General features: G+C 48.5%; 1 protein-coding gene across 3 annotated transcripts; it reads left to right on the plus strand.

Annotated features, from left to right (window-relative positions):
- The first annotated feature begins 1,413 nt into the window (after positions 1–1,413).
- On the plus strand, positions 1,414–34,303 carry LOC119955850 (zinc finger protein Gfi-1b-like). Of its 3 annotated transcripts, XM_038782487.1 has the most exons (7): positions 1,414–1,799; positions 8,194–8,317; positions 16,887–17,051; positions 20,301–20,536; positions 21,720–21,857; positions 23,683–23,848; positions 33,176–34,303. In XM_038782487.1, the coding sequence occupies exons 2-7, from the start codon at positions 8,206–8,208 to the stop codon at positions 33,355–33,357; spliced, it is 999 nt and encodes a 332-aa protein (XP_038638415.1). In that variant the 5' UTR covers positions 1,414–1,799; positions 8,194–8,205; the 3' UTR covers positions 33,358–34,303. The 3 variants fall into 3 exon arrangements, with proteins under 3 accessions (XP_038638415.1, XP_038638416.1, XP_038638417.1); XM_038782488.1 differs by lacking the exon at positions 8,194–8,317; XM_038782489.1 differs by lacking the exons at positions 1,414–1,799; positions 8,194–8,317 and adding an exon at positions 15,651–15,722.
- The last annotated feature ends 18,045 nt before the right edge of the window (positions 34,304–52,348 follow it).

Raw genomic sequence — 52,348 nt, forward strand, 5'->3', positions numbered from 1 at the left:
CTGTGTCTCTCTCTGTAACTCTGTGTCTCTAACTCTCTCGCTGTAACTCTGTGTAACTCTCTCTGTAACTCTGTGTCTCTAACTCTATGTAACTCTGTGCCTCTAACTCTCTCTGTAACTTTGTGTCTCTAACTCTCTCTCTGTAACTCTGTGTAACTCTCTCTGTAACTCTGTGCCTCTAACTCTCTCTGTAACTTTGTGTCTCTAACTCTCTCTGTAACTTTGTGTCTCTAACTCTCTCTGTAACTCTGTGCCTCTAACTCTCTCTGTAACTTTGTGTCTCTAACTCTCTCTCTCTCTGTAACTCTGTGTAACTCTCTCTGTAACTGTGTGTCTCTCTCTGTAACTCTGTGTCTCTAACTCTCTGTAACTCTGTGTCTCTAACTCTCTCTGTAACTCTGTGTAACTCTCTCTGTAACTCTGTGCCTCTAACTCTCTCTGTAACTTTGTGTCTCTAACGCTCTCTCTGTAACTCTGTCTTTAGCTCTCTGTCTGTAACTGTGTCTCTAACTCTCTGTAACTCTGTGTCTCCAACTCTCTCTCTGTAACTCTGTGTCTCTAACTCTCTCTCTGTAACTCTGTGTAACTCTCTCTGTAACTTTGTGTAACTCTCTCTGTAACTCTGTGTCTCTAACTCTCTCTCTGTAACTCTGTGTAACTCTCTCTGTAACTCTGTGTCTCTAACTCTCTCTCTGTAACTCTGTCTCTAACTCTCTCTCTGTAACTCTGTGTCTCCTACTCTCTCTCTGTAACTCTGTGTAACTCTCTCTGTAACTCTGTGTCTCTCTCTGTAACTCTGTGTCTCTAACTCTCTCGCTGTAACTCTGTGTAACTCTCTCTGTAACTCTGTGTCTCTAACTCTATGTAACTCTGTGCCTCTAACTCTCTCTGTAACTTTGTGTCTCTAACTCTCTCTCTGTAACTCTGTGTAACTCTCTCTGTAACTCTGTGCCTCTAACTCTCTCTGTAACTTTGTGTCTCTAACTCTCTCTGTAACTCTGTGCCTCTAACTCTCTCTGTAACTTTGTGTCTCTAACTCTCTCTGTAACTCTGTGCCTCTAACTCTCTCTGTAACTTTGTGTCTCTAACTCTCTCTCTCTCTGTAACTCTGTGTAACTCTCTCTGTAACTGTGTGTCTCTAACTCTCTGTAACTCTGTGTCTCTAACTCTCTCTCTGTAACTCTGTGTCTCTCTGTAACTCTGTGTCTCTCTCTGTAACTCTGTATCTCTAACTCTCTCTGTAACTGTGTGTGTCTCTCTGTAACTCTGTGTCTCTAACTCTCTCTGTAACTCTGTGCCTCTAACTCTCTCTGTAACTTTGTGTCTCTAACTCTCTCTCTCTCTGTAACTCTTTGTAACTCTCTCTGTAACTGTGTGTCTCTCTCTGTAACTCTGTATCTCTAACTCTCTCTGTAACTGTGTGTGTCTCTCTGTAACTCTGTGTCTCTAACTCTCTCTGTAACTCTCTCTGTAACTAGCTTTCCACTTCTCTCTTTTCCTATTGGCCAACGCCTGACTCCCAGAAAACAGATTTGCGGGGAAAATAATTATCAGATTGAAAAATCAGGGCGGGTTAGAAAGAGAAAAGGCGACAGAGTGAAGCACGGGGGACAAAGTGCCGGGAAGACACAGAGAGTGCGGCACAGAGGCAGCAGCAGCAGCTGTGGAAGAGAGAGTTCAGCGCAGCAGCTCCGGGAGTTGGCAGTCCGGCTTCAGATTGAGCAGGAGGTTCCCGGAGTAGGACATTCCCGGAGCAGGAGAATCCCAGAGCAGGAGCAGCTCCCGGTCCAGCCCACCAGGTGAGTATTCCAGGGATTACAGGCGGGACAGGGATTAGGAAAGAGAGATTTCAAAACAGCTTTCAAGGAAACACCCTGACTCTCAGCAGATGTCTTTCAATATCATTGATAAATATTTACTATTTGCTATTAAATGTATCCAGTGTGTGTTCAGCTGCATCGAAACACAGGAGACTTGTAAACTTGTTCTGTGTCTATTAGACTTCATCCTGTTCCCAGGATAGCTGGACAGCTAGCGATCCGATTGGAGCGAATCCGAATCCGATTCTCTATTCCCGAGGCACTGCTCAGATCCCAGAGCCAGAGTTTAGTCCAAGTGATAAACCAATTCTAGCCTTCCCAAATCCCAGTCTCTCTCTCCCAATCCCAGTCATCCTAACTCCCAGTCTCTCTCTCCCAATTCCAGCCTTCCCAAATCCCAGTCTCTCTCTCCCAATCCCAGTCATCCCAACTCCCAGTCTCTCTCTCCCAATCCCAGTCTTCCCAAATCCCAGTCTCTCTCTCCCAATCCCAGCCTTCCCAAATCCCAGTCTCTCTCTCCCAATACCAGCCTTCCCAAATCCCAGTCTTGCTCTCCCAATCCCAGCCTTCCCAAATCCCAGTCTCTCTCCTAATCCCAGTCTTTCACTAATCCCAGTCTCTCTCTCCCAATTCCAGCCTTCCCAAATCCCAGTCTCTCTCTCCCAATCCCAGTCTTCCCAAATCCTAGTCTCTCTCTCCCAATCCCAGTCTTTCACTAATCCCAGTCTCTCTCCCAATCCCAGTCTTCTCAAATCCCAGCCTCTCTCTCCCAATCCCAGTCTTTCACTAATCCCAGTATCTCTCCCAATTCCAGCCTTCCCAAATCCCAGTCTCTCTCTCTCAATCCCAGTCTTTCACTAATCCCAGTATCTCTCCCAGTTCCAGCCTTCCCAAATCCTAGTCTCTCTCCCAATTCTAGCCTTCCCAAATCCCAGTCGCTCTCTCCCAATCCCAGTCTTTCACTAATCCCAGCCTCTCTCACAATCCCAGTCTTTCACTAATCACAGTCTCTCTCCCAATTCCAGCCTTCCCAAATCCAAGTCTCTCTCTCCCAATCCCAGTCTTTCACTAATCCCAGTCTCTCTCCCAATTTCAGCCTTCCCAAATTCCAGTCTCTCTCTCCCAATCCCAGTCTTTCACTAATCCCAGTCTCTTTCCCAATTCCAGCCTTCCCAAATCCCAATCTCTCTCTCCCAATCCCAGTCTTTCACTAATCCCAGTCTCTCTCCCAATTCCAGCCTTCCCAAATCCCAGTTTCTCTCTCCCAATCCCAGTCTTTCACTAATCCCAGTCTCTCTCCCAATTCCAGCCTTCTCAAATCCCAGTCTCTCTCTCCCAATCCCAGTTTCTCTCCCAATCCCAGCTTCTCTCCCAATCCTAGTCTTTCACTAATCCCAGTTTCTCTCCCAAATCCCAATCTTTCCCCAATCCCAGTATCACTCCTAGTCCCTCCAATACCAGCCTCTCTTCCCAATCCCAGTCTCTCTCATCCCAGTCTCTCCACCAATCCCAGACTCTCTCTAATCCCAGTCTATCCAATACAAGCCTCCCCAAATCATCTCTCCAATCCCAATCCCAGTCTCTCCACCAGTCCCAGACTCTCTAATCCCAGTCTTTCCGATACCAGCCTCTCTTCCCAAATCCACTCTACCCATCCCAGTCTCTTAAATCCCAGTCTCTCCCAATGACAATCTCTCCACCAATCACAGACACTCTCTAATCCCATTTTCTCCAATCCCACTCTCTCTCTCTAATCCCAGTCCCCCTCAATACCAATCTCCCCACAAATAGAATCATAGAATTTACAGTGCAGAAGGAGGCCATTCGGCCCTCCGAGTCTGCACCGGCCCTTACAAAGCGCCCCCTATTGAAGCCCACGTATCTATCCTATCCCCGTAACCAGTAACCCCCATTTAACATTTTGTGGTCACTAAGGGCAATTTAGCATGGCCAATCCACCTAACCCGCACATCTTTGGACTGTGAGAGGAAACTGGAGCACCCGGAGGAAACCCACGCACACACGGGGAGGACATGCAGACTCCGCACAGACAGTGACCCCAAGCCGGGAATCGAACCTGGGACCCTGGAGCTGCGAAGCAACTATGCTAACCACTGTGCTGCCCGAATCCCAATCCCAGTCTCTCACCAATCCCAGCCCCCATCCCAATCTCTCTTTAATCCCAGTCTCTCCAATCCCAGTCGCTTTCTAATCCCACTCCCTCCCAATACCAATCTCCCCTCCAATCCCAGTCCCCTCAATCCCAATCTCGCTCTAATCCCAGTCTCTCCAATCCCAGTGTTTTTCCCAATGAAATCCTCTCCCAATCCCACTCTCTCTCTCTCACCTGTTCCCAGTTTATGAGTTAAAAGAAGCAAATGCGATAATGGATTAATGTTGACAATTTTACTTTGAGGCTGAATATTGTTTTTTGAGGATGTGGGGATTGTTTATCAGGCACTCCCTTGTTTAAATGACACAATTTTTCTTTTTTTAACAATTCATTGGATGTGAGCATTGTTGGCTCAGCCAGCATGTGTTGCCCATTCCTAATTGCCCGTGGGTGGCTTGCTAGGCTATTTCAGAGGGCATTTAGGAGTCAACCACATTGCTGCGGGTCTGGAGTCACGTGTGGGCCAGACCGGGTAAAGATGGCAGATTTCCTTCATTCGGGAGCCAGATGAGTTTTTATAACAATCGGCACTGGTTCCATGGTCATCGCTGAACTTTTCTTTAATTTCAGATTTTTAAAAAAAATTAACTTCAAATTTCATAATTTCCCAGAGTGGGATTTGAACACATGTCCCCAGAGCATTATCCTGGGTCTCCGGATTACTACTCCAGTGTAATACTGTGCTCTGTGCAAACCTCCCCCGTGTGAACATTTGAATTAAGAGCAGGAGGAGGCCACTCGGCCCCTCGAGCCTGCTCCCCCATTGGATAAGATGGTGGCTGATCTGATTGTCACCTCCGACCCACAGTCCCGCCGACCCTCAATAGCCTTTCAGCCCCTCGCTAATCAAGAATCTCTCCAGCTCTGCTTTACAAATATTCAAAGATTCTGCTTCCAGTGCCAGTGGAGGAAGAAAGTTTCAGAGACTTACAACTCTCTCAGAGAAAAATATTTCTCCTCATCTTTAATGGGTAATTCCTTATTTTTAAACAGTGGCCCCAATTCTTGATTCTCCGACAAGAGGAAACATCTATCTACCCTGTCAATACCCCTCAGGATCTTAAAAGTTTCGATCAAGTCGCCTGTTACTCTTCTATACTCTAATGGATACAAGCCTAATCTCTCCGACCTTCCCTCATAAACAACCCGCCCATTCCTGGTATCAGTTTAGTAAAGTTTCTCTGAACTGTTTCGAACGCATTTTCCGATTCACACACTATCCACCCAGATCACTCTGGAGCTCCGAGCTTTGCAAGCTCTCACCATTTAGATAATAAGATTTTTTAATTTTCCTGCCAGAATTAAAATTTCACATTTGCTCACACGAGACTCCAGTTGGCATTTTTTACTCACTTAACCTATCAATTTGCCTTTGTAGTCGCCTTACGTCCTCTTCACAATTTACTTTCCCGCCTATCTTTATGCGGTCAATAAATTGAGCGAACATACCTTCCGTTCCTTCACCTGAATCTCATTTCTATAAATTGTAAAAAAGTTTTTTTTTACAAATTTAGAGTACCCAATTATTTTTTCCAATTAAGGGGCAATTTAGCGTGGCCAATCCACCTAGCCTGCACATCTTTGGGTTGTGGGGGGTGAAACCCACGCAGACACAGGGAGAATGTGCAAACTCCACACGGACAGTGACCCAGGGCCGGGATTCGAAGCCAGGTCCTCAGCGCCGTAGGCAGCAGTGCTAACCACTGCGCCACCGTGCTGCCCTAGATTGTAAAAAAAGTTGAGGCCCCAGCACTGATCCCCGTGGCACACCGCTCGTCACATCCTGCCCATTAATGCCACCTCTCTTTCCTGTTAGCTAGCCAATCTTCAATCCAGGCCAATATGTTACCCCCCCCCCACCATGAGCTTTGGGAGTCCGGATTAATACCCGCAGAGAAAAGCCATCAAATGCCCTGAGCTCAGGAAGATCCAATAATATGGTGGGGCTCCTAACCCAATTATTGACTCTACCTCGTGACTATCTGCGCAGATAAAGTCTCCGACCAAATTATGGACTCCAGTCCACCCATGGAGGGCTCAACTTTCGGTCCCGCCTGCGGGAATTGTCACAAGTGGGATGGGAAATCTGACGGGCCATTGAAAGTTCCATTGACCTTGGGCAGGAGTTTGTGGTCTCTGGGCCGATGGGACCCCATCCATTATGGGATACATACTCAGTTAGGGACTCTGCCCCAATCAATAATGCATCGCTAATCAGGGGCACCATATTCCCCACTCAAATCTCCTCAATTGCCTGGGGAATATTGCAGGGTATCAATGGAATTTCAATGGAGGGTTCAATGACTGTTTGTGAAACTGTCAATGCTCCCAGCCGCCCGGCCACGTGTTAAGGACAAATTCCCTTGTCGCAGTAGCTTTCCTGTTTTATTTTTTTATGGAGCTCCAGCCTTTGACAGACGTGTGAACGGGGAAAAACCACAAATTGTCCTGAAATACATTGGGACGCGAGCGTGACAGAAATTCCCAGAAAAATCTTAGCCATTCCTTGAATTTTCCATTCTGTCAATTCACTTCCGCTGGGATTGGGGGGGGGGGGGGGGGGGGTGAATGGAAATAAACAGGAAGTTAAAAAGGAAAGCAGGCACCAAGTAGGAATTTTATTTGAACATGATATAGTTTTGCCAATATTCTCCACCATAATGTTTCCCCTTCTCCCCCCTCCTGGCAGTGGTGGGGGTGGTGGAATGGGATGCAGTCAAGGGCTGACAAGCAGAATCAGAAAACACAGTAAGAGGCCATTCGGCCCATTGTATCAGTGCTGGCCCTTTGAAAGAGCTCTGCAATAATTCCACTCCTCTTACTCTTTCCCCCGTACCACTGCATTTGCTTTCCTTTTCAAGTATTTATCTAACTTCCTTTTGTATTTCCTCTTGAATTTGCTTCCACCGCCCTTTCAGGCAGCACCTTCCAGCTGACAGCTCGCTGCGTTTGAAAAAGAAATCATCTCCCCTGGTCCTTTGACAAATATTTTAAATCACTCTCCCCCGGTCGCCATTGCCCATATCACCAGAAACAGTTTCTCCTTTTTACAAAATATTTTTTTTCCAATTAAGGGGCAATTTATCACGGCCAATCCACCTAACCTGCACATCTTTGGGTTGTGGGGGTGTGACCCATGCAGACACGGGGAGAATGTGCAAACTCCACACGGACAGTGACCCGGGGCCAGGATTCGAACCCGGGTCCTCGGTGCCGTGAGGCAGCAGTGCTAACCACTGCACTATCGTGCCGCCCAGAAAGATTCTCCTTACTTAATCTCCCAGAGTAATCTGCTCTTTACCTCCTCAGGTCTAAGAATAACAATCCCAGTCTCTCCATGTAACTGACACCCATCTCCCTGCTTCCATTCTAGTGCGGATGGAGGTGGTGGTGCAGTGGGTAATGTTGCTATTCCAGAGACCTAGAGCAATGCTTTGTAGATCTTCCCCACCACGGCAGATGGTGAAATCGAATTCAATAAAAAAAATCTGAAATCTAATAACGAAACCATTATTGACTGTTGTAAAGACCTATCTGGTTCGCTAATGCCCTTCACGGAAAGAAATCTGCCGTCCTTACCCGGTCTGACCTACATGTGACTCCAGATCCACAGCAATGCGGTTGACCCCACATTGCCCTCTGAAATGGTTGAGCAAACCGCTCAGTTCAAGGGCAATTAGGGATGGACGACAAATGTTGGAGCAACCAGTGATGCCCACAACCCATGAATGAATGTAAAGGGGTGGCGCAGTGGTTAGCACTGCTGCCTCACGGCGCCGAGGTCCCAGGTTCGATCCCAGCCCCCGGTCACTGTCCGTGTGGAGTTTGCACATTCTCCCCGTGTCTGCGTGGGTTTCAACCCCACAACCCAAAGATGTGCAGGGTAGGTGGATCGGTCACGCTAAATTACCTCTTAATTGGGAAAAGGAAATAATTGGGTACTCTAAATATGAAAAAAAAATGTATTTAAAGAAAAAGAATGAATTGAAAATCTCTTCACCCTCTCCAACCAACACGTGGAATTAATTCCCCGCTAGAGTTAAAGGCGGGTGTGGGGGGGGTGTGCGTTGAAGCGGATCATTGGGCGCCTCGATGTGTTCGGTTAGGACGGCCAAATGCTTCATCGCATCTTGTTTTTGGCCGTTTCAACTCATGGTTCTTTCTTTGCTCCATTCTCTCTCCCCCTCCCTAATTTTGCAGCGATCTGAAACAATGCCACGATCGTTCTTGGTGAAAATAAAGAAAGCAAACACCTATCACCAGCCCCGGTACACTGAGAATGAAGTTTGCCCCAAACTGGAGCCGGTACCATCACCTCCGATCAGTGAGTTCCTGCCCGGGGATGTGGACAATGTGAGATGTATTATCCTGTGTAACTGTGGACATGTGGGTCATAATGTTACAGTGGGGCAAGGGGCGGAGGGGGGGGAATTCATTAGCTAGTTAGAACCCCTCTGAGGCTCCATCTCCCTCTGTCACACTATTCCTCCCTATCTTTTATCTACATTTGGATCTTTTATCATTTCTTCCTCTTATTCTTCCGCTTTTTGTTCCTCTTTGACTTTCCAACATTGTCTTTTTTGTGTCTCTCTCTGCGCCCTTTGCTTTTCATCCGGCTGCATTATTGATCTAAAGGGCGGCACCGTGGCACAGTGGTTAGCACTGCTGCCTCACAGCTCCAGGGTCCCGGGTCCAATTTCAATTCCAGCCTCGGGTCACTGTCTGTGCGGAGGCTGCACGTTCTCCCCGTGTCTGCGTGGGATTCCTCCGGTTTCCTCCCACAGTCCAAAGATATGCAGGTTAGGTGGATTGGCCATGTTAAATTGCCCCTTAGTGTCCAAAGATGTGCAGGTCAGGTGGGGTTGTGGGGATAGGACGGCCGGGGGGTGGGGGGGGGGGGGGGAACCTAGGTAGGTTGCTCTTTCATAGGGTCGATGCAAAACCGATGGGCCGAATGGCCTCCTTCTGCAGAGTAGGGCTTCTATGGAATGTTAGCCTTTATAACTAGGGTCTAGAACATAAAGCGGACAAAGTTTTGCTACAGCTGTAGAAAACCCTGGTTGGAATACATCTGGAGAAAGTGTGTGTCGTGCTGGGCAATGCACCACAGGTAGGAGATAATAGCCTCAGAAGGATTGTTAAGGCCGGTAGAGAGAATCCTTTTCCACTCATTCTGCAGGGGAGGGGGGAGATAGGGTTGGGGGGGTGGGGTTTGGGGAGTGTGGGGTGTGGGGAGAGAAATTCTAGGACAAGGCAACATAACCATAACTTAAATCCAGGCCATTCAGGAAAGCACATCTTCCTGTAAATGGCGATGGGCATGTGGAATGCTCTCCGACAAGAAGCAGCAGATGCTAGCTAACCTCATAATTGTAAATCTGAGATGGACAGATTATCACTCACAAAGAGTCTTAAAGACCGTGGGGCCAGGGAAGTTAGGGTACAGATTAACCGTGATCTCATTGAAATCTGGAACAGGCTCAAGGGGCTGAATGGCCTCCTCCTGTTCCAATATTCCTATGTTCCCTCTTCCTTGTCATCTCTCCACCTCTTGTCCTCTCTTCATTTCTCTGCTGGTGGACGTAGGAAGTAGGACAATCTCTTCCTGGAATTCTCAGAATTACTTTCCTTAGTCATAGGCTTCAAGGTTTAATATGCAACCTTGGCTCCAGTGGGTGTTCTGGGTGGGCACAGGGAAGCTCCAAGTCTGAGAGTAGGCAGTGAGTTCAAATCCCACCGCAGTAAGTTATAAAAATGATTTGGATGAATCTTTTTTAAAAATAAATTTAGAGTACCCAATTTTTTGTTTTCCAATTGAGGGGCAATTTAGCGTGGCCAAACCACCAAGCCTGCACACCTTTGGGTTGTGGGGGTGAATCCCACGCAAACATGGGGAGAATGCACAAACTCCACACGGACAGTGACCCAGGATTCGAACCCGGGTCCTCGGCACCGCAGTCCCAGTGCTAACCACTGGGCCACATGCCACCCTGATTTGGAGGAATCTGGTAATGTAGAGTGGACACCGGGAAAATGGTGCACGAGAAGCTGCCTTAAGGTCATTAAAAATTCTTTCATATTCTGTGAATACTTTGGATTATTAATGATAACGGAAATTGGTGGGGGCGGGGGGGTGGGGGGGGGGGGGGGGGCGTGGTTTGACTGTTAAAAAAATTTTTTTTTTAGAGTACCCAATTATTTTTTTTCCAATTAAGGGGCAATTTAGCGTGGCCAATCCACCTAACCTACACATCTTTTGGGTTGTGGGGGTGAAACCCATGCAGACATTTAGATTACCCAATTATTTTTTCCAATTAAGGGGCAATTTAGCGTGGCCAATCCACCTACTCTGCACATCTTTGGGTTGTGGGGGTGAAACCCACGCAGACACGGGGAGAATGTGCAAACTCCACGGCGGGGGGGGGGGGGGGGGGGGGGGGGGGGGGGATCATGTGATTAAAACCTACAAGAATATATCCAATCAGAGTTGGAAACCCTACTGGCGGGGAGGGTGCAAGAGGATCGGCTGCCGAGTGATTGTGGAGTTTGCACCTCGGCAGAAAGGTAATGCCATTGGGCGAGGGGGCGAACCAAGACAAGAAAAACAATCTCGGCCAAGTCCTGTTGATATATAAACTCTGTCCTGATTATTATTAATCTTTTTTAATGGTGTGGGGGGATGGTTTAAGGAACAGAAGATGTGTTTGGGTTGCTAACAGTAAACACAGAGACTATTATCTTCCTGTGATCAGCACCTATACCATGGCGGAGAGATTGGAAACCCTAACTCCCAACTGCAGCCACTGCTAATGGGCTGGAACCTGATTTGCATAAACCTGGTATGTCAGCGAGCTCCAATCTATAACATAAACAGGGCAACCAATCAGATCTCCAGAGGCAACCGGTTCACCCAGGACAGGGTCGGGTGGTGGGGGAGAGGGGGTGGGGGGAGAGGAGGTGGGGTTGGGGGGGGGGGGTGGAATGGGGCATGTATGTAGATAGATCGATGGAGAGATTTTGGCTAAGAGCAAGAGTGTGGTCATCTGTGCGATCAGGTGTAATACCCGTTCTTTTCAGCTTGGAACTCGTACGTCTCTTGTGGATTCAATTTGAATTGTTTTTTGGAGAAAGGAAGGAGATGGATTAAGGGCTTCCCCTGTCCACTCTGAGCATTGATTTTGTAACTCGCATAGCAATGATATTTTAAAAAAATCTTTATTATTGTCACAAGTAGGCTGACATTAACACTGCAATGAAGTTACTGTCAAAATCCCCTAGTCGCCACATTCCGGCACCTGTTCGGGTTCACAGAGGGAGAATTCAGAATTTCCAATTCATCTAACAAACACATCTTTCGGGACTTGTGGGAGGAAACCGGAGCATCCGGAAGAAACCCACGTAGACACGGGGAGAATGCGCAGACTTCCCACAGGCTGTGACCCAAGTCGGGAATGAAACCTGGGCCCCGGCACTGTGAAGCAGCAGTGCTAATTAATCACTGTGCCACTGTGCCGAGATAGACAGTAAGGGCAGCACGGTGGCGCAGTGGTTAGCACTGCTGCCTACGGCGCCGAGGACCCGGGTTCGATCCCGGCCCTGGGTCGCTGTCCATGTGGAGTTTGTATATTCTCCCCGTGTCTGCATGGGTCTCACCCTCATAACCCAAAGATGTGCAGTGTAGGCGGATTGGCCACGCTAAAATTGGCCCTTAATTGAAAAAATAATTGGGTACTCTAAATTTAAAAAAATAGATAGACCGATAATTGCTTTATCATAACAACACCTTGCCAAAATGTGATTTTACAGCACAGAAAGTGGCCCTTCAGCCCATCGTGTCTGTGCTAGCCACCAAGCACTTACCTACTCCAATCCCATTTCCAGCACTTGGCCCGTCGCTTTGGCATTTCAAGTGCTTATCTAAATGCTTCTTAAATGTTGTGAGGGTTTCCGCCTCTACCACCCTTTCAGGCAGCGAGTTCCAGATTCCCAGCAGGCTCTGGGTGAAGACGTCTTTGCTCAGATACCTTCTACACCTCCTGTCCTGACCTTAAACCCAAGCCCCCTGGTTATTGACTCTTCTACTAAAGGGGAAAGCTTCTTCCTATCAATCCTGCCTATGGCCCTCATCATTTTGTACACCTTGATCAGGTCCCCCCTCATCCTCATCTGCTCCAAGGCAATCAACCTCAGCCTAACCTCTCTTCATAGCTGAAACGCTCCAGCCCAGGTGAATCTCCTCTGCACCCTCTCTAATGCAAGCACTTCCTTCCCATAGTGTGGCGACCAGAGCTGCACACAATACTCTAGCTGTGGCCTAACCAGCGATTTACACGGCTCCATCATAACCTCCCTGCTCTTATATTCTATGCCTCAGCTAATAAAGGCAAGTATCCCATATGCCTTCTTTTTTTTTATAAATTTAGATTACCCAATTCATTTTTTCCAATTAAGGGGCAATTTAGCGTGGCCAATCCACGTACCCTGCACATCTTTTGGGTTGTGGGGGCGAAACCCACACAGATACGGGGAGAATGTGCAAACTCCACACGGACAGTGACCCAGAGCCGGGATCGAACCTGGGACCTCGGTGCCGTGAGGCAGTAGAGCTAACCCAGTGCGCCACCGTGCTGCCCTCCCATATGCCTTCTTAATCACCTGACCTTCAGGAATCTATGGACATGTACACCAAGGTCCCTCTGATCCACTGTACCTCTTTTTAAAAAAAATTTAGATTACCCAATTATTTTTTCCAGTTAAGGGGCAATTTAGCCAATCAACCTACTCTGCACATTTTTTTGGGTTGTGGGGGCAAAACCCACACAGACACGGGGAGAATGTGCAAACTCCAGACGGACAGTGACCCAGAGCCGGGATTCAAACCTGGGACCTCAGCGCCGTGAGGCAGCAGTGCTAACCACTAGGCCACCGTGCTGCCCTCACTGTACCTCTTAGGGTCCTACCATTTATTGTGTATTTCCTGCCTTCTTAGTCCATTCAAAATTCCAACAAAATCCAGAGATTTTCCCCTCTAACACCACGGGAACAGATTGGATTTGTTTATTGTCACGTGTACCGAGGTACAGCGAAAAGTATTTTTCTGCGAGCAGCTCATTTAGTGCATGAAAAGAAAAGAAAATACATAATAGGGCAACACAAGATACACAATGTGAAGACGTGGACACCGGCATCGGGTGAAGCATACAGGGGTGTAGTGTTAATCAGATCAGTCCATAAGAGGGTCATTTAGGAGTCTGGTAACAGCGGGGAAGAAGCTGTTTTTCAATCTGTTAGTGCGTGATCTCAGACTTCTGTATCTCCTGCCCGATGGAAGAAGTTGGAAGAGTGAGTAAGCTGGGTGGGAGGGGTCTTTGATTATGCTGCCCACTTTCCCCAGGCAGCGGGAGGTGTGGATAGGGTCATTGGATGGGAGGCAGGTTCGTGTGATGGGACTGGACGGTGTTCACGACTCTCTGAAGTTGTTAAAAATCTGTTGGAGTAATTCTGGTACTCGCTACTTTCGATCAGTTTCAGTGCGTGCTTCGAAACGCTTTGGAACTTGTTCACACACTATAAGGACAAGCCATAATTCTATCGATTCCATTTTCCAGTTCCATATCACTGTTACCTCCAGGATTGCCATGCAGTTTCCAGGAATTAAAAGCTTAATCTCCATGACATCGCTGGGAGCAACACCGGAGACAGTATATACAATTTCCTTTGAGCTCTTTTTATTAAACAAAATAATATCGGGTATTGGAGAGAAAAGGATGCTTGATTGACAGTCACGAACAGTCCATTCAAGGGCAGCACAATGGCACAGTGGTTAGCATTGCTGCCTACGGCACTGAGGACCTGGGTACGAATCCCGGCTCTGGGTCAATGTCCGTGTGGAGTTTGCACATTCTCCCCGTGTCTGTGTGGGTTTCATCCCCACAACCCAAAGATGTACAGGCTAGGTGGATTGGCCATGCTAAATTGGCCCTTAATTGGAAAAAATAATTGGGTACTCTAAATTTTTAAAAAAAGAACGGTCCATTTGGGTAATGAAGGGTCTATTTTCTTGAAAAATGAAAATCGCTTATTGTCACGAGTAGGCTTCAATGAAGTTACTGTGAAAAGCCCCTAGTCGCCACATTCCGGGGCCTGTCCGGGGAGGCTGGTACGGGAATCGAACCGTGCTGCTGGCCTGCTTGGTCTGCTTTAAAAGCCAGCGATTTAGCCGAGTGAGCTAAACCAGCCCCTTTTCTTTTTGACTGGCCTGGAAGGTGGGGCTTTCTGAGGATGGACATGTCCAGTGTCCAATGACAGGCGTGCAGAGCTGGGTTGTTGGGGGTCGGAGGTCATGTGACGAAACCTCCAGGAGTCTGTCCGATTCGAGTTGGCAACCTCTACTCTGGGCATTGGAGGCTACCTATCGGTACTGCGGACAGTGGGGGGGGGGGTCAACCGAGAGCTCCACCTGTCTGTGTTCATCGACAAGACAACTCTTACATCGACGGAGTGGGCAACTGGGGCCCCAGCACAGGGGGAGAGTCTGTAATAACACAACACTGTTATATAGGGTCTCTGACATAATGCAGGAGCATTATCAAACTAAAACTAAGGCCGGATTTTAAATCACAAGAGGTTAGAGCCCAGACAGACTAAATGCTGAGTAAAGGGAGCAGGCGACAGACGAGCAGCCAGCATTGGAAGCGGGCAAAGATTTTTGGAGGGGGTGGCAGAGCCGGTGGAGGTGACATCACCCGGACCAGAAGCAAACCACTTCCCCGGAGGGTTACCTGCCCATAGCACAACACTGTTCACCCGTGGACACAAATCCCGTAACAGCCTCCCCGAACAGGCGCCGGCTTGTGGTGACTAGGGGCTTTTCACAGTAACTTCATTTGAAGCCAACTCGTGACAATAAGCGATTTTCATTTTCGTTTCATTTGTCAAATCGAGAGGTAGAATTCAGAGTTTTCCAGCACGAAAGGAGGCTATTTGGCCCATCATTCCTGTACTAGCTCGTTAGTGGGACAGGAAACGCCCTCCCAAAGTCCTTTTTAAAATATAAATTTACAGGACCCAATTCTTTTTTTTCCCCAATTAAGGGACACTTTCCCCAATTAAGGGACAATTTAGAGTGGCCAATCCACCTACCCCGCACATCTTTTTGTGGGAGAATGTGCAAACTCCATACAGACAGTGACCCGAGGGCGGGATCAAACCCGGGTCCTCGGCTCCACGAGGCAGCAGTGCTAACCACTGCGCCACCCTGCCGCCCCCTACGCCCTCCTAAAGTCAATGAACCTTTGGCTACTCCCAAGTTTCCCAGTCCTACCAGTGGAGCACATTGTTGAGCGACGGACAGGGGTTCCACAGCCTCTGTTGGAGCCGCACATTTATATCCTGAGGTAGTGAAAGAGTCTGTAGAAAGACTAGTTATTTTTCTTAATTTGCCCCCCCCACCCCGAGGTCCCCCAGGCCCTGCCACAGCACCACTGTTGTTGTGAAACACGGAAGGTTCCCTGCCGTTTGCTGCAGGGATTAAAGTGGTGTTGATTTTTTCACACTATGTTGAAGGCTGGAATGTGCAGCAGTTAAACCAAAGGCACTGTATTCAAATCAGCCTCATTCAAATCACAGCGGCCCTGCAGCTGTGGGAGGTGGATGCAGCAGGTAATTCCAGCAGTACTGGCATGTTGTGACACTGCTCCGGAACAAGGGGAGGCTGCACACACACAGAGGTGAATAAAACAAAGGCCTGGAGACATCACGGCCATCGATCGATCTCACCCCCTTAACACAACCTTACATCCCCCTTCTCCCTTACCTGTTTATCAAGCTTCCCCTTTAATGCATCAGTGCTATTTCTGCCTCAGTCACTCCGCCTGGGAGCCGCTTCAACATTCTTTATTGTATTTTTTAGTGACTATTTTATTTTGAAACATTTATGTACAGCCGCCTACGTACAGCTCTAAGCTCCCCCCCCCCCACTCACTATTCTGGGGTATTAATTACATCTTGGTAGGTTTGATGAAGCCTTTGTAGTCTTTAGCAGTTTTACTGACCGTCTTTATTGCGTGGCACGGTGGCACAGTGGTTAGCACTGCTGCGTCACGGCGGCAGACACCCGGATTCAATTCCGGCCTCGGGTGACTGTCCGTTTACACTTTCTCCCCGTGTCTGCGTGGGTTTCCTCCGGGTGCTCTAGTTTCCTCCCACCAGTCCAAAGATGTGCAGGTTAGATGGATAGGCCATGCTAAATTGCCCCTGTGGGGCGGGGGGTTACAGGGCAAGGACTTGGGCCTAGGCAGGGTGGTCTTTCGAAGTGTCGGTGCAGACTTAAAAAATTTTTTTTTAGAGTACCCAATTCATTTTTTCCAATTAAGGGGCAATTTAGCGTGGCCAATCCACCTACCCTGCACATCTTTGGGTTGTGGGGGCGAAACCCACGCAAACACGGGGAGAATGTGCAAACTCCACACAGACAGTGACCCAGAGCCGGGATCGAACCTGGGTCCTCAGCGCCGTGAGGCAGCAGTGCTAACCACTACGCCACCATTTTTAGATATTGAACCACACAAGGAGATATTCGGTCAGGTGACCAGAGCAGCGCGGCCCTAGGGTTGCTGGCGCTCATTCTCTATTGTCCTGTAAACTTTCCCCTCAAATGCATTTATCCAATTTCCTTTGGATTAACCCAACAGAGCGATGCGATTACATTTCAAGTTTAGTTCATTGGCTACAAACAGGGAGAGGGGTGAGGGGGAAATTCTGGGTGGGAGAGGGACAGCTGAATGAATAAACCTCTTGGACGAGCAAACGCAGAAACTCAAATAAATTGTGAGAAAATATTTCTTCCTCGAAAGATTGTAAAAGATAGGAATAATATTTATTGCTTTCCCCAGGTTTGCCCATTTGGTCTCCAGCGCAATGTATGGACCCCGGCGCTGGGGTGAAAGGTCATGACACCGGGTCTGAGCACGAGGAGTCTCCATGGGAGAACAGTACAGCCTATGAGAGGGTGTCTCCATGTCACATGATGAAGGACACCGGCCACACCTTCGCTTCAGGTACCAAGATCTCGCTTACTGTTTGTGAGCAGCAACGTCCCCTCATTTGAAAGGTTGGGAGGGGGTGCAGGCAATGAGAACACTTCCACTTGAAAGCCTTACATCCCAATTTACAACTAGATTCGTTAGTGTACGACGAGCAAGAGTTGCCTTTGAAACATAGAACATACAGTGCCCATTCGGCCCATCGAGTCTGCACCGACCCACTTAAGCCCTCACTTCCACCCTATCCCCGTAACCCAATAACCCCTCCTAACCTTTTTGGTCACTAAGGGCAATTTATCATGGCCAATCCACCTAACCTGCAAGTCTTTGGACTGTGGGAGGAAACCGGAGGAAACCCACGTAGACACGGGGGGAGAACGTGCAGACTCTGCACAGACAGTGACCCAGCGGGGAATCGAACCTGGGATCCTGGAGCTGTGAAGCCACAGTGCTATCCACTTGTGCTACCGTGCTACCTTGCTTTAGCAACTTTCATGACAGGATGTCCCAAACTGCTTTGGAGCCATTTGAAGTGTCCCGACTTATGTAACAATGTGGGGAACAGGGCAGCCAATTTACAGACAAGAAACTCCCACAAAGCAGCAATGTGAGAACCACCAGATCATCTGTTTTGTTGATGTTGGTGAAGTGATAATTACCAGCCGGGCTGGCCTTGGTCGCCTCGCCTGCTCGTCTTTGAAATACCGACCACGGAATCCTTTATGTCTTCCGGAGAGGTCAAACTCCGCCTCGGTTTTGTGTCTCACCTGAACATTGGCACCTCTGACAGGGCAGCACTCCCACTGGCGCCAACTCCTGATCATGTCACCATTGGCCACACGGCAATTGTTGGTATGATGAATCACGTGACAGTGGTGGCTGGCGATGGGTCAGTATGGGTCCTCCAATGCACCCTCACAGACAGGCCCAGCAAGTGTCCGTGGCCTCAAAAGGATGGGGGGGGGGGGGGGGGGGGGGGGGCGCGGTGACAGGAGAAAATAAGGGGGCAAATTAGACCAGCTTATCAACAATGAAAGAATATGCCTCTCGTTTCAAACTGTAAATCTGTGACAATTTCAGACAGGATTCTTGAACTACAGATTTAAAAAATATTTACATATATATTTTACCTTTGTATATTTAGCATTGACTTTTCGCACTGAGAGTCAACAATTGTATCAAAAGAAAATTAGGACTGGATTGTACAGGTTGTCAGTTGTCAAAATGAATTACTTCCGCAATATAATTTTCGAAATGAATCTGGCTGTGATCGACGTAACGTTGCAGACGGATAATCCTCCAGCTGTGTCCCTAACCCTGCTGTGTTATCTATGGCAGTCGGAATGGGAGTTATGTGATGCACTGATTTACTCTGATTATTTCTGAAGTTGATTATCTCCGCTACTTGGATTTGGCTGTGAAACGTTCTCTGACTCGTCGCGAGCAAGCAAATGTAATTTATTTCCCTCATCTGTTTTTCTGCTAGACATCCCTGGAGTACAAGGTACCGCACAAAGCCTGCGTGTCCACCCAATTTCAGAGTCTGAGTTCTCTTTAAGTGGGAAGCTCCCAAGACTCCCAAGTCTGTAACCTCCTCCCAATCCCACAGCCCCTCCGAGATCTCTGCGTACCTCCAGCTCTGGCCTCTTGAGGATCCCCGAATCCCATCGTTCCATCAAAGCTGCCTGGGGCCCCAAACTCTGGAATTCCCTTTCATCATCTCTGTGGGCGGCATTCCCATCCTTGATTCAGCATTCTCCGGGATCACATCCCACTCCAGGGCTTGAGCACAAAAATCAACACTGCTGCTCCAGAGGGCAGCACGGCGACGCAGTGATTAGCACTGCTGCCTACAGCGCTGAGGATCCGGGTTCGATCCCGGCTCTGGGTCACTGTCCGTGTGGAGTTTGCACATTCTCCCCGTGTCTGCATGGGTTTCGCCCCCACAACCCAAAGATGTGCAGAGTAGGCGGATTGGCCACGCTAAATTGCCCCTTAATTGGACAAAATGTATTTTAAAAATAAATTTAGAGTACCCAATTCATTTTTTTCCAATTAGTGGGCAATTTTGTGTGTTCAATCCACCTAGCCTGCACATCTTTGGGTTGTGGGGGCGAAACCCACGCAGACACGGGGAGAATGTGCAAACACCACAGTAACCCGGGGCCGGGATCGAACCTGGGACCTCGACGTCATGAGGCAGCAGGGCTAACCCACTACGCCACCATGCTGCCATTTAATTGAACAAAAATAAGGGCAGCACGGTGGCCTAGTGGTTAGCACAACCGCCTCACGGCGCTGAGGTCCCAGGTTCGATCCCGGCTGTGGGTCACTGTCCGTGTGGAGTTTGCACATTCTTCCCGTGTCTGCGTGGGTTTCGCCCCCACAACCCAAAGATGTGCGGAGTAGGTGGATTGGCCATGCTAAATTGCCCCTTAATTGGAAAAAATAATTGGGTAATCTAAATTTATTTTAAAAAATTGAACAAAAATAATTGGGTACTCTAAATATGAAAAAAAAACACTGGTGCTCCACTGCAGGAGCAAGGGGCTGGTTTAGCACAGTGGGCTAAACCGTTGGCTTGTAATGCAGAACAAGGCAGTAGCGCGGGTTCATATTCCGTAACGGCCTCCCCGAACAGGCGCTGGAATGTGGAAAATGAAATGAAAATCATTTATTGTCACAAGTAGGCATTTTTGGGTGAGGTGTTAATCTGAGTCCCTCGCTGCTCCATCGGGTGGTGGGGTGAGCTGGGCAGTTCTCCCCAAGTGTCCGGGTCAATATTTGTTGCTCAATCAACATCACAAAAAACCGATTGATTATGTTGCGGGGGGAGATTGCTGTGCAGGCATTGGCCGCCGTGTTTCCTACATCACAACAGTGACTACACTTCAAAAGTACCTCATTGGCTGACGGGCACTTTGGGACAACCTGAGCACTTGGAAGGTGCCTCAGAAACCCAAGTATTTTTTCATCAAGTCAGGTAACAAACACTTGGTTTGCATTCCAATTGGCTGTGGGTAGGTGGGGCCTCTTGGGAAGATGGGCATCTAATTCAACCAATGGTGGCAAAGTGTGTGTGTGTGGGGGGGGGGGGGGGGGGGCAATTGGAGCAAGTGGGGGGGGGTAGAGTCGAGTGACGAAATATCTAAGAATTCGTCCAATCAAGATTGGCGGCCCGAGGATGTGTCAGGTTTTGGAATGTCAATGGGCCAATAGGATTGACTGCATGTCAGCATTTACTTTCGCTTCTTTCTGTTTCAGTATCAGCCTCCCGGCCCCCAAGGTACCCCAGCAGTAAGGATCTGCTGTCCTCGACCTCCACTCATGGCTTCCCCTGGGACACGTTCCAGAATGTGTACGATTTCTGCCACCTGATGGGGAAGACTGATTTGTACGGCTCCCAGATTTCAAGCCCGGTGGAGGTTGACCAACCCATCGACTACAGTACCCATTATACGTCAGAATCCACCTCCTACAACTGCATGAAGTGTAACAAGGTAACTGCGGCTGAGAGAGGAGGCGTTCCCCAACCACCGCTGAACCCGTTTTGATTTGATTTATTATTGTCACATGTGTTAGTTTACACGGAAAAGTATTGTTTCTTGCATGCTGTACAGACAACGTATATCGTACATAAGGAAGGAAGGAGAGACTGCAGAATATAATGTTACAGCCATAGCTAGGGTGTAGAGAAAAGATCAACTTAATACCAGGTCCGTTCAAAAGTTTGATGGCAGTAGGGAAGAAGCTGTTCTTGAGTCGGTTGGTACATGACCTCAAACTTTGGTATCTTTTTCCTGATGGAAGGAGGAGGAAGAGAGTATGTCCGGGGTGTGTGGGGTCCTTAATTATGCTGGCTGCCTTTCCGAGGCAGCGGGAATTGTAGACAGAGTCAATGGATGGGTTTGCGTGATGGATTGGGCTACATTCACGACCTTTTGTAGTTTCCTGCGGTCTTGGGCAGAGCAGGTTCCATACCAAGCTGTGATACACACCAGAAAGAATGCTTTCTATGGTGCATCTGTCGAAGTTGGTGAGAGTCTGACAGTCCACACCCACGGGATCTTCTGGTCCTGGTGCACCCCTCTACAGGTCTCCCAACGGCGAGGGGTGCATTCAATGGCAAACCCCATTGACAACAGCGAGACCAGTGTATCTCACCGCTGGCCAATAGCGGGGCACCATACCCCCCCGTGAAACCCACGACTGGTTGCATGTAAAATCCCGGCCGTTCTTGGCATTTTGTTTGTGGGATCTTGCTTTGTGCCAATTGGCGGCTGTGTTTCCAACGGTGACTACACCACTAAAAGTATTTTGTTGACTATAAATGTTTTGGGAGGACCGAAAGAGGCTATAGAAATGCAGAGGTTCTTTATAAGGTGACTGGGAATTTTGTTTACAAAAAAATAAATCTGGCCTCATCTCTGTGTTTGCTGGCGTTTCCATGGTTTGGCCGTCAGTACTTGTTGGATCCAAAGGGCTGGATCAGCAGGCTGGTCCACCTCGTCTCGTTTGGGATGCACCGGGTCCCACGGTGAATGAAACGGAAAACGGGATGAGATCGGGAATACATGTGCTGTCTGCCATTCAACGTGATGTGGAAACACAGTCAGACATCCTTAATTCACTGGGAAACCCCTCTCAGGACCCTCATATTAACAGGCCCACTTCTCCCAACAGGTCTTCTCCACAGCCCACGGCCTCGAGGTCCATGTCCGGAGGTCACACAGTGGGATGAGGCCATTCGCCTGTGACCTGTGTGGGAAAACATTTGGTCATGCGGTCAGCCTGGAGCAGCACATGAACATCCACTCACAGGTACCTGAGGCTAGGCTTCGTTCTAACACCACTGCTCCGTCACTGTAAAATAACAGGCCCCAAATACCCAACGGGATCCAAAAGGGGGGACCCGTGTCCCAGTGAGAGTCGGCACCTTCAGGAGAGGAGGGGGACCCTGTACCCCAGTGAGAGTCAGCACCTTCAGGAGAGGAGAGGGACCCTGTACCCCAGTGAGAGTCAGCACCTTCAGGAGAGGAGCGGGACCCTGTACCCCAGTGAGAGTCAGCACCTTCAGGAGAGGAGCGGGACCCTGTACCCCAGTGAGAGTCAGCACCTTCAGGAGAGGAGGGGGTCCCTGTACCCCAGTGAGAGTCAGCACCTTCAGGAGAGGAGGGGGACCCGTACCCCAGTGAGAGTCAGCACCTTCAGGAGAGGAGGGGGTCCCTGTACCCCAGTGAGACTCAGAACCTTCAGGAGCGGAGGGGACCCTGTACCACAGTGAGAGTCAGCACCTTAAGGAGAGGAGGGGACCCTGTACCCCAGTGAGAGTCAGCACCTTCAGGAGAGGAGGGGACCCTGTACCCCAGTGAGAGTCAGCACCTTCAGGAGAGGAAGGGGACCCTGTACCCCAGTGAGAATCAGCACCTTCAGGAGAGGAGGGAGACCCTGTACCCCAGTGAGAGTCAGCACCTTCAGGAGAGGAGAGGGACCCTGTCCCCAGTGTGAGTCAGCACCTTCAGGAGAGGAGGGGGAGTCTGTACCCCAGTGAGAGTCAGCACCTTCAGGAGAGGAAGGGGACCCTGTACCCCAGTGAGAGTCAGCACCTTCAGGAGAGGAGGGGGACCCTGTACCCCAGTGAGAGTCAGCACCTTCAGGAGAGGGCCCCGTACCCCAGTGAGAGTCAGCACCTTCAGGAGAGGAGCGGGACCCTGTACCCCAGTGAGAGTCAACACCTTCACGAGAGGAGGGGGTCCCTGTACCCCAGTGAGAGTCAGCACCTTCAGGAGAGGAGGGGGACCCTGTACCCCAGTGAGAGTCAGCACCTTCAGGAGAGGAGGGAGACCCTGTACCCCAGTGAGGGTCAGCACCTTCAGGAGAGGAGGGGGACCCTGTACCCCAGTGAGAGTCAGCATCTTCAGGAGAGGAGGGAACCCTGTACCCCAGTGAGAGTCAGCACCTTCAGGAGAGGAGGGGGACCCTGTACCCCAGTGAGAGTCAGCACCTTCAGGAGAGGAGGGGAACCCTGTACCCCAGTGAGAGTCAGCACCTTCAGGAGAGGAGGGAGACCCTGTACCCCAGTGAGGGTCAGCACCTTCAGGAGAGGAGGGGGACCCTGTACCCCAGTGAGAGTCAGCATCTTCAGGAGAGGAGGGAACCCTGTACCCCAGTGAGAGTCAGCACCATCAGGAGAGGAGGGGGACCCTGTACCCCAGTGAGAGTCAGCACCTTCAGGAGAGGAGGGGGACCCGTACCCCAGTGAGAGTCAGCACCTTCACGAGAGGAGGGGGTCCCTGTACCCCAGTGAGAGTCAGCATCTTCAGGAGAGGAGGGGACCCTGTACCCCAGTGAGAGTCAGCACCTTCAGGAGGGGGACCCTGTACCCCAGTGAGAGTCAGCACCTTCAGGAGAGGAGGGGGACCCTGTACCCCAGTGAGAGTCAGCACCTTCAGGAGAGGAGGGGCTCCCGTACCCCAGTGAGAGTCGGCACCTTCAGGAGAGGCGGGGGACCCTGTACCCCAGTGAGAGTCAGCACCTTCAGGAGAGAAGAGCGAGTATTTGGGAAATAATGTTGTGACATTCCCACTGGAAGCTACATATTTAGCATTCAGGACATGTTTTTATTTTTAAGGCATTTATTTTGCAGGAAAGAATCTTCGGGTGTAAAATGTGTGGGAAAAGCTTCAAGAGGTCATCCACATTGTCTACCCACCTGTTGATTCACTCTGACACGCGGCCCTACCCCTGTCAGTACTGTGGCAAACGCTTCCACCAGAAGTCAGACATGAAGAAGCATACCTACATTCACACAGGTACGCGCCAAATACCTGCATTCACACAGGTACGTAGCAATATACCTACATTCACACAGGTACGTGCCAAATACCTGCATTCACACAGGTACGTAGCAATATACCTGCAGTCACACAGGTACGTAGCAATATACCTACATTCACACAGGTACGTGCCAAATACCTGCATTCACACAGGTACGTAGCAATATACCTACATTCACACAGGTACGTGCCAAATACCTACATTCACACAGGTACGCGCCAAATACCTGCATTCACACAGGTACGTAGCAATATACCTACATTCACACAGGTACGTGCCAAATACCTACATTCACACAGGTACGTGCCAAATACCTACATTCACACAGGTACACAGCAATAGACCTACATTCACACAGGTACGTAGCAGTATACCTACATTCACACAGGTACGCAGCAATATACCTACATTCACACAGGTACGTGCCAAATACCTGCATTCACACAGGTACGCAGCAATATACCTACATTCACACAGGTACGCAGCAATATACCTACATTCATACAGGTACGCGGCAATATACCTACATTCACACAGGTACGCAGCAATATACCTACATTCACACAGGTACGTGCCAAATACCTGCATTCACACAGGTACGTAGCAATATACCTACATTCACACGGGTACGTAGCAATATACCTACATTCACACAGGTACGTAGCAGTATACCTACATTCACACAGGTACGCAGCAATATACCTACATTCACACAGGTACGTGCCAAATACCTGCATTCACACAGGTACGCAGCAATATACCTACATTCACACAGGTACGTGCCAAATACCAGCATTCACACAGGTACGCAGCAATATACCTACATTCACACAGGTACGTGGCAATATACCTGCATTCACACAGGTACGCGGCAATATACCTACATTCACACAGGTACACAGCAATATACCTGCATTCACACAGGTACGCGGCAATATACCTACATTCACACAGGTACACAGCAATATACCTACATTCACACAGGTACGCAGCAATGTACCTACATTCACACAGGTACGCAGCAATATACCTACATTCACACAGGTACGTGCCAAATACCTGCATTCACACAGGTACGTAGCAATATACCTACATTCACACAGGTACGTAGCAGTATACCTACATTCACACAGGTACACAGCAATATACCTACATTCACACAGGTACGTAGCAATATACCTGCATTCACACAGGTACGTAGCAATATACCTACATTCACACAGGTACGCGGCAATATACCTGCATTCACACAGGTACGTAGCAATTTACCTGCATTCACACAGGTACACAGCAATATACCTACATTCACACAGGTACGTGGCAATATACCTGCATTCACACAGGTACGCGGCAATATACCTACATTCACACAGGTACACAGCAATATACCTACATTCACACAGGTACGCAGCAATGTACCTACATTCACACAGGTACGCAGCAATATACCTACATTCACACAGGTACGCGGCAATATACCTACATTCACACAGGTACGCAGCAATATACCTACATTCACACAGGTACGCGGCAATATACCTACATTCACACAGGTACGCAGCAATATACCTACATTCACACAGGTACACAACAATATACCTACATTCACACAGGTACGTGGCAATATACCTACATTCACACAGGTACACAGCAATATACCTACATTCACACAGGTACGCGGCAATATACCTACATTCACACAGGTACGCGGCAATGTACCTACATTCACACAGGTACGCGGCAATATACCTACATTCACACAGGTACGCGGCAATATACCTACATTCACACAGGTACGCAGCAATGTACCTACATTCACACAGGTACGCGGCAATATACCTACATTCACACAGCTACGCGGCAATATACCTACATTCACACAGGTACGCAGCAATATACCTACATTCACACAGGTACGCAGCAATATACCTACATTCACACAGGTACGCAGCAATATACCTACATTCACACAGGTACGCAGCAATATACCTACATTCACACAGGTACGCAGCAATATACCTACATTCACACAGGTACGCAGCAATATACTTACATTCACACAGGTACGCAGCAATATACCTACATTCACACAGGTACGCAGCAATATACCTACATTCACACAGGTACGCAGCAATATACATACATTCACACAGGTACACAGCAATATACCTGCATTCACGCAGGTACGCAGCAATATACCTGCATTCACACAGGTACGCGGCAATATACCTACATTCACACAGGTACGCGGCAATATACCTACATTCACACAGGTACGCAGCAATATACCTACATTCATACAGGTACGCGGCAATATACCTACATTCACACAGGTACGCAGCAATATACCTACATTCATACAGGTACGCAGCAATATACCTGCATTCACACAGGTACGCAGCAATATACCTACATTCACACAGGTACGCAGCAATATACCTGCATTCACACAGGTACGCAGCAATATACCTACATTCACACAGGTACGTGGCAATATACCTACATTCACACAGGTACACAGCAATATACCTACATTCATACAGGTACGTGGCAATATACCTACATTCACACAGGTACATGGCAATATACCTACATTCACACAGGTACGCAGCAATATACCTACATTCACACAGGTACGTGGCAATATACCTGCATTCACACAGGTACGTGGCAATATACCTACATTCACACAGGTACGCAGCAATATACCTACATTCACACAGGTATGCAGCAATGTACCTACATTCACACAGGTACACAGCAATATACCTACATTCACACAGGTACGTGGCAATATACCTGCATTCACACAGGTACTCAGCAATATACCTACATTCACACAGGTACACAGCAATATACCTACATTCACACAGGTACGTGGCAATATACCTACATTCACACAGGTACGTAGCAATATACCTGCATTCACACAGGTACGTAGCAATATACCTGCATTCACACAGGTACGTAGCAATATACCTACATTCACACAGGTACGTGCCAAATACCTACATTCACACAGGTACGTAGCAGTATACCTACATTCACACAAGTACGTAGCAGTATACCTACATTCACACAGGTACGCAGCAATATACCTACATTCACACAGGTACACAGAAATATACCTACATTCACACAGGTACGCAGCAATATACCTACATTCACACAGGTACGCAGCAATATACCTACATTCACACAGGTACGCAGCAATATACCTACATTCACACAGGTACGCAGCAATATACCTGCATTCACACAGGTACGCAGCAATATACCTACATTCACACAGGTACGCAGCAATATACCTACATTCACACAGATACGTAGCAATATACCTACATTCACACAGGTACGTAGCAGTATACCTACATTCACACAGGTACGCAGCAATATACCTGCATTCACACAGGTACGTAGCAGTATACCTACATTCACACAGGTACACAGCAATATACCTACATTCACACAGGTACGCAGCAATATACCTACATTCGCACAGGTACGCAGCAATATACCTACATTCACACAGGTACGCAGCAATATACCTACATTCACACAGGTACGTGGCAATATACCTGCATTCACACAGGTACGTGGCAATATACCTGCATTCACACAGGTACGCAGCAATATACCTGCATTCACACAGGTACACAGCAGCTAAGTGCTTTCAACTGTGAAAAAGAAGTGAAAGCACTTAGCTGCTTTTGTTTAATGAGGAAATCTCAATCAAAGCAGGAATATTTATAAACATTCTGGTTAACATGAAAGCAGTGTAATGGAGATGCATTTAAGCGTGAAGGGAAAGATAAACAAATAATCTACCACCAATTCACACTCGGTGGCACCGGATAATCACAGCCGTGAACAAAGATGGATGATATCGGCTCATAATTAAAAATCTACTCCACCAGCAGTGGAGCACTGGTACTGACCCTCTGACAGTGCAGCACTCTCTCAATACTGACCCTCTGACAGTGCAGCACTCCCTTAGTACTGACCCTCTAATGGTGCAGTGCTCCCTCAGTACTGACCCTCTGACAGTGCAGCACTCCCTCAGTACTGACCCTCTAATGGTGCAGTGCTCCCTCAGTACTGACCCTCTGACAGTGCAGCACTCCCTCAGTTCTGACCCTCTGACAGTGCAGCACTCCCTCAGTACTGACCCTCTGACAGTGCAGCACTCCCTCAGTACTGACCCTCTGACAGTGCAGCACTCCCTCAGTTCGGCACATATGAGGCTGCAGTGCTAACCACTGTGCCACCGTGCTGCCCTAGCCTTGAACACACTTAACGTCCCAGCCTCTACAGCTCTCTGCGGTAACGAATTCCACAGATTCACAACCCTCTAAAAGATATTCCTCCTCATCTCTGACTGAAATGGGCGACCCCTCACTCTGAGATTGTGCCCTCTGGTCCTAGGCTCTCCCACAAGGGGAAACAACCTCTCAGCATCGACCCTGTCAAACCCCCTGAGAATCCGATATGTCTCAATAAGGCTGCCTCTCATTCTTCTAAACTCCAATGAGCACCGGCCCAATCTACTCAACCTCTCCTCATAAGAAAATCCCTCCACACCCGGAATCAACCTAGTGAACCTTCTGTGAACTCCCGCCAATGCTAGTGAGTCTTTCCTTAGATAAGGGCCATGATGTGGAGATGCCGGCGTTGGACTGGGGTGAGCACAGTAAGAAGTCTTACAACACCAGGTTAAAGTCCAACAGGTTTGTTTCAAACACGAGCTTTCGGAGCACGGCTCATTCACCTGAAGAAGGAGCCGTGCTCCGAAAGCTCGTGTTTGAAACAAACCTGTTGGACTTTAACCTGGTGTTGTAAGACTTCTTACTTAGATAAGGGGGCAGGGGGCAGTATCCAGGTGGTCTAACCAGTGCCTTTTATACATTTAGCAAGACGTCCCTATTTTGATTTTTAACATTTTTTTGAATATTTTTAGAGGCATTTTCAATTCTATTCAGTAAAACTTTGCTCCCAATATTTACAGCTCGTGCAGTTCTTATGTACGTACTACTTCCCTATTTTTATATTCCATTCCCTTTGAAATAAAGGCCAACATTCCATTTGCCTTCCCAATTATCTGCTGGACTTGCATGCAAGCGTTTTGTAATTTACGCATAGATATTCTCAAATCCCTCTGTACTACAGCTTTCTGCAGTCTTTCTCCATTTAAATAATATTCATAGATATCATAGAGTCGTAGATATTTACAGCATGGAAACAGGCCCTTCGGCCCAGCTTGTCCATGCCGCCCAGTTTCTATCACTAAGCCCCACTTGTCCGCATTTGGCCCATATCCCTCTGTACCCACCCTGCCCATGTAACTGCTTTTTAAAGGAGAGAATTGTACCCGCCTCTACCATTGCATCTGGCAGCCCATTCCAGATGCTCACCACCCTCTGTGTGGAGAAATTTCCCCTCTGGTCTCTTTTGTATCTCTCCCCTCTCACCTTTAACCTATGCCCTCTAGTTCTAGACTCCTCTACCTTTGGGAAAAGATGTTGACTATCTGCCTTATCGATGCTCCTCATTATTTTACAGACCTCTGTAAGATCACCCCTAAACCTCCTACACTCCAGGGTAAAAAGTCCCAGCCTATCCAGCCTCTCCTTATAACTCAGACCATCAAGTCCTGGGAGCATCCTCGTAAATCCCTTCTGCACTCTTTCTAGTTTAACAATATCCTTCCTATAATAGGGTCTCCAGAACTGAACACAGTATTCCATGTGTGGTCTTACCAATGTCTTGTACAACTTCAACAAGACGTCCCAACTCCTGTATTCAATATTCTGACCAATAAAACCTGGCATGCTGAATGCCTTCTTCACCACCCTGTCCACCTGCCACTCCACCTTCAAGGAGCTATGAACCTGTACCCTTAGATCTTTGTTACGTAACTCTCCCCAACTCCCTGCCATTAACTGAGTAGGTCCTGCCCTGATTTGATCTTCCAAAGTGCATCACCTCACATTTATTCAAATTAAACTCCATCTGCCATTCATCGGCCCGCTGGCCCAATTGGTCAAGATCCTGTTGCAATCCTAGATAACCTTCTTCACTATCCACTATACTGCCAATCTTGGTGTCATCTGCAAACTTACTAACCATGCCTCCTACATTCTCATCCAAATCATTAATATATATCACAAATAACAGTGGGCCCAGCACCGATCCCTGAGGCACACCGTTGGTCACAGGCCTCCAGTTTGAAAAACAATCCTCCACAACCACCCTTTGGCTTCAGTTGCCGAGCCAATTTCGATCCAATTGGCTACTTCACCCTGTATTCCATGAGATTTAACCTTTTGCAATAACCACCCTGCAGTACTTTGTCAAAGGCCTTGCTAAAGTCCATGTAGACAATGTTGACCGCACTGCCCTCATCTACCTTCTTGGTTACCCTTTCAAAAAACTCAAATAAATTCATGAGACAAGACTTTCCCCTTACAAAGCCAGGCTGACTTTCCCTAATTAGCACATATCTGTCTAAATGCCTTTGCTGTCTTTCAGAATACCTTCTCACAACTTATCCACAGCAGATGTAAGGCTAACTGGCCTGTAGTTCCCAGGCTTATCCCTACAGCCCTTCTGAAACAAAGGCACAACATTTGCATCTTCAGGCACCTCTCCTGTGGTAGCCGATTATTCAAATATCTCGGCTTGGGGGCCGGCAATTTCCTCCCGAGCCTCCCAGAAGTCCTGGGATTCTTTCATCAGGTCCAGGGGATTTATCTATCTTGATGCGCTTTGAAACCTCCAGCGCCTCCTTCTCTGTAATATGTACCCTCCTCAAGACATTACTTTTTATTTCCCCAATTTCCCTCACATTCATGCCAGTAAATAGATTTAAAAAAATAAATTTAGAGTACCCAATTTTTTTTTTTCCCAATTAAGGGGCAATTTAGTCTGGCCAATCCACCTAACCTGCACATCTTTTCACTCTTTAGCCTTTTATGTATCTGTAAAAGCTAATTGGATTTTCCTTTGCCTTATCTGCCAGGACAATCTCATGTTCTTTATTCTTCCAACCAAAGTACATAACATTATGTCTTGCTACATTATATTCCATCTGCTACGTTTTTGCCCACTCACCTAACCTGTTTGTATGCCTCTGTAGACTCTTTGTGTCATCCTCTGTCGTTTGCCTTCCCACCTATTTTTGTGTCATCCGCAAACTTGGCAACAATACATTCACTTCTCTCGTCCAAGTCATTAACATCTATTGGGAATAATTGTGGCCCCAGCACAGATCCCTGCGGCATTCCACTAGCTACATGTTGCCACCCTGAAAATGCCCTTCTTATCCCAACTCTTCTATTAGTTAGCCAATTCTCTATATCCATGCTCATGTACAGCCCCAACACCATGGGTACTTATCTTGTTAAGTAACCATTTGTGCCGTACCTTATTGAACACTTTTGGGAAATCCAAGTATATTACATCTACTGGTTCCCCTTCATCTCCCATGTTCACTACCACCACAAAGAATTCTAGTAAATTTGGCAGACATGATTTTCCATTCATGAAGCCATGCTGACTCTGCTTGATTATATTATGTATTTCTAATTGCTTTGATATTACATCCTTTATAAAGGACTCTACATTTTCCCAATGACAGACGTTAAGCCAACTGGCCTATAGTTATCTGTTTTACTCTCCCTCCTGTTTTGAATAAGGATGTTACATTGGCAGATTTCCAATCTTCTTGGACTTTTCCAGAACTTTTTTTTTTCAAATTTAGAGTACCCAATTATTTTTTTCCAATTAAGGGGCAATTTAGCATGTCCAATCCACCTAACCCTGCACATCTTTGGGTTGTGGGGGCGAAACCCACGCAATCCAATCATGGGGAGAATGTGCAAACTCCACACGGACAGTGACCCAGAGCTGGGATCGAACCTGTGATCTCGGCGCCGTGAGGCAACAGGGCTAACCCACTGCGCCACCATGCTGCCCTCCTACATTACAATAGTGACTGCACTTCAAAGAATGACTTAATTAAGCTGTAAGAAGTCTTAATAATAATAATCTTTATTGTCACAATTAGGCTTACATTATGAAATGAAATGAAAATCGCTTATTGTCGCGAGTAGGCTTCAAATGAAGTTACTGTGAAAAGCCCCTAGTCGCCACATTCCGGCGCCTGTGCAGGGAGGCTGGTACGGGAATTGAACCGTGCTGCTGGCCTGCCTTGGTCTCCTTTCAAAGCCAGCGATTTAGCCCAGTGTGCTAAACATTCACACTGCAATGAAGTTACTGTGAAAATCCCCTAGTCGCCACACTCCGGCGCCTGTTCGGGTACACAGGGAGAATTCAGAATGTCCAATTCAGCTAAGTCTTTCGGGACTTGTGGGAGGAAACCGGAGCACCCGGAGGAAACGCAAGCAGACACGGGGAGAACGTGCAAACTCCACGTGACTGAACTGGGGACCCTGGCGCTGTGAAGCCACAGTGCTGACCACTGTGCTACCGTGCACCAAGTTAAAGTCCAACAGGTCTATTTAGAATCATAGTTTTCGGTGCGTAGCTCCTTCAATCAGGTGAGTCCCCTCTCTCTGGATCTGTAAAGGCTTAATTACCTGCAAAGGCTCCCATTCAAAGTATCGTCTTTGCATCTTTGACTTTGTCTATATAAATGTTTCTGGAACCTACCTCTTCATTCACCTGAACATAGAACAGTACAGCACAGAACAGGCCCTTCGGCCCTCAATGTTGTGCCGAGCCATGATCACCCTACTCAAACCCACGTATCCACCCTATACCCATAACCCAACAACCCCCCCTTAACCTTATTTTTATTAGGACACTACGGGCAATTTAGCATGGCCAATCCACCTAACCCGCACATCTTTGGACTGTGGGAGGAAACCGGAGCACCCGGAGGAAACCCACGCACACAGGGGGAGGACGTGCAGACTCCACACAGACAGTGACCCAGCCGGGAATCGAACCTGGGACCCTGGAGCTGTGAAGCATTTATGCTAACCACTGTGCTACCGTGCTGCCCCTAAAATCTTTTTCTTTAAATGAGAGCCAAGGTAACATAGAACATAGAACATAGAGGAAGGAGCAGTGCTCCGAAAGCTAGTGATTTGAAACAAACCTGTTGGACTTTAACCTGGTGTTGTAAGACTTCTTATTGTGCTCACCCCAGTCCAACGCCGGCATCTCCACGTCTTAATTAAGCTGTAAAGCACTTTGGGACGTCCTGAGGTGAGAACAGGCGTGACAGAAACGAAAGCTCACTTTGTTAACTTGGCTTTTCTTTTATATTTTGTTTCCAGGGGAGAAGCCTCACAAGTGCCAGGTGTGTGGGAAATCATTCAGCCAGAGCTCCAACCTCATCACCCACAGCCGCAAACATTCCGGCTTCAAACCTTTCGGTTGCGATTTGTGTTCCAAAGGCTTCCAGCGCAAGGTGGACCTCCGGCGTCACCGGGAGACCCAGCACGGCTTGAAGTGTTAGGGGCTGACAGCGATCTATCGCCGGCCAGCCAACACTGACCATTCCCGAACGGCCAACAGCACACACTTCACCCATCTCGCCACACCTAAAGCTAACGGCTGGGCAGAGAGATCTGCCTGGACAACCTTGGTTATTAAACCGAGTGAAAATGGACAACACCAGGAAAGAACATCTGATCCCTCTTTGCTCTCCCCCCCCCCCCCCCCCCCCCACCCCTCACCAACACCTCAGAGACCGCCTGTGTGTGACGTGCGAATGGACAGAGCTGTAAGATCCTGACACCGATCCCCCTTAACGGACAAAGCAGTTCATGAGTGAATGATTTTCATCGTCTTCTTCAAATTTCTCTCAAGGGCAGTTAGTGATGGGCAATAAATGCTGATCCAGCCAGTGACGGCCACATCCCGTGGTCTAAATTAAACAAAGGAAACTGGACCTTTTCCCCGCCCTGTGCCTATGGCTAGGAGTTAACAAGCCTCCAGAATTGCTCTGGCATCGCCAGGGTTAAAGATGAATCTCCAAGATGTGACTGAAAGCAATACCCAGGACAAAACTCATCAGAGTGCGGTGGGGGGGGGGGGTCTTTAAAAAGAATAGCATTTTTTCGAAAACTGTCTTTGCAAAGCTTTGTTTAGGAGTTATTAAGATATTGGACGTGGGAAGTAAGGGTTCTTGATTGACAGTCATGGATCATCCAATGGGGCTCATGAAAAGTCCATCCTCATTCTGATTGGCTGTGGGAAGGTGGGGGCACAGTGAAGGTGGACATGTTGGGCAGCCAATGGCTGGAGTGTGGGGGATGGGCTGGGGCTGGTGGTGATGAAAATGTCCCGTCAGAGATGACAGTCTCTCGTGGTGACCCGGTAAGGATTCTTTCATTGTTTTTCCGCTTCCATTGATGGTGCTCCCTGGGCTTATTGAGAATAAAATCTTGTGGAATTAGCCAGCTTTGTGTTCAAGTTCTTGCCTCATCTTTACTTAGTGCCTAGTGGACCAGAGTTAATTTTTCTGACCTATCCCAGGCGCTATTGCAATGTAACCTCTGAATTGTGAACCAATAAAGTTACATCATCTTAACCCGAGGGGAAACACTGAACCACCCAATGGCTTGGAGCGACCAAATCCTGTAGCTGAGATCCACGACCACTTCCAGACAGTTACAGCATAACTGGCTGGCAGGCAGGGGCTGACAGCTGACGTTCAGTGGGAAACACTCTGCCTCCAGGTCAGAAGGTTGAGTTCCTCTACGACTTGAGCACAGCGACCAAGGCTGACACTCCAGTGCAGCGCTGAAGCTGTGCCGCATTGTCCGAGGTCCACTTTTCAAATGAGGAGGCAAAGCAAGGCCCCCATCTGCCTGCTTGGGTTGATTTTCACAGCAACTTCATTGCAGCGTCAATGTCAGCCTACTTGTAACAATAATAAAGGTTCTATTATTTATTTTTTTAAATTTAGAGTACCCAATCATTTTTACCAATTAAGGGGCAATTTAGAGTGGTCAATCCACCTACCCTACACATCTTTGGGTTGTGGGGGCGAAACCCACGCAAACACAGGGAGAATGTGCAAACTCCACACGGACAGTGACCCAGAGCCGGGATCGAACCTGGGACCTCAGCGCCGTGAGGCAGCAGTGCTAACCCACTGTGCCACCGTGCTGCCCCTTCTGGACCATATTCAATCCTCAGTCAGCATCACAAAAACAGAGTATTATCACATGGCTGTGTGTGGGATCTTGCTGCGTGGGTCACACCCCCACAACCCATTGCTAAATTGCCTGTCTCGTTTCCTACATTATGACAGTGACTGCACTTCAAAAGTGCATCATTGAGGGGCGGCACGGCGGCGCAATGGTTAGCACCACTGCCTCTCGGCGCCGAGATACCGGGATCGATCCCAGCCCTGGGTCACTGTCCGTGTGGAGTTTGCACATTCTCCCCGTGTCTGCGTGGGTCTCACCCCCACAACCCAAAGATGTGCAGGGTAGGTGGATTGGCCACGCTAAATTGCCCCTTAACTGGAAAAAAAGAATTGGGTACTCAAAATTTACAGGGTAAAAAAGTGCATCATTGGCTGTGAAGTGCTTTGGGGTTACCAAAATAGTCACTACAGAAACGCAAGTAATTAAAAGGTACGGATGGGCAGCACAGTGGCGCAGTGATTAGCACAGCTGCCTGGGCAGCACGGTGGCGCAGTGGTTAGCACTGCTGCCTCATGGCGCCGAGGACCCGGGTTCGATCCCGGCTCTGGGTCACTGTCCGTGTGGAGTTTGCCCATTCTCCCCGTGTTTGCGTGGGTCTCACCCCCACAACCCAAAGATGTGCAGGGTAGGTGGATTGGCCACGCTAAATTGCCCTCTAATTGAAAAAAAAAATGAATTGGGCACTTTAAATTTAAAAAGAAAAGGAGAAAAAAGAATGAAAAGGTACGGCAAGAGTGAGCGAGAATCTCAGGCAGTGATTTGATTGATCACAGTAACCGAACTAGGGAGAGGGAAAATCAATCAGGGTTCCTGCTCCCGATCTGCTGAAATGAAAATCGCTTATTGTCATGAGTAGGCTTCAATGAAGTTACTGTGAAAAGCCCCTAGTCGCCACATTCCGGCACCTGTTCGGGGAGGCCGGTACGGGAATCAAACCGTGCTGCTGGCCTGCCTTGGTCTGCTTTCAAAGCCAGCAATTTAGCCCAGTGTGCTAAACAGCATGCGCGCATATTAGTTTAGGAGTTTAAAGGTCTACAGTGATACAGGAGTGTAAGGGAATACAGGAGAAGAGTACAGTGGATACAGATGTGCATTGCTCCAGGTGTAGGCTGGTATAGATATGCACTCGTACCCTCCACGGACAGAGTCACCACAGAGTGATGAAGCTGGCATGGAAGGAGTTAAGTCTTCGTCTTGCTGCCTTCTCTTTATAAACACCCGGGAGAGCCATGTGATCGGATTTTGCCTGCAGCTCCAGTCAGATTTGCCTGCGACCTTTACCCTCCACAATCCATAAGTGCCCCCCCCCCCCCCAACCACCACACTCCACCTTCCCTCCTCCAATCAGCTGCTTGGAGAGGCGAGATACCTGGAAAAGCTGAGCAGGTTACTTATTTGACAAGCAAATTTACTCTGGTGCTGAGGGGGTTGTTGTGAAAGAGTTTGGATTTCGGTACAGAACAGGCATTGAAATTTAACCAGAGTCAAATCAGGTTGTTTAAAAAAAAAGTTAAATCAGTATTGGAGCTGCCGAGCTGGCTGAGAGTTGAACAGGTTCCGGGAGCTCTGGAACTGTCTATGCAAATAGCTGAGTCACTTGCTGCATTGTATGTGAAGAACAAGCAGATTCTGATAAGTCTGGCTTTGACAAAGAGTCACCCAGACTGGAAACGTTAGCTCCCTTCTCTCTCCACAGATGCTGAGATTGCCCAGTATTTTCTATTTTGATTTCAGCTTCCAGCATTAGCAGTAACTTGCTTTGATAGTTTACTGTTGGGCTCTGGGTGAGGACAATGTCAATTTGATAATGGCACTGTACAGCACAGGACCAGGCCCTTCGGCCCTCCAAGCGGGTGCTGACCATGCTGCCCGTTCAAACTAAAATCTTCTACACTTCCGGGGTCTGTATCCCTCTATTCCCATCCTATTCATGTATTTGTAAAAGAGATGGCTAGGGAAATTGCAGATGCACTAGTGATAATTTACCGAAATTCACTAGACTCTGGGGTGGTCCCGGTGGATTGGAAATTAGCAAACGTGACGCCACTGTTTAAAAAAGGAGGTAGGCAGAAAGCAGGAAATTATAGGCCAGTGAGTTTAACTTCGGTAATAGGGAAGATGCTGGAATCTATCATCAAGGAAGAAATTGCGAGGCATCTGGATAGAAATTGTCCCATTGGGCAGACGCAGCATGGGTTCGTAAAAGGCAGGTCGTGCCTAACTAATTTAGTGGAATTTTTGAGGACATTACCAGTGCAGTAGATAACGGGGAGCCGATGGATGTGGTATATCTGGATTTCCAGAAAGCCTTTGACAAGGTGCCACACAAAAGGTTGCTGCATAAGATAAAGATGCATGGCATTAAGGGTAAAGTAGTAGCATGGATAGAGGATTGGTTAATTAATAGAAAGCAAAGAGTTGGGATAAATGGGTGTTTCTCTGGTTGGCAATCAGTAGCTAGTGGTGTCCCTCAGGGATCCGTGTTGGGCCCACAATTGTTCACAATTTACATTGATGATTTGGAGTTGGGGACCAAGGGCAATGTGTCCAAGTTTGCAGATGACACTAAGATGAGTGGTAAGCGAAAAGTGCAGAGGATACTGGAAGTCTGCAGAGGGATTTGGATAGGTTAAGTGAATGGGCTCGGGTCTGGCAGATGGAATACAATGTTGACAAATGTGAGGTTATCCATTTTGGTAGGAATAACAGCAAACGGGATTATTATTTAAACGATAAAATATTAAAGCATGCCGCTGTTCAGAGAGACCTGGGTGTGCTAGTGCATGAGTCACAGAAGGTTGGTTTACAAGTGCAACAGGTGATTAAGAAGGCAAATGGAATTTTGTCCTTCATTGCTAGAGGGATGGAGTTTAAGACTAGGGAGGTTATGTTGCAATTGTATAAGGTGTTAGTGCGGCCACACCTGGAGTATTGTGTTCAGTTTTGGTCTCCTTACTTGAGAAAGGACGTACTGGCGCTGGAGGGTGTGCAGAGGAGATTCACTAGGTTAATCCCAGAGCTGAAGGGGTTGGATTATGAGGAGAGGTTGAGTAGACTGGGACTGTACTCGTTGGAATTTAGAAGGATGAGGGGGGATCTTATAGAAACATTTAAAATTATGAAGGGAATAGATAGGATAGATGCGGGCAGGTTGTTTCCACTGGCGGGTGACAGCAGAACTAGGGGGCATAGCCTCAAAATAAGGGGAAGTAGATTTAGGACTGAGTTTAGGAGGAACTTCTTCACCCAAAGGGTTGTGAATCTATGGAATTCCTTGCCCAGTGAAGCAGTTGAGGCTCCTTCAATACATGCTTTTAAGGTAAAGATAGATAGTTTTTTGAAGAATAAAGGGATTAAGGGTTATGGTGTTCGGGCCGGAAAGTGGAGCTGAGTCCACAAAAGATCAGCCATGATCTAATTGAATGGCGGAGCAGGCTCGAGGGGCCAGATGGCCTACTCCTGCTCCTAGTTCTTATGTTCTTATGTTCTTATTGTCAAGATGCCCCTTAAATGTCACTATCGTCCCTGCTTCCACCACCTCCTCCGGCAGCGAGTTCCAGGCACCCACTACCCTCTGTGTAAAAAACCTGCCTCGTACATATATCTCCTCTAAACCTTGCCCCTCGCACCTTAAACCTACGCCCCCTAGTAATTGACCCCTCTACCCTGGGGAAAAGCCTCTGACTACCCACCCTGTCTATGCCCCTCATAATTTTGTAGACCTCTATCAGGTCGCCCCTCAACCTCTGTCGTTCCAGTGAGAACAAACCTAGTTTATTCAACCGCTCCTCATAGCTAATGCCCTCCATACCAGGCAACATCCTGGTAAATCTCTTCTGCACCCTCTCTAAAGCCTCCACATCCTTCTGGTAGTGTGGCGACCAGAATTGAACACTATACTGCAAGTGTGGCCTAACTAAGGTTCTATACATCTGCAACATGACTTGCCAATTCTTATACTCAATGCTCCAGCCAATGAAGGCAAGCATGCCGTATGCCTTCTTGACTACTTTCTCCATCTGTGTTGCCCCTTTCAGTGACCTGTGGACCTGTACACCTAGATCTCTCTGACTGTCAATACTCTTGAGGGTTCTACCATTCACTGTATACTCCCTACCTGCATTAGACCTTCCAAAATACATTACCTCACATTTGTCCGGATTAAACTCCATCTGCCATCTCTCCGCCCAAGTCTCCAAACGATCTCAATCCTGCTGTATCCTCTGACAGTCCTCATCGCTATCCGTAATTCCACCAACCTTTGTGTCGTCCGCAAACTTACTAATCAGATCAGTTACATTTTCCTCCAAATCATTTATATATACTACGAACAGCAAAGGTCCCAGCACTGATCCCTGCGGAGCACCACTAGTCACAGCCCTCCAATTAGAAAAGCACCCTTCCATTGCTACTCTCTGCCTTCTATGACCTAGCCAGTTCTGTATCCACCTTGCCAGCTCACCCCTGATCCTGTGTGACTTCACCTTTTGTACCAGTCTGCCATGAGGGACCTTGTCAAAGGCCTTACTGAAGTCCACATAGACAACATCCACTGCCCTACCTGCATCAATCATCATCTTTGTGACCTCTTTGAAAAACTATCAAGTTAATGAGACATGACCTCCCCTTCACAAAACCATGCTGCCTCTCACTAATACATCCATTTGCTTCCAAATGGGAGTAGATCCTGTCTCGAGTGGGAATTTCCTCACTCAGAGGGTGGGGAATCTTGGGAATTCTCTAACCCGGGAGGATATGGAAGATCAATCATTGAACATGTTCAAGGCAGAAATCGATAGATCCCTGGATAATAATGATGTCAAGGATTGTTGGGGGAATATGGCAGAGAGGTAGATAATCAGCCATGATGTATTTGGGTGGCGGAGCGGGCTTGATGGGCTGAGTGGCCTACTCCTGATCCTATATTCATTATCAGAGTGTGCTCCAGCTTCCTCCCACAAGTCCCGAAGGACGTGCTGTTAGGTAATTTGGAATTCTCCCTCCGTGTACCCGAACAGGTGCCGGAATGTGACGACGAGGGGATTTTTCACAGTAACTTCATTGCAGTGTTAATGTAAGCCTACTTGTGACAATAAAGATTTTAAAAAAGTGGTACCATTAGTCCCCTCAGTTGGGCAGAAAGGAGTCCATTTTGAAGAAGAGCTGGGGAGTTCTCCCCAGTGTCCTGGTGAATGTTTATACCTCAACCCACAACATCTCTAAAACAGACGTGGAGACTGGAATTCTGGAATCAACACACAAAGTGTTGGATATACTCTGCAGGTCAAGGCAGCAGCTGTGGAGAGGAGAACGAGTTAAGTCTTTGAGGGTGGCACCGTAGCACAGTTGCTTCACAGCTCCAGAGTCCCAGGTTCGATTCCCAGCTTGGGTCACTGTCGGTGCGGAGTCTGCAGGTTCGCCCCGTGTGTACGTGGGTTTCCTCCGGGTGCTCCGGTTTCCTCCCGCAAGTCCCGAAAGACGTGCTGTTAGGTGGATTGGCCAGGCTAAATTGCCCTTAGTGCTGAAAAAGGTTAGGTGGGGTTACTGGGTTTATGGGGATAAATGGGGATAGGGTGGAGGAGTGGGGCTTAAGTGGGGTGCTCTTTCCAAGGGCCGGTGCAGACTTGATGGGCCGAATGGCCTCCTTTTGCACTGTAAATTCTATGAATGTGACTCCGCTCAATCAGGTCACTATCTGATTGTTGTGTGCCGGAGCTTGCTGTGGGGAAAATTGGCTGCCACGTTTCCTACATTACAACAGTGGGCGAGATTTTCCGGCCACCCATTGCGCCGGGAATTTCTGCCGGCGGAGATGGCTCGCCATTGGCAACCGGCCGGCCGGATCTATCAGTCCCCCGATGTCCACAGCAGTCTGCAGGGCTTGTCTGCCCCACCGCCGAGGAAATGGTCGCGGGGGGGGGGGGGGGGCCCTACATCAGGACTGCAAAATCCCGTCCAGTGGCGAAACTTCGAAACGCACTTTATCGGCGGCAACGCACTTTGGGATGGGCTGAAACGCGATGGAGAAATGCAAGAGTTTTTCGGGAGCAGACTTGAAATGGCAGATCCTGGAAGGTGTAGATCAGGGTTGGGCAAACTACGGCCCGCCAAAGGTCTTTAGGCGGCCCACCAAGATCAAGTCATTAAAAAAAAAAAAAAAAATTTTTTTCAAAAATTTATTTTTTTATTTTTTTATTTTTTTTATTTTAAGGTTAATGGGGGGGGGGGGGCTGTTGGGTTACTGGTATAGGGTGGATACGTTGACTTGAGTAGGGTGATCATTGCTCGGCACAACATGTGTTTCATGTGAAGTTTCTACTTTAAAATATTAATTAATAAAAATTAATTGCTTTTTTTTTCTTTAAAAACCTTTTATTTTGGCTATTTTAAATATTAATTATTTTACTTATGCGGCCCTTTAAAATTGTGAATTTCTGAATGTGGCCCTTGCACGGAAAAGTTTGCCCACCCCTGGTGTAGATGGTACTGAATGCATCTCACCCACTCCCCAGTGTTGAGGCACAGGAGGCAGCATACTCCCTGGATCCGTACAAATGCAAATCTTCCTTTATTTCAGGGCTGAAACACAATAGAGGCAACTGCAGCACCAAAGCCAAACATGCAAATAGGCCGACGCCATGGATACGGAAGTTGAGTGACTGGTTTTGTCTATCAGGATATCATTGAGTTCGGTGGGTGCCACACAAGTGCTGATTGTAGACAACTGTATGAAAATGAAACACAAAGTGGTGATCCTGATTTCTCAAACCATTGGTCAACTGCAGGATGGTTCTGTACCTTTGCAAATCAGAGAGTTTCCGTGTAGACGAGCTCACAGCATCATGGGAAAATTACTCGTTACCAGCAAGCACTGACGGAAGGCTCAACGCTCCACCTATTTGCAGATTTATTTCCATTTGGTTACCCCAGAGCAAAAACAGAACCTCATAGCTCCGGGTGACCACAAGGGTGGCAAGACAGTAAGAAGGGAGGAACTTGCATTTCTAAGGTAGCGTCTTTTCAGGATGTCCAAAAAAACGCTTCTCATTAATAAAGCTTTATGAAGTGTTGTCACTTCCCGTACCAGCCTCCCCGGACAGGCGCCGGAATGTGGCGACTAGGGGCTTTTCACAGTAACTTCATTGAAGCCTGCTCGTGACAATAAGCGATTTTCATTTTTAATTTAATTCCTCTGATGTTGAAAACGCAGCTGTCAATTTGCATGCAGCAAGATCCTACAGACATCAATGTGCTAATTCTGTGGAGTCTAAAAGAAAATCTTATTGACCCTGGGTTTGTTTCTACTTCTTCAGCTAAACTCATGGGTACAAAAAAAAATCGAACACAGCTGGATGATATCATGGAATCCCTACAGTGCAGAGGAGGCCATTCAGCCCATCGGGTCTGCAACGACCGTCTGACAGTGCACCAACCTGGGCCCCAGCATCACCCTATCCCCGTAACCCAGTAACCTCACCTGACTTTTTGGACACGAAGGAGCAATTTAGCACGGCCAATCCACTTAACCTGCACATCTTTGGACTGTGGGAGGAAACCAGGGGCACCCGGAGGAAACCCACGCACACACGGGGAGGACGTGCAGACTCCGCACAGTCACCCAAGGCCGGATGCGGTGAGGCAGCAGTGCTAACCATTGTGCCACCCTGATGTGAGATTCGGAGGACTAATTTCATAAATTAAGATTGCGTTCCCTCGTGTACGGAAGATTGGGGGGTGGGGGGGGGGGTATAAATATTTAAATAGTAGGGTCGATACAGAGAAGCTATTCCTTCTGGTGGGAGGAGGGGTTTGGGGGTGGGGTCCAAAACAAGGGGGCGGAACCATAACATTTGAGCCAGGTTGTTGAGGGGTGATGTCAGGATTGCTTCCTCATAGGGCAGCACAGTGGTGCAGTGGGTTAGCCCTGCTGCCTCACGGCGCTGAGGTCCCAGGTTCGATCTCGGCTCTGGGTCACTGTCTGTGTGGAGTTTGCACATTCTCCCCGTGTCTGCGTGGGTTTCGCCCCCACAACCCAGAGATGTGCAGGCTAGGTGGATTGGCCACGCTAAATTGCCCCTTAATTGGAAAAATGAACTGGGTACTTTAAATTAAAAAAAAAGAATTGCTTCCTCATGGGGCGGCATGTGGCCCAGTGGTTAGCACTGCTGCCTCACGGCGCTGAGGACACAGGTTCGAATCCCAGCCCTGGGTCACTGTCCGTGTGGAATTTGCACATTCTCCCCGCGTCTGCGTGGGTTTTGCCCCCACAACCCAAAGATGTGCAGGTTAAGTAGGTCTGTGGTCTGGCTCTGGGTCACTGTCCGTGTGGAGTTTGGGCACATTCATAGATTATCATAGAATTTACAGTGCAGAAGGAGGCCATTCGGCCCATCGAGTCTGCACCGGCTCTTGGAAAGAGCACCCTACCCAAGGTCAAAACCTCCACCCTATCCCCATAATCCAGTAATCCCACCCAACACTAAGGGCAATTTTGGACACTAAGGGCAATTTATCATGGCCAATCCACCTAACCTGCCCATCTTTGGACTGTGGGAGGAAACCGGAGCACCCGGAAGAAACCCACGCACACACGGGGAGAACGTGCAGACTCCGCACAGACAGTGACCCAAGCCGGAATCGAACCTGGGACCCTGGAGCTGTGAAGCAATTGTGCTATCCACAATGCTACCGTGCTGCCCATTCATCCCGTGTTTGCGTGGGTTTCGCTCCCACAATCCAAAAAGCCGTGCAGGGTAGGTGGATTGGCCACATTAAAATGTCTCTTAATTGGAAAAAAATTAATTGGGTACTCTAAATTTATAGAAAAAAAAGGTTATGTGTTTGCCAATTTACGCACAGCAAGACCACACATACAGCACACTGAGAATAAAGAGATAATCTGTTTTAGTGGGTTTCGCTGAGAGATAAATATTGGTCCAGGACATGAGGCAAAACTCAGTCTCCTCTTCAAAATAGTGACCACGGACCTTTTGCATCCACTAGAGAGGGCGGTCTGGCCTCAGCTTAATGGCTTTTCAGAAAGACAGAGTTGCTCTGCCCTCAGTGCCGGCCCTTGGTCAGAAGAGCAAGTCTCTGGAGTTGGGACTTAAATCCATAAACCTTTGGCTCACAGGCGAGGGAGTCCCAGTTGACACCTGTACTGATACGCTGAGGAGTGGGGACAGGAAGAAGCAGCAGGCGAGCTGCACAAGGAGCAGGAAGTGAGTATCAGGAATGGGAGCAGAGAAGGATTGTTGGGCTGCGAAGCACAGATGGCTCCTTGTGGTGGGAACATCTCCTGCTGCTCGGAATAAGATAAGAAACATTTTACAGGCTGCGAGGTGAGGCCCACAGGGAACTTTGCATTTTGCTCATTTGTTAATCAAAGTCGAACTGGTGACAAGATTGTTTTTCTTCCATTTTGAATGAACTCCTTTGATAAGCAAGAAGCTGTTTTAATTGGACACGTTGAGATTTCTTTCGCACACCAGATTCCAGATGAGTTTCATGTTGATCCTCGGGTCTCTCCACCCCCTCCCCCCATCACCCACCCCTCCCGGCCAACCTCTGGCGAAGGTACTGACTGACCTTGTGATCTTATTTCCTTCCCTTCACTCTGGTATTGGGAATGTGCACATCGACCAGAGATCTATTTTTGATTTTTATAAATATTCATTAGGCGTCAGTGCATAACACTCTTGCCTGAGTCCAATGTCTTGGGTTCGAGACCAACCCCAGGGATTTAACCACATAGTCCAGGCTGTCACAGCTAGTGCAGTGCTGCACTGCCGTCAGTGCTGTCTGTTGGGTCAGACATTAAACTGAAACCCTGTCCTCTGCCCGTGTGGCCCCCTACTTGCAATACGGCCAATATTAATTCTTCAACCAACATCAAGAGCAGATTATCTGCTCAATATCACATTACTATTTGTGGGATCCTGCTGTGCGTAAATTGGCTGCCCCATTTCCTACATTCACAACTGTGACTTCACTTGAAAAGTACTACAATAATCATCTTTATTATTGTCACAAGTTGGCTTACATTAACACTGCAATAGTGGCAGCACGGTGGCGCAATGGTTGGCACTGCTGCCTCGTGGCGCCGAGGTCCCAGGTTCGATCCCGGCCCCGGGTCACTGTCCGTGTGGAGTTTGCACATTCTCCCCGTGTCTGCGTGGGTTTCACCCCCACAACCCAAAGATGTGCAGGCTAGGTGGATTGGCCACGCTAAATTACCCCTTAATTGGAAAAAATGAATTGGGCGTTCTAAATCTATTTAAAAAAAATAATTGACCTCCAGTTGCTTGGAGAAGACAGTTGCAGAGTTCCACTCTCCTTGTATGAAGGTGCTTCCTCTGACATCACCCATGAACTCCTGTCTTTAAGTTGAAGGTTCTTCCCCCTTGTTCCAGACTAGCCCCCATGCCAGAGAAAATCCATATTGACCCGATCAAATTCTACACTGTAGGGATTCTATGAAAATCCCCTTCTCATTCTAAGCAACGCGATGATCACTTTTAACCTTCTATTTTCAAGAGTAAACTAGCCAAGTATGACACATCACACATCTGATAATTATTTAACCTCTTGGTAAAAGTCTGGTGAATTCATTCCGCTGTATTCCCTCCAAGGCCAACACATCCCTCCTGCGATGCAAGGCCCAGAGCTAAATATGACAATTACCCATTCAAATTGAAACAATCAGAGTATGATGAGATTCAGAAACTCCCTGCGCTAAAGGTCACTGGGTTTAATCTGTGTTGCAGGCCTGGCTATGTGAGGGAGAGAGAAGCTGAAGACAGGGGAAGGTGCTGGTCATGTCAGATAGCTTTATCAGACGCCGACGTACTGCCAACTGTCAGCTCTCTCACGTCATGTGTGAGAGGAGAAGTGGCTTTCACCGCAAGAGATAGAGATGTATTGACAATCGTAGCCAAAGCCCCTTCCTTCACTTGCCTGCCAATAGAGCCCAGAGCTGCTGGCTACATCTGATTGGTGACCCACACTTCAAAACAACAGCTCCCAACTGCCCTCCCCCCAACAACTGGATTGATTCCGGGACTAGAGGGATTGTCCTGTGAGGAAAGGTTGAGTAAACTGGACCCACACTCTCTTGGCATTCAGAAGAAGGGGTGATCACGTTGAAACATTTCAAATTCCTAGAGGGCTTGGCAGGCTTGTTGCTGAGTGGCTGTTTCGCCAGCTGGAGAGCCTTGGACTAGGATGGACTCGGGATAAGGGACCGGCCATTTAGGACTGAGCTGAGGAGAATTTCCTTCACGCAGAGGATTGCTCTTTGGGACTCTCTACCCCAGAGAGACAAGGATGCGCAAACATTGAGTATATCCAAGACATTTTGGATCATGAGTAAATGAGAGATTTTGAGATGGGTGCAGTTGAGGTAAAAGATCAACCATGATCTTATTTGGGCAGCACGGTGGCGCAGTGCGTAGCACTGCTGCCTCACGCCGTCGTGGACCCGGGTTCAATCCTGGTCCTGGGTCACTATCCGTGTGGAGTTAGCACGTCTCCCCGTGTCTGCGTGGGTTTCGCCCCCACAACCCAAAGATGAGCAGGGTAGGTGGATTGGCCACACTAAATTGCCCCTTAACTGGAAAAAACTAATTGGGTACTCTAAATTTAAAAACCATGGTCTTATTGAATGGGGGAGCAGGCTTGAGGAATGGAATGTCCTCCTCCTACTCCTGGTCCTGCCTCAGCTCTCCCTTTTCCTCCATAAAGTGCTTGGTTTGTGAGGAAGTTCTCAAGGACCCAGCGTAGATCCTCGACATGAATATTCCCATTTTCAGCACAGAATCAGCACCACGGCTTACATTTATATAGCAGTTTTAATGTTGTAAAGCATCCCATCGTGCCTCACGGGTCGAAGGTCAGACAAAAAGCCGACCCTCAGCCACACAGGAGGGCACCAGGACAGGTGACCTAGAGATTGGTGGGAGAGGTCGGAGTGTCTTAATGGAACAGAGAGATGTTGAGAGGTTTAGGGAGGGAATCCCCAGAGGTTAGAGACTAATGGTGGATGGGGAGCACAGAGGTCTTTGAGGGTTGTACGGGTGGTGGGGGGAATGGGGAGCAGGTTCTGTAACTAAGTGCACAAGGGCAGGCAGTGTGTGTGGGGGGTGGGGACAGTGAGGTTCCTGTCACCATGAAAGGCAATGTTCTGATGTTGGATATAAGAAGGGCGCACCTCCCTCACTCTCTCTTTCCTCTGGCAATAAAACCCAAACCGAGTGAAATGACATTCACCTCATATTGGCCTGCTCATCAAATCATTCAAGCTCGATGTACTTCGACCGTGGGGCTTCACCCGAGTTCCTCAAAAAAATAACAAATAGGGGCGGCGTGGGGCAGAGTGGTTAGCACGCCTGCCTACGGCACTGAGGACCCGGGTTCGAATCCCGGCCTTGGGTCACTGTCCGTGTGGAGTTTGCACGTTCTCCCCGTGTCTGCGTGGGTTTTCTCCCCACAACGGGGATAGGGTAGAAGTGGGTCGATGCAGACTCGATGGGCCGAATGGCCTCCTTCTGGGGCAGCACGGTAGCACAAGTGGATAGCACTGTGGCTTCACAGCGCTAGGGTCCCAGGTTCGATTCCCCGCTGGGTCACTGTCTGTGCGGAGTCTGCACGTTCTCTCCGTGTCTGCGTGGGTTTCTTCCGGATGCTCCGGTTTCCTCCCACAGTACAAAAACGTGCAGGTTAGGTGGATTGGCCATGATAAATTGCCCTTAGTGACCAAAAAAGGTAGGAGGGGTTATTGGGCTTCGGGGATAGGGTGGAAGGGAGGGCTTAAGCGGGTTGGTGCAGACCCGATGGGCTGAATGGCCTCCCTCTGCACTGTATGTTCTATGTTCTAACCCAAAAATATGCAGGGTAGGTGGATTGGCCATGCTAAATTGTCCCTTAATTGGAAAAAAATAATTGGGCACTCTAAAATTTAAAAAAAGAAGAAAAAAAACAATTAAACCTGATTCTTGTCACGATGACACATCCCTTAGAGACATGAAGGATAGGAAAGAAAGACTTGCATCTCAAAAGAGTTTTTTCTGAGCTCAGGACATCCTTAACAGCAAGAGGATTCCCAGCTTGGGTCACTGTGCGGAGTCTGCGCGTTCTCCCCGTGTCTGTGTGGGTTTCCTCCGGGTGCTCCGGTTTCCTCCCACAAGTCCCGAAAGATGTGCAGGTTAGGTGAATTGGACATTCTGAATTCTCCCTCTGTGTACCCGAACAGGCGCCTGAATGTGGCGACTAGGGGCTTTTCACAGTAACTTCATTGCAGTGTTTATTAAAAAAACACAAGGAGACACGGGAAGGATGTGCAAACTCCACACGGACTCCACATTGACTGGGTCTCTGGTTAACTAGTCCAGTTCAATATCATTGCCGCCGCCGCCACGATTATGTGGCACCTTTCACATAATAAACAGCCCGCGGGGTACCCCACACACACTAATCGGGGCTGAGCCACATCAGGGGATATTAGGACACGTGACCAGAACCTGGGTCAAAGAGGCGAGAGAGAATTACAGAGCGATTTAGGCCGGGATTTCCCAGCCGCTCCCACTGGCGGGATCTTCCCAGCTCGCCGACAATGAACCCCAACCGCGTGTTTCCTAGGCAGAGGGGGAGGGCCGTAGAGAGCAGGAAACCCCGTTGAAAGCGGCGTGATCAGAAAATACCGCCACTGGCCATCTCCGCAGCGTGAAACACACAGGGAGGCGGGAATTCTGTCCTTAGGGAGGGAATTCTACAGCTTGGGGGTCTCTGTATCTGAAGGCGTGGAGAGCATTGAAATCGGGATTGCAGCTTTATATCGCAAATGGTCTGTCACCACAATCTAAACGAAAGAAAGTTTCTTAAACTCTCATATTTATTATCAAATTTTCCTCTGGTCATTGCTCCTCCCAAGTTCCTCCAGCGCTATAACCCTCCGAGATCTCTGTGCTCCTCCATTCCTCTTAGCATCCTCGATTTTAATTGCTGTCTGGACCCTAAATCCTGGAATACCCTCTCTAAACATCCCCTGTTCTCTCTCTCTCTCCTCCTTTAAGAGTCGCCTTGTTCTATTGCCCTACTTTGCATCAGTACCAAGTTTTGTCACATGATTGCTCTTGTGATGCACTTTGGGAGACTTTGCCAGGCCAGGTGAGGTGAGGATGCGGCTTTGCCCAATGGCAGGGCGACTCTCGACCTCCGGGCTGGGGTTGGGGAGGGCAGGCGGGCAACCAACCAAATGGGCGGCACGGTGGCACAGTGGTTAGCACTGCAGCCTCGCAGCGCCAGGGAACCAGGTTTGGTTCCAGCCTTGGGTGACTATCTGTGCGGAGTCTGCACTTTCTCCCCGTGTCTGCGTGGGTTTCCTCCGGGTGCTCCGGTTTCCTCCCACAGTCCAAAGATGTGCGGGTTAGGTGGGGTTACGGGGATAGGGCGGGGAGTGGGCCTGGGCAGGGTGCTCTTTTAGAGGGTCGGTGTAGACCCGTTGGGGCAAATGGCCTCCTTCTGCAGTGTAGGGATTGTAAAGATGCTATGTAAATGCAAGTTGTTGTTGCAGTTGTGGTGGAATCTCCCTCAATTGAAGATTAATCTTGCGGACACTCCTTTTAACAAATCTGGGGATAAACCCCCCCCCCCCCTCCCCCCCTCATTGCATTGACAAGCTGCTCTGCGCCACATGATGGATAGGGAGGTTTCTGGTGTGCAGAGGATTCTGGGTGTTGCAGCTGACATTGTTGAGTGATTTCCATGGGGCGGGGGAGGGGGGAGCTGGATGTTTGAGTATCAGCCTCCCAGCTTGGGAGAGTCATGTTACAGTTCTGTGCTACCACAGCCTCCCAAAATAACAATGGAATAAATCTGTATGTCACTCATCTCCACAGAATCATTTGCAAGTTTCAACAATCGCCCGTTATGACCTCACCCTTGCAAATCACCATCACACCCATTGTCTAGATCAGGGCTCATCAATCTGAATCCACGTACAGCCACGCCCAAACCCCTTCCCCCACTCTGATAAATCTAACCCTGCTCACCCAGATTCTCTGCTTCAGATTCTGCAGTCCTTGCCTGCTCCTCAACACTTTCCCCAGGGAGATCAAGCAGTTATAGCTGGCTTCCCCCATCCCCGGCACACTCAATCAGTGTTCAGTACATTGGTGATTGCACTCAGCTATCTACCCCCTGTATGAAAGGAGTCCAGGGTGGGCCCAAATGCATATAAAAGCCCCTAAATGAGTAACATTTTTGGTCAATTTCTGAACTTTGCTTCTTGCTTTTTACTGATGGCACAACTCAATTTGTGGGATAGGTGGTAGCTCACTCCACATTAGTCATTAGTGCCCAGCAAGTGAGAGATTAACTTACATTTATGTAGGACCATTCACAACTTCAGACATCCCCAAAACGCTACACAGTGAAGTATTTTCTTAAGGTGGAGTCACTTTTGTAATGTTTTTAAAAATTCATTCGGGGGATGTGTGTGTCACTGGTTAGGCTAGAATTTATTCCTCAATATATTGTCGAATTGCCCTTGTTGAACTGAGTGCCTCACTCAGCCATTCCTGACGGCAATTAGTGCCAGCATTTTAAAAAAAAATGTTATTAAAATTTTTCAACAACAAATTTTCTCCCAACAATAAAATGAACGAGGCATAGAAAAAACAGAAAGGAAAGCCCCTCCCCCCAATACAAAGCAATAAATTATTAACAAAAAAGAAAGTAACAAACATATGGGCAGCACGGTAGCATGGTGGTTAGCATAAATACTTCACAGCTCCAGGGTCCCAGGTTCGGTTCCCGGCTGGGTCACTGTCTGTGCGGAGTCTGCACGTCCCCCCCGTGTGTGCGTGGGTTTCCTCCGGGTGCTCCGGTTTCCTCCCACAGTCCAAAGATGTGCGGGTTAGGTGGATTGGCCATGCTAAATTGCCCGTAGTGTCCTAAAAGTAAGGTTAAGGGGGGGGGGTTGTTGGGTTACGGGTGTAGGGTGGATACGTGGGGTTGAGTAGGGTGATCATTGCTCGGCACAATATCGAGGGCCGAAGGGCCTGTTCTGTGCTGTACTGTTCTATGTTCTATGTTCTATATAGTTGCAAAAACAAACCCCCTTAACATACCCATAATCCACCCCCCCCCCCCCCCCCCCCCCCCCCCCCCCCCCCCCCCGGGTTGCTGCTGATATTGACCACCCTCTAACACTCCGCCAGGAAATCAAGAAAAGGCTGCCACCGCCGGAAGAACCCTTGCACCGACCCCCTCAGGGCAAACTTGACCCTCTCCAGTTTAATGAACCCGGCCATGTCGCTGATCCAGGATTCCGGGCTCGGGGGCTTCGCGTCCCTCCACTGTAACAGAATCCTGCGCCGGGCTACTAGGGACGCAAAGGCCAGAATACCGGCCTCTCTCGCCTCCTGCACTCCCGGCTCCGATGCTACCCCAAAAATAGCAAGCCCCCAGCCCGGTTCCACCCTGGAACCGACCACCTTGGACAAGGTCCCCGCCACCCCCTCCCCGCCACCCCCTTCCAGAAACCCTCCAACGCCGGACATGCCCAGAACATGTGGATGTGATTCGCCGGGCCCTCCCGACCCCCTCCCACACCTGTCCTCACCCCCAAAGAACCGGCTCAGCCTGGCCCCAGTCATGTGCACCCTAAATGCCAGCATTTATTGCCCATCCCTAATTCCACTTGAGGGGGCAATTAAGAGTCAACCACATTGCCGTGGGTCTGGAGTCACATGTCGGCCAGACCGGGTAAGGACGGCAGATTTCCTTCCTTAAAGGATATTAGTGAAGCAGATGGTTTTTTTTACGAGAATCAACTTTTATTTCCAGATTTTTAACAAATTCAAATTTCAGCAACTGCAGTGGTGGGATTTGAACCTGGGTCCCCAGAGCATTACTCTGGGTCTCTGGTTTACTGGTTTACCCTCAATTACGACACAGGAAAGGCTTTAATCATCTGAGAACTGAACGGCAGCCGAGAAGTGTGCTCACCACATGCTGCCGAGTGAGCCTCATCTTATATACCGTTTCCTGGGGGCGGAGCCAGAGGCGGAGTCCCCCAGGGTTCCAAGCCCGGTCTTAAAGGGCCAATGCATTAAAGGTAAGGTACCGTTACAGCAGCTACTGATACCATTCATCACACTAGTCCAGTGACAATACCCCAGGACCTCCCCCCATGTAGGGTACGCAGCAGTCAATTTGGACACAGGAAGACCCCCACAAGGAATCATTTAAAAAATATATATTTTTCATTCGCCTCCGTTTTCACATTTT

The sequence above is a fragment of the Scyliorhinus canicula genome, chromosome 21 (assembly GCF_902713615.1).
Source record: "Scyliorhinus canicula chromosome 21, sScyCan1.1, whole genome shotgun sequence".
Classification (NCBI taxonomy): Eukaryota; Metazoa; Chordata; class Chondrichthyes; order Carcharhiniformes; family Scyliorhinidae; genus Scyliorhinus; species Scyliorhinus canicula.

What these genes read in the sequence shown, in the direction of transcription:
- LOC119955850 (XM_038782487.1), top strand. Translation starts at nt 8,206, where the DNA reads ATGCCACGATCGTTCTTGGTGAAAATAAAGAAAGCAAACACCTATCAC. An exon ending in GGTACCATCACCTCCGATCA is followed by an intron (nt 8,318 to 16,886) that starts GTGAGTTCCTGC and finishes TGCTTTCCCCAG; the next exon opens with GTTTGCCCATTTGGTCTCCA. An exon ending in ACATGAACATCCACTCACAG is followed by an intron (nt 21,858 to 23,682) that starts GTACCTGAGGCT and finishes TTTATTTTGCAG; the next exon opens with GAAAGAATCTTCGGGTGTAA.